At 29.8% G+C, this 64,126-nt stretch overlaps 1 protein-coding gene across 4 annotated transcripts; it reads left to right on the top strand.

Moving 5' to 3' along the window:
• The first annotated feature begins 5,792 nt into the window (after positions 1 to 5,792).
• Positions 5,793 to 61,816, top strand: LOC142328420 (WD and tetratricopeptide repeats protein 1-like). 4 transcript variants are annotated; one of them, XM_075372137.1, is made up of 16 exons: positions 5,794 to 5,995; positions 7,238 to 7,350; positions 16,531 to 16,661; positions 19,689 to 19,800; positions 21,609 to 21,796; positions 23,078 to 23,279; positions 23,833 to 23,956; positions 25,372 to 25,557; positions 27,781 to 27,920; positions 31,019 to 31,146; positions 36,766 to 36,846; positions 39,328 to 39,506; positions 44,786 to 44,939; positions 50,301 to 50,493; positions 53,259 to 53,457; positions 60,497 to 61,816. In XM_075372137.1, the coding sequence occupies exons 2-15, from the start codon at positions 7,300 to 7,302 to the stop codon at positions 53,442 to 53,444; spliced, it is 2,055 nt and encodes a 684-aa protein (XP_075228252.1). In that variant the 5' UTR covers positions 5,794 to 5,995; positions 7,238 to 7,299; the 3' UTR covers positions 53,445 to 53,457; positions 60,497 to 61,816. The 4 variants fall into 4 exon arrangements, with proteins under 4 accessions (XP_075228255.1, XP_075228252.1, XP_075228251.1 ...); XM_075372140.1 differs by lacking the exon at positions 60,497 to 61,816 and having other exon boundaries at positions 5,793 to 5,995; positions 44,804 to 44,939; positions 53,259 to 53,844; XM_075372136.1 differs by lacking the exon at positions 60,497 to 61,816 and having other exon boundaries at positions 53,259 to 53,844.
• The last annotated feature ends 2,310 nt before the right edge of the window (positions 61,817 to 64,126 follow it).

The raw sequence follows: 64,126 nt of genomic DNA, 5'->3' as shown, positions 1-64,126 counted from the left end.
CAGATGACATCTACGTTCAGAAAATCAACAATTTGTTGCACGCAAATCATTGATTGACTGTCAAAGAACTTACAGAAGAGGTTAGCATCTTAATTGAATCATGCCATGACATTTTGACTGAAGTATTGAACATGCATTGAATTGCAGCAGTTGTTTCTTGTTTGTTGACCAAATAGCAGAAAGAACATTGAGTGGATATTTGTCGGTAACTTCTTGAACAAGCCAATGATGATGAAACATTCATGCAAAGGATCATAACTGGAGACAAAAGCTGGGTTTATGGGTATGACATTGAGAAAAAAGTTTAATCATCACAATGGATTGGCAAAGGATCTCCACACCCCAAGAAAGCACGTCACTCTTGATCCAATGTCAAAGTGATGCTCTCTGTTTTTTTTTATTTTTATTTTAATGGAATTGTTAATTTTGAATTCTTGCTTCAAGATGAAATAGTATGATGAAATAGTGCATACTATCAATGGTTATCTGAAAAAATCTGTAAAAAGAGACCAGAGTTGTGGTGAGACAACTCATTGTTTGCACCATGAGACAACTCATGGTGCACGTGCACCCTCAGCTTTGTCAGTTTTGTGCCAAAAATCTGATGACTGTCCTCCCTCAGCCATCCTACTCACCAGACTTAGCTCCTTGCAATTTTATCTTGTTTCTGAAATTAAAACCAATGATGAAAGAACTCCATTTTCAGACTATTGATGACGTTAAAGCAAATTCATCATGGACCTTAAAGACCATTTCAAATGAAGCTATCCAGGACACCTTCTTGAAGCGGAAAGGTCACTGAGAAAAGTGTATGAGCAGGGAAAGGAGTATTGAAGGGGACTAGAACTAGTAATCTGTAAAATTAATAATATACATTTTTTGAACAGACCTCGTAGTGATGAACTATTCACTTTCATCATATTAATTTAGGTATCCAAGGTATTGGCTTTCCATAATTGTTACATTATTCATATTTTTAAATTGTAAAATGTAATCAAATGGTAAGTTTCTTTTTACTTTAATTTTCTTCAAGTAGTTGGTTGTGCTGCATACTTCTGTAGATTCACATTGCATATGCAGTAGTTGGAATCTTATTTGACAAGTGATATAAATCTTTATCAAACTATACATCATTTGATTTTTGTTATACAATAACATTTTACACATTTTCTTATGCTACAATTGTACTGTTTTGTATTTATATCGATGAACACTTTGTTATATATTGAATTTATGACAACTTTTTAAGTCTGAAAAGGTCATTTTTCATGAATCATAAATAGTTTTATACCTAAGCCTTAATAAACCAAAAACAAACAAAACATCCTTAATCTTTAACAATAGCTGAAACCGCTATGTTCATATTTCTATAAATGTTTCATTGAACTGTATAAAAATTTTATTTTACAGAAAGATATGTAGTTGAATGTTCCTATAAAACTTGCATTGTTTGACAACAGGAACAGATATTGTTAATGTGTTGCCTCTCTTAATTTTTCTAATATTTTAATTATAATATTTTTATTATACTATAATGCATGTAAATTTTATTTTAATGCATGTAAAATTTTATTTTAATGCATGTAAAATTTTATTTTACAGAAAGATATATAGTTGAATGTTCCTATAAAACTTGCATTGTTTGACAACAGGAACAGATATTGTTAATGTGTTGCCTCTCTTAATTTTTCTAATATTTCAGTTATAATATTTTTATTATACTATAATGCATGTAAATTACCTAAGGTACAAAAGACATCAGTCAGAGTTGCTTTTTCTCACAGTAATGATGTTCACTATTCAGTCAGACTCTGTAAACAAAATGAAAGTACCACTTAAGAATGAATATCATTTGCATTTTCATGGACTTTGTAATCTGATATGTAACAGTATGTTTAATTAAATTAATAAGGCAATGGAAAAGTATTTCATTATCTTTTTTTCCTAATATACTTGGAATAGGGTCTTGTTATTGAGAATGATTACTTACATTTGAAGTGACTTGTGATATGTAAATTTCACCTACTGCTGTTTTGTTTATGGTACCTGACTAACAAACCACTTGTCAACTTGGAATTAGGTGATTATAAAATTTGCAAAAAACTGGTTTGTTTTTAAATGGAATCTTATAAAAGTTTTTAACGTTAACTAACTAATAAACTCTACACCAGTTGTTTTTATTTAAAATTACCAAGATGACTTGAAAGATGCATGAAAATGAAGACGACTTGAAAATTACATGAGACTTAAAAGATGCATTTTAATTTAAAACTAAATGCAAAAAAATTATTAAATTTAATTTCATAAATATTTAAAATAATAAAATTTTTGGTAGTTTTTAATTTTATTTCAAAGATTAGAATTAAAGAATTGTGGAAGTATAAAGGTCAATGTTTTTTTTTTTCTTTACAGACTTATTTATATTTTATACTGCACCTATTTCAAGAGCACAATAACGCTGATCTACAAGAATCTTGATCTATCAAGAATTTTCTTGTACAGATAATTTTGGCTTATTCTTATGTATTTTTTTAACCTTAAACCCAATATGACTTCAAAATCTGACCTGAGCTTCATTTTGTTTTGTAATTTTTACTCATAAAAAATGAAAATTGTTAAAACAATTTATTTTTTTTTTATTAAGACTTCACTTGTAAAGATTTGCTGTGAGCCAAGATTTGGAGATTTTGAGCTGAATTAAAAGATTGCAGGAAAGCAGTTGTACTACAGTATGTAAGATGGTTTGTAGATCAACATGTGTGTTTCCAACTCCTAATTTTTTTTTTTATTATTTAAACTAATTGTAAAGACAAAATAAACTTTTTTTTTTAATTTTTTGCTTTAAATTGAAAAGTAGTGGTGTAATCATAATACTTCATTGAGAGAAGTTGTAGGCACTTAAAATACCTTTAAAACAAGCCCTTGAACGACTTAACTTAATTGGTCCATTTTTTACTGAGAAAAACTAAAAAAATGCATAAAATCTGTTTTTTTTTTTTTAATTTATAGCTGTCAATTTTGAAGCTGTATCCATAGCTCTTTGCAAAATTGTAGTCAATGATATAAATATTACATGTGCAAAACCTGGGTGCTCTCGGATAAATAGTTTTTACACAATTGTATTTTGAATTTTTTATACATAATGTTCCTACCTTGCATAGTGTGCATTTAATGACATAGTGTAAAGTGATAATTTGTATAAATTTTATTTGGTTTCCAAATTATTTTAAAAAATGTCAATTGGACATTTTCTGGAGAAAATGTTCATTTTATTAGGACTCAGCTCAGAACACTACTTGTACTGTTGTTTCTTTTGCAAGTGGGACAATATAGATAAGAGAAATGCCAATACATTAAAAAAAGACTGGTCGAAAAAAATCACTTATAGATGAGTAGAAAAGTTATTTGCTAAGCTCTTGTGAGTCCAAAGAATATCTAACTTCCACCATTAGTAGTAAAACTTAGTTTGTTGAAAAAAATTGTTTAAGTAGTGGATTGTAATTTGGATTTACCTTGTAAATTTCCCAGGATCAGTAAACCAAAAATCAAAGAAGTAATGTTTGTTGGACCCCCAAATTCTTAAGCTAGTGAAGGATTCTTACTTTGAGAGGAGTTTGAATAAATCTGAAAAAGTAATGAGTATCATTAAAAGATATTTTTAAATCATTCCTAGACAAAAAGAAAACTGAGAACTATGTAGATTTGGTGAGTAAACTTTTTTAATCTTGGCAATTAAAGTTATGAGATGGTGAATACTTTCACCAAGATATATATAGATGATTGAAGCATACTGCCAGAAGAAATGGGGCCCGAATATGCTTGCCGATTGTCAATGGAGTCTTAAAAAGGACATTCCATAGGCCAAAAGCAAGAAAAAATTAAACGAAAACAGAGTAATGTAATATACTATTAGGTTATAAAATTCCTTTAAAAAAATCAAGTTTTTTCTGATCTGTGTTATTAAATAGCCTAGTTCTCCATTCAGTTTTGATTTCCATATTTGAAATGAGCACAAAATACATCTTATTGAATGCATGTTTACCTGTGTAATTAAAGTATAATTCTGAAATTTTATATACAGAACACTCGCAAGTTTAAAAAATATTACATACAAGGGCAATGGATAAGACCATGCAGTGCAGATAGTACTTTGAGAACATTCCTTAGTTTCTTGCATCTCTGCTAGGAATGTACACTAAGTTTCAGTCAGATACATTTATAATCCTGATGTGGGCAGTATTTGGGTTGATTTATTGATTTCAATATATACTATTATTATAAATCCTATTTAATAAAAACTCATCTAAATAATAAGATGAACAGAAGAAGAATGGATACACCCTGAGAAAATGAAGGAAATATGAAAAAGCAAAATATGAATCATACTGGCATAGTCCCTAATAGGCCGCTTCAAAATAAATAAAAAATTACCAAAAAACCATGCATTTAAATCAATGAATCCATTTAAGCAACTGAAATCAAGAAAAATATTCTCATCTTATTAGTTCATTCTTTATTTCTCAATGAATTTTGAAAGGTAATTCAAAAGTACATTAATCATAAATTCTTTTATTAATAGCACATTTACTGATATGAATAATGTTACTTAATAAAAAGCAATGGTTTTCATAATAAAATCATACATTTCATTTTTCTATTAACAGTATACACCCTTTATTTTTCTTTAAAAGATTATTTCATCAGGTAATAGAAATTGTCCTATTCCTTGCATGATTATCTTTTCCAAATGCTTTGGTTTTAATTTGAATTGTATGTAATGGAAAAATTGTTTTGCTGTTTATTGAACAGTCATTTCTTCTGTTCTTCACTCATTCACAGCTCATGGAATGTGATTTTATTTTTGATACAAGAAGCATACTTCTTGTACAACAATGAACATACTCAAAAATATGAGTGCAAGTTTCAGCATGTTTTCTTTTTAATAAGTTTTTCTGATTACATCTAATCAAAGAGATTTCTAATCACAGTAGCATCACTAACTCTACTGAAGAGGAACTGCATACTGCCTCTTAAAAGATCATCTACAAAAATAATTTATGTTGAGAGCAAGTTGTTAATATTATATTCTATAAAATATTACAAAGTTTCATCTTGGTGATAAAATATTAGCTTTCTGATCATCATCTATCAGTATTCATAAAATGATTAACAGTTGTTGTTAATAGACAACGGTTTTGTAAATTTATTTAATCATTACAAACTGTTGTTTTTATTGGGTTTGACGTACTCTAAAAAGACGCAAATTATTATTAGCTAAAACACCGTGGAAATAATAAACTGCAAAGCAGTGTAAACAATTGTAACTTGTAAGAAATCTTTAACAGATTTTCAAGTTTGCTTCTATGTATCTGAAAGGAAATGCTACTGTCAAGCGATGGAAACCAGACTTCTAACTGTACCTTACTTTCAGTAAACTAACGCGTAAATTACAGTCAACATTATTCGCTGGGGTTAAAATCTATTTACTGGCGACATATATCCTGGTTGTTAACTCGTTACAGCAGTTTCAATTTATTTTTAACCTCGATGAATATTATTTACGCTAGCAATTCAACCTCTTTCAAGAAAAATTTCCCGCTTTCATACAATTCACACATATAAATGTTGCATAATTTATAACAATCTGTTATAAATCAATATTTTTAAGCCTTTAATCGAAATACACTTTTAAATTAATCTTTACTTCGGGAAATAATCTAACGACTTCAGTATATTAAACAAATTCAGTCATTCTCAACTTTCCAGAATTCTGAGTATGCTTGCTTATGAATCAGCTGATTTCAGAAATGTCAACAGACATTAATTCAGCTGATTAAAAAACTACGGTCCTATTGCTTTGTTTTGCATGAACAATTTTTCTTCAATTCATGGCTTTTGTAGTTTAATATTTTCTGTGTACAATTAATTTAATTCATTTAATTTTGTACTGAAGTACTAGAAGGAAGTATATTTCACATGGGCTATCATATTTGTGGTTAGTAAAGTAATTTTTAATTTTTTTAAAGCTAATTACTTGGAAACACTGATATGAAATATTTTAATGTGATAGATACATTTATTTTGCGGTAATTTTTATTTATGTGTACTAATTTTGAATATTGAATTTGAAGAATATGTTATAATTTACGATTTCTTTTTGAGTGCGTATATTGGTGTCGATCAAATTCGTAAGTAATAATTGATGAGTAAATTATAATTTCGAAAATTAGAGTTTCAGCTTGTATTTTATTTTCATTTCTTACATTTGTTTAAGATTTGCAATAAGTATTTAGAATATGTTGTGTTTATTTTTGTACATGCTATAATTGATGTACCTTCAGGTATTGACTTGTTTGAATCCACTGGCTGTGTTTTCTTCTTTTTCCATGGATTGTTTCAACCACTTATTTTAGTGAAAAAAGAAAAAAAAAATTTATTGTGTGTGTTTAATTGGCTTAAAAATTGTTTATAATAAATCTTAATCATATTTTAACTTGAACCCGATCCGTTAGTGAACACATGAATAAGAAAAGGTTAGGATTTACTTAAGAAAATTTTTTAGCAGATTTGTGAAATCTTATTGCTTTTCCCAAAGCATATTTCCCCCTTTTTTTTTAGTTATGCACTCCTGTCATATTGTTTTATATGGGCAGGTACCATTAAATTAATTTTTTTGCAGTTATGTAGATTTTATTTTTTTAATATTTATTTTGGCTTCTATATTTTTGTTTTCATTTCTCTATTGAACAAAAAAATTTAGTTTAGAAAAGGCAATGTATGTGTTAATTAGAATTCAATCTAGGGTTAATTGTAGCCTAATACAATATGCTGTGTGTGTTTGTTTATATGTATATACTTATTTATATTCGTATAAGGACTATAGTGTTGTATTGTTTATTAAGGACTACATTAGTTTTTATGATAAGTAACATAAGTAGATATACAGCTAAATAAATAGTATAGTACAGTTTTGTTTATTTTTAATCATATATAAACATTATTATCAAATATTGGAAATTGATATGAAATTATTTTTATTAATTAGTCATTACTATGAATAATAATTTTGTACCAAATTCATGTGTTTTGCCTTAGGATTTGGATAAGTTATTATTTATGTAGATGTGTTATGTTCACAGCTGCTGTGTGTATTAATGGTTTAATATTAATATAGTAATTATGATTTTTTTTAATTAATGTAAAAATTTAATAATGAATTATTTTAAATATTTTTCAGTTTTATCATTAGAATTTGAGACAATGGCAAGATTACTTCAATGTTAAATATTTCTAAATAATATGGCGCAACCTAAAAATTTTGTATACTATGTAAAAAGGAGAGAAATAGATGTGAGTTCAATTAGTATTATATTAGTTTATTTAGTTTGTTAAAAATTTGTATATGAGTCAATCCATTTGAAGAGTCCCAAAAAACATAAGCTGGTTGCTTGAGCAATTAAAAAAAATTGAAACTTGCCCACTTGTTTCCTACATTTCTCAGGACCTTAAAACTATTCTTTTTAAATTTTTTATTTAAGCAGTTTACCTGTGGCGGCCATTTATGTTACGGTGTGCACACCTATTTTTGTGATTGTAAGGGTTTATGGGAAAAATCAACTAAAAAACTATTTGTCTTGGAAGGATGAAACAAAAAGCAATTTAATCATATTTTCTCAAGGTAAAAGATCGATCCGGTGGTGGTTTATTTACCTAACACTTTTCTTTCTATGAGAAAATTACCAATAAAGTTGAACATGAAGAATGGTGAAATTTCACTTTTGGTCATTTTTTTCAAGAGGCATACACACTTTAAATTAATTTTTTATTTGTAGGTATAAGTTAGTAGTTTTATCATAAATAATATTAATGGTGATATACTTACCACTAAATGTATATGAATTTTTGAAATTTAATTTATCTTTAAAAATTCAAATTTTGGTTTCAAATAATTATGATGGGGTGGTGATAAAAATCTCAAATTTGCACAATCTTCCGTGTTTTTGTAGATGTTTATGGCAAATAAAAAAGTTTCTTGTTTATTGTACTAATAAGGAAGTTATTACGTCTCAAAAGTCATGAAAAACTTGTTAAAAGCAATACCATTTTGACTCACTAAATAAGTACTCCAAGGGGGTTTCTTGTCTTCGTTGCAGTTTACATTTTTTATATTTAGCCCCTATGTTGTTAAAGTTGACATTTTCAATATTTTTAAAAGTTTTTTTTTTAAAATCAATAATGATAGGTCGTAATTTAATAACATAACCATTACCAGTAATCTAATATAATTTTTTATTAAAAAATGCTTGTAAAACTTACCCCTAACTGAGATTTCAATGAGTAGCCTACATATTTTTCAAGAACTCATTTTTATTTTTATATTTGTTTGTTTTTGTAAACACTATCGAGGAAAAAATAAATTGTAACAAAATTTTAATTATTCTTCAGTGAAATAGCCTGTTTTTTTAGCAATGAAACTTTATTATTTAGTGTGGTTAACAAACAGCTGTGATATCTCTTCTGATAGTTCTCTTGAAATTGTGTGAGAACAACCCGTCACTAGTTGTAATGTCAAGTTTCTTAGGACTTTGCAGATCAGTACCCACACTTTGTCTTGTTGAGACATTTGAAATGATGTACATGGTCCGGTAAAAAAATGAACAAATGCGGAAAAAATGAACCTGCACATCATCATTTTTTAGGCTAATTTGGAAAAAGTATTCTTTAAGAGCTTGCTCTAATGTTATTGGTCTTACGTTTCTCTTAACTGTTTTATATGAGTTCTTAAAGGATCACAACAGAATTGTCCATACAGGTGACTGAATTTTTTTCATGATTTTAAAATTCACAAATTTTAATGAGTTCTTTGGTACTGTACCATCACTGATTTATGATACTCTTCAATCACATAAATTCCTTTGGAACATTGTTCTATGTGAAATTTTTTCATGATTTTTGGGAGGTTATAACTTTTTTATTAGTGCAATACACATAAACTTTTTTATTTGCCAGAAACAACTACAAAAACTGCAAGTTGTGCAAATTTGAGATTTTTATCACCAGCCCAGCCCCATCAGTGTTATTTGAAGTCAAAATTTGAATTAAAAAAAAAATTAGTTTTCAAAAATTCATAAAAATTTAGGGGTATGTACATTACCATTAGTGTTATGATAAAACTACTAACATATACTTACATAAAAGAAAACGGTAATTTTCTGTTATTCCCCCTCCAATTTTTTTTAATATTTTTCATTTTGAATTGTTGGAAAATGCTTAAAATATAATTGATATTCACTTCATTCTGGGATGGAGAAACAATTCAAAATATTGCACCATTGATTACGTATTATAAACGTTAATTACAGACTGGACGAAAACTACCTGCGTGAAGTTTGTGTCGATTCCTTATGGAAAAATCCTTGCAACATAGATGGGGATAAAAAAATTAATGGAGGTATATAGAAAAAGAAGTTTTTATTTTCTAATTTAACAATATTTACCATTTAATAATCATTAAGTTTTGAAAATAAAGTCCTCAAGATGGTAGCTGTTAGCAGCAAGTCACATATTCTGTAAAGCTTTTCTCAACTCATTCATACATATAGCGGTTATGGTGTTAACTTCTTCAATGATCTATTCCCTTATCTTTAGTATGGTGTGAGGACGACATTTAAACAACTATTCCTTCAGATATTCCCAAAGAAAGATAACACAAATGCCCAAATCAGTTGACAACCCAGATCACCACTCCTCAGAGAGACCAGACATCTGGGAAAAATTTCTCTCAAAATATAGGTGAATTTCAGGCTGTGTGGGGGTATGTAGCCTCATCCTGTTGGAACCACAAGTCCCCCAATTCCTCTTCAACAATCTCTTCCATTTTAGCTGCAGACGATTTCACAACATAGAAACATAAATGTTTGGAATTCATGGTCACGTCATCCTCCTCAAAGAAGTATGGGGCTGTTATGCCAAATTGTGATATGGCATATCACACCATGTAGGAGAATGTAGTGGTCTTTTGTGAGTAATTGGGGGGGGTTACTTTCAGTCCAGTAGCAGAAACTTTGCTTATTTGCAGTCCCACTAAACTGAAAATGTGGCTTGTTGCTACTGAAGAAAGCGCCTTTGGAGTATTCTGTGAAAGCATTTGCTCATACAGATTTTGGCAGTTAGCATAGTCTGATGGTCTCAATTCTTAAGACATCATTATTTTGAAGGGTTAAAAATTCAAATCAAACTATAGAATCCTCCTTAAACTGCAGTCTGACATCCCCAAGGACATTTTAGTTATATATGACAAGTGAGCAGTTGGTGTAAGCCGGACATGTAAGCCGGTGGTGTATGGTCTGCGCTTAGTCAGCTCATGCTGTTAAGAAAGCTCTAGGAGCTATTAGAACACTGGTCAGTAAACTGTTTCGAGGCTCAGTAGCCATTTGTGACACTTTGCAAAAGAATGGGTTGGTGGCGGGAGAAATAACAAACAAACCAATCCCCAAGGTAAGTCTGTTATAGCAAAACTCCATGCTCAAATTGCAGTGCAACCCCTGGCAGCTCACAAATCATGTTACCAGTTAAAGCCATTGCACATGCTGTCCAATGTTTGATGCGGGTTTGGTGGTCATGACCACACTGTAACATGTGTGGTGACTTATCAGGTGTTCCTGGATACTCTGTTTCCAGATGCTCCGAAGGGTGAAGCAGAAGTTTGCATTGAGGGCGGGTGAGACACCATTCCCTGGCATGTGGGCTGTGGATCCTGTAGATATAGACAGGGGGTTTCTCGAATGACACTGAGAAAGGCACCGGCAATTAACCAACTTGACCCAGATATTTTCTGTCATCTGCTGCCTGCCATAAGAGAGGCACTTATGGCTACTTATATTTAATTAATTAAAAATTAATTATCAAAGAATAGTATGGTAACAGACTCTTCTCCCACTGGTGTTGGTGTATACTACACAGGCACCATGACTTGACAAACATAATACATTCAGAATTGTGATGTCTTATAGTTGGGTGCAGTATCATCTTTCTGTCTTGTAGTTAATTGTATTCTTCTTCCTCTCTTTGGCCCAAGGTTGGTGGGTAGCATGATCATCCTTTACAGGTTTCCTCTCCCAACCCACCGGGTTGGTCTAGTGGTGAATGCGTCTTCCCAAATCAGCTGATTTGGAAGTAGAGAGTTCCAACGTTCAAGTCCTAGTAAAGCGAGTTATTTTTACTCGGATTCGAATACTAGATCGTGGATACCGGTGTTCTTTGGTGGTTGGGTTTCAATTAACCACACATCTCAGGAATGGTCGAACTGAGAACGTACAAGACTACACTTCATTTACACTCATACATATCATCGTCATTCATCCTCTGAAGTATTATCTGAACAGTATTTACCGGAGGCTAAACAGGAAAAAGAAAAAAAAAGGTTTCCTCTCCCAAGCCATTATGAGCATTTATAAGCTTGAGCAAATGATGAGCATGATGTTATTTCTTATGAACCATAAAGTGGAAAAAATTGAGAGTTATGTAATATTAAACTGTTCTTTTACTTTTTATTCTTGAGAGTTTGTGTAAATAAAACCATTAGGAATTATGAAAATGTCTGTAAAAAATACTAACTTTCTCACTTTTTCTGCTAATGAATTTTAAGTGCAGTAAATATCATTTATTAGTGACCTTCAAGGGACCAAATTTTAGGTCATTATAACCAATAGTCACAATAGCTGATGTTTAGGTACCAACACACAATACCCATGTAGATGGCATATCAAGAACACACACACACCCATGTGTGTGTGTGTGTGTGTGCACGTGTACTTGTGGGGTGTATGTGTATATAAGGAGGGTGTGGGTGTACATGCATGCGCGCGTGTATATGTATATATGTATGTATAAATAACTTGATCCACCAAGTACAGAATAAAATTAAATTAGGATGACTCCATCATCTTAATATATCATTACATGTACGCGAGAGTATTACCACAATTTTCTGGCATCTTCAGTTGAGCCAATCTTTTATTTGTTCACGGAAAATTACATATTATAAATACTCAACATTAACAAAATAAAATCTTGATAAATACAATAATACAAAATTTGTTAAAACTTTGGATGTAAACTTGAAAATCAATTCAAATCAAAACTGAAATAAAATTAAAAAAAAAGTTTTCCTTATAAATTTAAGATTTAAAAATCAAAATTAAAAGTTCAAGTTAAAAGTTAAAAATTCCATATATAAAAATATGTTGTCAAATAATAAAAATATTAATTAAAAGTTAAAATGTTAAATATATAAAAAAGAATGATTGTGTATGTGTGGTTTGGCTAGCCAGTATTATATTACTGTGTAGGATTTTAAATAGATTAAACTAAAAATTAACAATATTAGGTAAAGTGCTGCTATCTATAATCGTGTCATCCTCATTGTTGGTTGATCAAGCTGAATCCATTTTTATTTAAATATATAAAATCTCTCTAAAATGTCTAAACCCCTATTATTATTATTCATATTACATTTTGTAATTTCTAATATTTCCAAATTAGTGTAAATATCAGATATTGAATGTTTATTATCAATAAGATGCTCAGAAACATAAAACACCAAATTTTCCATTTTTATAGTATATGAAATGAATATTCAGAAAATCTCGTTTTGAAAGATCTAGTGGTCTTTCCTGTATATAGTCACAGTCATTACATTTTATTTTGTAGATTTTTACCCAGATTATGTACACTTGTTAATCAGAATGTCTTAATGACTTTAAATGTTTTATTATGCGATTGTTTGTCTGGTATGCAGGTTTAAACTTATTTATATCATAAACCTTTGTAATATTTTCAACTAGGCTACCGGTATAATGTATATTTGAATTATACATTGTCAGTTTTTTGTGTTTCATTTATTGGTATTAGATATGTATTATTGCTAATTTTTAATATTTGTTTTTTGTATATATTATCAATTAAACATTCGCTATAACCAGTATATACCAATTTGTTTTATAATATCTATTTCTTTAATTTATTTTTATTTTCATTATATTGTGTGTAATTAATTGCTCTATTAACCATGTTTGTATTTATTTTTGTGTGAACATTGATTATTTGAATACCTATGTATTGTGGTTTTATTAGTAGTGGGTTTTCTGTATAGTGACATTATAAAATGCTTATTTTTATTTTATTTAATTACTACTACCACTACTATTTGTAATACAAAATTTTATTTTTATTTAATTACTACTACCACTACTATTTGTAATACAAAATTTTACGTGAACAATTAAAAGATTGGATCAACTGAAGATGTGAGAAAATTGGGAAAGTACTCTTGTTATATATAATGATATAAGGTAAGTGTCATCCTACCTAATTTAATTTTATTCTGTAGTTGGTGGATAAAGTTACTTATTTATATTTGTATAATAGTAGAGAGGAATATGGGTCTTAAAACTGACTTAAAAAAAAAAATATATATATGTACAAATGTGTATACAGATGGTAATTCAAATATCTGAACATATTTCCATACTCAAAACATTATTTATGTATAAATAATAAACATTTCTTTTCTATCCATTTATTATTATATTTTATGACTGCATAGGATCACTTTAGTCACTCCATTATCCAACTCTCTTCGATGGGACTGTTTGAGCAGTCCTACCATTACTTCTTCATTCATTTTGATCTTTGTGCTCTTTCTAATGTTGGAAATGTTTGTGTTGTGAGTTTTTTCTTGTGAGTAAAGCGAGTGTTTTTGTTCTTCATTTTCTTGTTTAATTTTATCTTGTCTGCGTTGTCTTCTGCTGTAAGGCCAATTTCCTTCAGATCCTCCCTTACCCTTTCTCTGATCCATCTGCATCCTTGTTTGGTGTTTTTAAAGTTGAGATTGTACTGTACCACCTGTTTCAGAATTCTTGTATCTTGCTTTCTTATGATGTAACCAAAGAATCCTAGTCTTCTCTTACGCTTTTCTAATTCTTTGTACATGACTTTTTGGCCACAATCAACCATTGCCCGTCTTTCTGGTACTTTTTATTGATGCAGGTTCTTCCCGTTCTTCTTTCGATCTGGAATCTGTCTGTTTTTGATTGTTTGTTTAGGTGGAAGAGTGTTTCTGCTGCATAAGTGGCTTCTGGTTTTACAACTGCGTTGTAGTATCTTATTTTTGCATTTATTGATAGGCATTTTTTATTGTAAATCCACAGGTTAATTTTTGAGTTTTAGCTAGTTAGTTTCTTCTTATTTAGATTAAGGTTTTTTTATTTAGTTTGTTTGTTATTATTTCTCCAAGGTATTTAAATTGGGTTACTATTTTGATTTTATTACCATTTATGTTTACTTCTTTTAATCGTGTTGGTTTTTTGAGCATAATTTCTGTCTTTCGAATGATATTTTGACGCCAATTTTATTTGCATTGTTTTGTAGTTCTAATATGTGTGATTTAGAATTGATGTCATTTGATAGCAGTGCCAAGTCGTCGACTAAACCAAGACAGTTTGTTTTGATTTTTCAGCCTAATTCATCTTTTGGGGGCATTTGTGAGCATTCCCTCAGTGCAGTTGAATAATAGCGGAGAGAGCCGATCAACTTGGCGCAGTCCTTTTTTGATCTCAATGGGTTCTGACAGCTTACCTCTGAATTTTACCTTTGACTTTGTGTTTGTGAGGGTCAGTTTTATTATGTTTATTAATTTTATATGCAATCCAAGGTGTCATAGAATTTTTAGTAGGAATTATCTCTGTTTCCAGTCATAAGATTTCTTTACATCTACAAATGTTATCACCATGTCTCTATTTATTTTCCTGTTGTAATCCATTATTAGCTTGTGACTCATGATCTGGTCTGGACAGCTCCTTCAGGGTCTGAAACCTCTGTGGTATTCTTCTAGTTCTTTCTTGAGTTGTGAACCTATCCTGTTGAGGATGAATCTTGAAAGAATTTTGTATGTGGTGTTGAGGAGTGAGATTCCTCTCTAATTGTAAGGATCTGTTTTGTCGCTTTTTTGTGTAGCGGATGAATGAGGTCTGTAGTCTAGTAGTCCAGTGTTCTGGTAATTCTTCTTTGATCCAGATGTTGATGAAGGGCAATTTTTGCTGATCTTCTTACATGTTTCTAGATCTCTACAAAAGTTTGATCTTCTCCAGCTGCTTCATAATTCTTCATCTCACCCAGTACTTTGTAGATTTATTATGGGAGGGTTGATGTTTTTTTAGTGGTGTTATTGGGAAAGTTTAGGAGTTGTTTTAAATATTCAGCTAGCATTTCCGCATTGTCTTTATTGTTATGAGCCAGTTTACCGTTTTCATTCTTCATTATAGAGTTGGGGGTTTGTATTTTTGGAGCCGATTTTTTAAGGTTTTGAAGTCTCTTGACTGTATTTTATTGAATTTTCTTCTATTAACTTCAATTTGTTTTTATGGTGTTGTCTTTTTATTCTCCTAAGGGTTCGGGTAGTTTCTTTTATTTGTTTTACTAGATTTTGGAAGGATGTTTGTGATTTTTGGGATTAGTGAAGTAGCCTTGCTTTATGTCTTTTCTCCACTGTTCCACCATTGATGTTTTTTATGGGACTTAATTGGCTAGTTCTTCTGCAATTTGTTTAGGGTTGTTGACTAAATCTTCGAGTTTTCCATGATTAATTTTTTAATTGCTTTTAGATAATCTTCATTCTTAGTTAGTTGGGTAGGGTCTATTTTTCTTTTAGGTTTAGGGGCTTGGATTTGTCACCTTTTTTAGGGAGTAAATTTAATTTTAATTTTGACTACATTGTGTTGTGAGTCTGTGTCTACTTCTCAGAAGATTTTTATATTGTAGATCTTCTTGTGATGGTGTTTGTCCATGAAGACATGGTCTAATTGCCATTCTCCTTTAGCGTAGTTATGTTTTCAGGTTTTTAGTTTTTGAGGTTTCCTCTTGAAATATATGGATTTTGAGATTAGGTTGTGGTTTCTGCAGAAATTGACGAGCCTCTGTCTGTTTTTGTTTGTTTTCTTTTTTGGCCACTTTCTCATGTGTCACAGTATATTCTTTCTCTTTCTAGTTGGGTTTTTAAGTCTCAGATTGTTGAACATAATTTTTGGGGATATTGTTTACATTCAGGTTGAGCAGACCCCAGAACTTTTCTGTTTCTTTATGGTCTTTTGGAGAGTTATTTTTATTATTAATGGGTTTTATTATTATTAAGGAGATCTTTAGGTGGTGAGTGAGAATTTTATTAGGATTAAAGATTTAAAATTTGTGTGTGAGCTTGATGTTTTGTATGAAACAATAATAACCTCTTGATTGCCTATTAAAATATATATACTTTTTTTGCACAATTATCATTATTCCATTATAGTGCCATATTTTTTTGTTGTACAACCTATTTCTAGTATGCATTGTGATATTACCAATATTTGTTGATTATGAGAGATTGCTTATGCGTGCTATTTTTCTTAAAATTAATGCAGAATATTGTTTATATATGTTTATGTATATATATTAAAAATTTTATTCATGTTTTTTTTTTTTTATATATCTTTTTAGGATTCTATTAATAGTTGTCTTCAGAAGAGATTACATGTGACTGAAAGTTTTGTTAATAGACTTGGCTTAGAGAAAGAATTAGAAGGCCATGGTGGTTGTGTAAATTGTTTAGAATGGAACTCTGAAGGAAGGTAAGAACAAAATGTGTATAATAAAATATAATTACTGTTCTTATTCTTTGTGTATTTAGAAGTTTCAAATTACATTATTTCTATTTTTCTTTTGTGGTAATTGTTTCAAAAAAGTAATATGAAATTTATTAATTAGTGCTTAGTATAATTATTGAAAGAATTGATATTGAAAGAAATAAAATTCCTTTCGATTACTTTAAAATGTTCCCAAACTGAGCTTAGAAATCTATACTCAACCACATTCTTGATCACTAGTGAGCATATACTGCACCGCATGCAGTTCTGTTTTACCCATTTTTCACAAATAAGAATTTTGATTGACTCAAATGGACGTCAACCTTAGACACGCGCGTGCGCACAACTCACTCTCTCTCTCTCTCTCTCTCTCTATATATATATATATATATATATATAAGATCCCATTCCTCAGTCATGATTAAAATAATTCCGTTATTGCTTGATAAAAATACTAAAATAATGATAATTGCGTATTAATTTACACAAGTGTTGGTATCTGTTGCAGTTTTTATAAGAATGTCTACCTTGAACACTAGCTGGTGGTTTTTCAAATTGAAATTTTGTTTGTATTTATACAAGTAATATTTTTGTAATATATTTAATTTTATGTCACCTTTATTAATTTCTAATATTTTTAAGTTTGTAATAATACCAGAAATAGAATGTTTATTAAATGGTCTGTCGCATTAAATGTACCTATTATAATTTTTGTAATTTCTACAATGTTTAAGAAATAGTTTTAAATGATCTAATTGTTTTTCTATATAAATAGCATCACAGTCATTACATTTAATTTTATAAATTCCACACAGATTGTTTATTTTATTTTTTAATATTTTATTATGTGGTAGTTAGGTTTATACGTCAGATTTATATTTACAAGATTTTTAGAGAAAATTAGTTCATGTTATCACTAATATACAAAGTTTTAATATGGAGAAGGTATGTTGATATTCTCATTATATATAACCCAGTAATAAACAATGAACATCTAATAATATTAAACTAATTAAATTTTTGTAATGAAAATCTAAAATTCACTTTTGAAATTGATAATAAAAGAATGTAAGCTTATGTAAATGCCAATATCGAAATAAGCAAGGAAAACCAAATTGAAATATTAGTATATAAGAAAACTTACATCTTATAATATAAACATTTGTAAAAAATTAAATCACCCTAGGTCTCATAAAATTAATACTTATACAAATATGTTTAATAGAGCAATCAAATATGAGAGGTGTGTGAGAAAAGGAATGAGATGGTAACACTGCGAGCGATCTGGCAACGCTGTCTCCCGGTCTGTGTTAGACCGGTTTGTTCATCCTTCCACATGCTCAGTATGAGTTTCAACTCTGTTCAGCCAACATTATTTTTGACAGCACCATCAGTGAAGTTGTGTTTTATTGTGTGTTACGAAAATGGAGCATTGGAATTTAGAGCAACGTTGTGCAATCAAGTTGTGTGTTAAACTTGGGGAATCCGCGAGTGTGACCTTTGAAAAGTTGAAACAGGCCTATGGTAAAACATTGCTTATCAAGAGCACAAGTTTTCAGCTGGCACAAATCATTTTTGAAAGGCCAAGAACACATTGAAGACCAACCTCGCTTAGGGAGACCTTCAACTTCAAAATCTAACGAAAACGTTGAGAATGTGAGGGTTCTTGTGAGATCAGACCGTTGTTTAACAATAAGGATGATGAGTGAACAGTTAAATCGTGAACAGTTAAATGTACGGTGAACACTTTCACAATGAATCCTGGATATTTGAGTACGATCCTGAAACAAAGCAGCAAAGCGAAGTGTGCCACACTCCGTCATCTCCTCGACTGAAAAAGTGTTGAATAAGCAAATCAAAGATCAAAACCATGCTGATTTGTTTTCTTGACAGTAGGGGTATCATGCATAAAGAATTTGTTCCTCTAGGACAAACTGTCAACCATGTGTTTTAAAAAGTTGTCCTTGAAAGGCTCAGGAAAAGAGTGATTCGTGTGAGACCAGACATTGCAGACAAGTGGATGCTTCATCATGACAATGACCCGTGTAACACCGCCATTTTCATCGGGGAATTTTTGACCTCAAAACACATTCCTACGGTTCCTCAACCCCTTTATTCACCCGATTTGAGTCCTTGTGACTTTTTCCTTTTCCTGAAATTGAAACATCTTAAAAGGACATTATTTTGGAACTCTGGAGAACATTCAACAGCCTGTGACCGACCAGTTAAAAGTCCTACCAGTTGAAGCCTTCCAGCGTTGTTGCTACCAGGAGTGGGAACAACGACTCCGCCGGTGTATAGCTACCCAAGGGAACTACTTTGAAGGGGATAATATTATTGTTTGAAAAAATAAAAACTCTGGTAAGTAAAAAGTCAGTCTCATTACTTTTCTCATACACCTCATACATGTAATAACAAGGAAAAATTAAGTAATGAAATAAACATCATAAAACACATAACTGTCGAAAATGGATATGATACTAATTTAATTAATAATATTTATAAAAAACATGATTAAAATACAACAAAATAACTACCTTACAACCAATACATAATAAGGCATAAAAGAGTAAAAAAATACACATAAATTATTTATTATACACTAATAATATCAATAAAAACATGACTAAAACTTATAATAAAGAAATATTTAAACCGGCATACAAACCAAATAACCACAAAAAATATTTAAAAAATAATAATAGTAAAATAAAGTATTGATATAGAATTTATAAAATTAAATGTAATGATTGTGATAATATTTATGTAGAAAAACAAATAGATCAGTTAATACTAGATTTCTTGAACTTAACAAAAATAATAAGTTACGTTAATCTAATATGTCAGATTGTTTAATAAACAATAAAGATTTTGTTTCTGAGATTATTACTATCTTAAAAATATTTTGTAAATAATTTTTCAAGTTATTTAAATGAGGAATGAATGAATGAGCTGAATTACACTATAAGTAAATTACAATTAATATGCTTCTAAATTCTTTTCTCTTTCCAGAGTATTAGCGTCTGCATCAGATGATTTTCGTGTAATTCTTTGGGACCCATTTCACTACAAGCAAATACATACTATAGAAACGGGCCATCATGGAAATATATTTTCTGTTAAGGTTTGTTGAAGTATATAAGTATATATATGTTGGACATTAAGTTATATATTCTCGTTTATAGTTATTTATTGACTATTTCTTTTTCTAATAGTATATGGTTTGACATTTTTTATCCATCTTTTTTATGTTATAAATTTTTTTCTCTATCGTTGTAGCATTTTATTTTTGTTGTTTCTAGAAAATCAAATAGTTATTTTAGTTAACGGCTAGTGAAGTTTTGAAATTAGATAAAAAACTAAATATTTTTGAATTTATAAAATGCACTTCATTATATTTCCAGTTGTTCTTTCATTCAGCTTCTGTAACCAGTGCTATTACAATGTCCGCTGAAGTTTACTGGTGACTTGTGTCGCATAGAATGTGGATCAATAGTATGTAAGAGTTGACTTGTGCCCAGTTCATCTAGTATATTCTATGTGTTTTGGTATGTTTATACATTTTGTTACCAGTTGGTAACTGCTGACTGTGACACTAAGGAAGGCTGTTAAGTGTTCTTTATAATTTGTTTGAATTGATTGTATTTTTTTTATATTGTTCAAATGGAATGCAGAGCCTACAGCTATAAATATAGCTTGCTATAAATATTATAAACTTATCAATAAATTGGTTAGTTTATTTACTAGTAAGTTCAGTTTTATGGATTCGTAGCACATAGAAATGCACTAATCTTTTATTATTAGTTAATAAAATATGAGTTAGTTAATAGAGTTAATTGTTGTTATTATGTGCTCTTAGAAAGATTATTCTTTAAAGGAAAAGATTCTTGCATCAAAACTTGCTTTTTTGCCGTTTGAATGGAAAAAACTTTTGATATTTTCTTTCTATTTAAAGGCTTCTTATGTTTTTTTGTATTTTATTAAAATAAACAAGTTGTAGTGTGCATTGATTTTCTGGAAATACAACTTAATATAAAAATGTTACTACCATTAATTTTTTTTGTTATAGCCTAATGAAAATAAATGCTGTGTTGTTATAAAATAACATAAATAATCATTTTAATTGATAAATGTATTTTAAAGTGTGTTTGAAATTAAGAAATACAGTTATTTATTTTGTGTATTTTATTTTGAAAAATGAAATCTTGATGTTCGCACCCAATGGCAATGTGTTATTAATTTTTTTTGGTATTACATACCATGAATCTTGAACCAAAAAAAATTCACAAATTGTAAAATAGCCTAAATCTTTCCTTTATGGTCATTCTTAAATAAGCTCATCCATAAATACTACATCAAATGTTTGTAAATTAAGATTTTTATGGTTGTAGGTATAATATATATATATATATATATATATATATATATATATATATATATATATATATATATATATATAAAAGTAGGGTGAATATATATTTCCTTTTTCCAACAATTGGGTAAAAATATTAATTATTTAAATTAGTTAAACGCTTTTATTACTTGGTTTGGGAAACGCTATGCCAAACATTTACAATTCATTGTTAGCCAGTAACGCAAGTTAACAAATTCTTAGTTTGTAGCAGAAAAATTGTGTTTTTACCTTTTACAGATCTGTTAATATTGCACTACTTAACAAGTGTAAAATAAAAAAAAAACTATAATAGTAGATGCCAATTTCAGTTAGGCGTGGACGATCAAATTTATTGAATATGTGTATCTTTTTTTAAATAATTTTTTAGATTGTAATTTCTAATTTATGAGAATTGAAATTTTATCTATAGAGTGTATTTTATTTTGATTAGTAACTATAATTTAAAAAGAAAATTAATCAATTATTTCAGGTGTATTAGATTACTCAATTGAGTTTGTTTTGTATTTATGTATTTGTAGTTCCTGCCAAAATCAAATGATAGTATCGTAATAACTGGTGCGGGTGATTGGCAAATACACGTACATGATGTATCTTTAAGAGAAACTACACAGATTTGTTCATGCCCTGGAGGAAGAGTTAAACGTCTTGCAACAACACCACAACTTCCTTATCTATTTTGGAGTGCTGCTGAAGATGGGGGCATTAGGTAAATTTTATTATTGCTGTATTTGTTAACTCTTGTATTATTGTTATAATTTTTTTTTTTTTTTAATTATTAAAATCAGTTCATTTTTACATTGTATAGTTAAAATATTTAGTAGAAAGTTTTATTAGTTTTTAAGAAAAATACTCTTGCTTTATTTTATTTTTTAACGTTAACCCAAGAAAAAAAATTCAGTATTATTGTGCTCCATTTATCTTTCTCCTATTTCATATATATGCATATATTATATGTAACATAATATATACATTACTTTAGTACTATAGTTTGTAAATTATAGTAGTATACATTCATTTATTTACCTTTACCTTGTGCACAGGTGTTAGTGGGGGGGTTTACACAGTTCAAAAAGTGGTAAGGAAATTCTTGCTGATGAAGACAGATGTAAATGCCAAACATCTAATTATAAGTAAAAAATAAACTTATTACAAAGAAAGATAGGTAATTCAAGAAGGTAGTGTGTAACTGTGAAAATGATTACAAATGATTTTAGAGTTAACAGAGAAACAGTTTTGTAAATCTTAATGCAAGACAAGAAGAATAGTAATTAATGGTTGCTGCCATAGCGCTTGGTGATCAAAGACTGTGCTGTATATGAGGGATATTCTGGCTGTTAGATTAAAAAATTATTACATTTTATTTTTGATGGAGAATGAAACTGGTGTTTTCACTATTATCCAACAAGTTCACATAGCGCCAAGTGGATAGATCATTAAAAGGTAAAAACATCCTTCTTCAAAAGTCTTTAAAGTAAAAAAATGTTAAAGACATTGATTCAACAAAGCTTTAGAATTTAATTCAGATACTTTAATATCATGAATAAATAAATGAATCAATCTACCACAGCCATAATGATCTTTAATTAGTGCTAAAGTCAACTCTTACTTAATTTTATTTTTAATACATCCTGAAAAAATGTTTTATTCTCTACACATCCTACATTTATTTAATATAAGATTATCTAGATTTGACTTGATGATTTTGTGAGACCTACATTGATGAGGGTTTAATTGGCCGAACAAAAATCCTGAAATTTAATTTAAAATATTTTATTTAACTAGTGTAATAAATGTATAGTGTGTATGAAACATTCATTAAATCTATGCTGTCATGTTAACTAATTATCAGTGTATACAGTAACAAAAAAGAGAGAATTTTGTTGATAATCTTCATCAGTTGAAAAGTATATAGAAATGCAGTGAAACCGATTTGTTTGTAGGATTTTAAAGTAATCTGATGTTGATTTGGTTTTTCTTATCATTTCAGGCAGTTTGATATGCGTGTGCCTCATACATGTTCAAGTGATGTTTCTAATATACTAGTGTACCTGAGAACTCATTTGGGCGGTTATGCAGAAGCAAAGTGCCTTGCTATTAATCCATGTCGTCCTGAAATACTTGCTGTAGGAGCTAATGATCCTTATGTTAGATTATATGATCGAAGAATGATTAAACTTACTGGTTTTAAAGTAATTATTATTTTAATATAATCATTTATTTGCATTATTCATTATATATAATATATTTATAATGATTATTATTACTTCTAATTATGGGCAGCTTACTTATTATGATTAAAGTGTATGTTTTTATATATAGATTTTTTTCACTACTGTCAGTAGAATTGGCTATTGTTGGATTTTAGTTTTATTTTTAATACCTTTAAATGTTATGACATTTAAATGTGATCTTTAAATATTGCAGTGTGACTAAGTTAATTTTTAATATATTACATAGCTTTTATTTCATTCATAGTGGACAAGTTGAATGCAAGTTCATGTCGCTAATTATTATATTGTTATAAATGAAATTGTACAATGCTACCAAAAAGTGTTAGTTATTTCCTTTTTATAAATCATTTTGATTTGTTTTTCTTTTAAAATGTATTTTTGGAAATTTAAAAAAATTTTGCTTGTAAACTTTAAGCTGTTGATTTTTCTGTGCATCTGTATATAAGTTATAAATGTTTTCAAGTTTATTGTGACCTTTTATTAAATTCTAATATATATACGTGTATTTCAGGAATCAAATTCTTCAACATTTTCTCGTCCTCTTCCCATACCTCATCCAGTTTTAGGCGATGTCCACGATGAGTTAGAAGTTGAAGATAATCTTCTCCCTGGTTGTGTTCAGTACTATGTAGCTGGTAAAGAAATTTTGTATTAATTATTACTTTAAGTAGCAAATCTATTAAGTTGGTAAAACAGCAGTTAATAATGAAATATAAGTATAACTTCTCTGAAAACCTAAATAATTGATAACTGATTATTTGAAACATCTTAGTCTGTTGCTAGATTTTGCACCATTATTAGAGAGAGATATTTACTATGTAATACTCCCTTTTGTAATATAATATTACATGATTACTACTAAAAAAAAAAAAAAAAATTACTAATTTTCAGGTTATTAAATTGGGCTAACATATATTTATTTCGTGTCTGTAATTCATTTTGACCAATTTTTCTCATTTGTTCCTTGTTTTTGCATTTGAGTCTGAGGATAGTACTTTGTTTCAGATTTTATTTTCAATTAATTATCTTGCCTAACTATCTAAAAAAAATCTTCTGTTCAATTGATTTAAAATTGAATTGAAAGAGTCCTTTAACAAAATCAATACTGTTCTCCTTTAAATTTTTAAATAGTACTAATTATATAAAATTTGATTTTCTGCATACTTATTGAATATATATTTAAATATGTACGTACTAAAATATTTAACAGTTTAAATAACGCTTCACAATAATTTTCTTATTTTGTAATAAATTTTATTAGTTTACATATTTGTATTAAATCTCTTCATATAATTTTATTATTATTGGTTTTTATTGAAGAAAGTATTACTTTCGTCATGTGATGGGAGTAGGGAGTGAAAATGAATTTTCTTTATATTTTGAGATATAAAAATACCATTCACTTAAATTGGGGTTTTCTTATATATATATAATATAATATTGAGTTATTCATAATTGCCAACACCCAGTTTAAAAATCATAAGAGTAGAATATACACATGGAAAAAGCCTGGTGATACTGCAAGGTGTCAGATAGATTATATCACGGTTAAACAAAGATTTAGAAATATCAACTCTTTGACAGCAAAACATATCCTGGAGCAGACATTGATAACGATCATAATTTAGTGATAATGAATTGTAGATTGGGGTTGAAAAACCTGAAGAAAAGGTGTCAGATGAATCAGTGGAATTTATAAATTCCTGCACAAGAGTTTTTATTATTATTATTCTGTGTAATAATTTTATGTGTAATAATTTGAATAAACACTTCTCAACTTTGTTCACTTAATTTTACACTTAATAATGCTGCTCTAATCAGTGTTTTTCCATGACCTCCATTAATCAATCCTTAAAGCAAAATGGTAGAGTAGTTTTTTGTTATCTGTGAAGTAGCAAATTATCTTTCCTTATATGAATTTTTATAAATATTAGATAAAAATAATAATAATAATTATATATTAAATTATTAGATATTTGTATATATAGATTTTTTTTACATATTATCATATCAAAAATCTGTTTAAATTATTTAATTTTTTAATTTACAGGTCACTTACCAATCAAACAAGATATGCAAAAGAAATATCGTAGTTTAGCTGCAACTTATGTCACTTTTGGATCGAATGGTGTTGATTTACTGGTTAATCTTGGTGGAGAACAAATATATCTTTTTGATACTTCAAAAAAATGTAAACCTAAATCATTTGATGTGCCTAAATCTGCTTTACCTAAAGGTATATTTTGTTTTAAGTAGCTCAGATCGGTATAATTTAATTTTAGTAAAGATTATATGTGTACATTTATTAAGCACTTAGAAGATAAGAAGGCCTATATCTGGGGTCTGTAGGTCTATATCTGTTCATCTGAAGGTCTATATCTGTTCTTATGGCTTTACATTATCAGTATCTGGGGGACAGACACTTTTTACAGTGTTTTTGAGATGGTTAATGAAGTCATTGATCAGTAATTTGATACTACCATCCCGATTTAAGATACTCTGATTTCCTGAGAATAGGATGGCTACTCACTAATTGGAAGAGTCTTGAAGCACTTATATGGGTTTGTTTGTTTTTTTGGGTAAGTCGTTGCATTCTTACTTTTTAACCTTTTCCTCCTACCCTTCATCTCTTTACCCCTTGGATGTTTTATAAGTTTTGGCTACTGTGAACTGCACCCAATGGTCCTCTATTAATGATATGTAAATATATTAATTCATTATATCAGATAGTTATGTGGACTGTTGGGGCTAGTTCTACCTGTGAACTAACCAAAAACTGTGGTTTCTGGTGGTTATATAAAATACTCAATGTACAGCTGAGGTGCTTATTGCATAAAATTGGCTTAAAATAAACTTATTTCTCTGTTATATACAGACTTATTATGAATTAAATTCATTAAAAATTTAAAACAGTTTACATTTGTTATTTGTTTTATATTTTAAATGATTGAAGATAACATTTGAAATTGCAAGTAATGAACTGCATTAGCCAGCTAATAAGGAATTTTACATTATGCAATGATAGTTACATAAAAGCTGAATTTTTTGGTTTAAAACTCATTTATAGTATCAAACAACCAAAATAATCCTGATAAATGAAACCAAATATTTTAAATAAAATAATATTCATACATTTATAATAACAATAAATTAATATATCAGGCATACTTATATGATGATGATTTAAAATGCACTTAGATTTTCACTTTAAAATTCTTTATAACTGAACTTACCTTTTTAATAAACTACAATAATATTACACTTCTAAAATATAAATAATACTGTCACTTTTAAAACACAGTAAGTTTGAAATGATGTAAAAGTTTGAAAAATACTTTTTATTAATATTGATACATTGCTTGCTTTGAATAAACAGTGTAACAGTTTTTAATTATTTCATAAAAAATAAATCAGTAGTTGAATCAGAAGTCTTCAGTTTCGGTAATTTTATTTTAAATTCTTTCTTAAAAATGTCTTTTGGCACTTGCATTACTGGACTGGCTTTCCTCTGCAACAGTTGGTTGATGTATCCCACATTATTATCGGTATCATTCAAGCCACCCTAAACTGGCAAAAAAATAAAAGGGTTATTGTTTGGAAGATTTTTATTCATACTAATTGCTTTTTCATATTTAAATGGTCCAGAAGTAGAGGAGTATTCTATCTCTCCTATAAAATCATTTCCGTTGCATTAGAATCATGTAAATTAGGCTTAATCACATAGTAATTATTAAATTTCCTTATTGTCACTCGAATTTTAAACTATGCAAAGCATAATTCTTCTATGTCTATACAATAGACATTCTTGTCCCTAAATTTGCATAACTATTTTTATAGATCTATTCTACTTAAAACTTTTCATGAATAGAAAATAGGTTTGACTACAGAATTGCATACTACAACGTACCATTAAAAAATCAATATAGTTCATATGAACAACAATCACATAGATCTAATGTTAATCAGTAAGAAATAAAAATATAATCTTAAAGAAACTAATAATAATTATTATTCCCATCATTAGTCGCTAGATCAATACTGTAACTTATGGTTCAGATGTACTATAGACTATTGATGGTAAAGCAAATCTAATGTAAGGGAAAATATGACGTTAGACTTTTAATACCACAGAATATTAATAATATGTATAAAAAGACTAAAAGATATTGTAAATGGTGTTTACAAATGAAATGATATTGGTAGTGGTATTTAGATAAACAGTTTTTAATTAGTTGCTTTCTTATAATTGTATAGGTTTTGTTTTGATTCTTTCTTTTGATGCAAAGTGAACAAGATGTGTAAAATCTATAAGATAGAGTACAGTTGAAGTGCATAATAATTTTCCATACTTTAAATAATTAGTTACAGTTACATATCATATATAGTAGATGTATCATATAATTAGTATTTTTATAATTATTTATTTGTATTGAAATAATTGTTAAGCTTTTTTTTACAGAATTTGGTGGCACATCAAATGGCTATAGCAATGGTTTTAATGGATTTCACAGTGGTAGCAATGGTTATATGGCACCTCAACCTCCTCCTAGTTCTAAAAAGCAAGAATTGCCAGAAGTTATAGAAAATATGAAACTTACTGTAAGTATTGTATTGCTTGTGTAGTTAATTAACATGAGAATGTAGCGCATGATCTGCATTACATATATGTAATTGTTCAAAAATATTCTATACTCTTTACCCAGAGTTAATTACTTTTAATTAATTTTTTATTCCTCTTTTTTCATGTTTACTGCAGGTTCAGAAAATTCCTGCTATAGAGTGGTCTAATGGTGTTTTCTCCTAGAAGTTGTTTGAATATTTTTGTGAACTTAATTGTCCAAAAATTCATATCGAATTGCAATATTTTGATAAATCTCTTTATTGATTTGTTTCTCATAAAACATTATTATTAAGCAGTAGAAAAAAGGTGTGCTCACCACAAAAATGTTACATGGTTTATGTTTAATTACACATGATTTTGTTAAATGTTTTTGTCAGTAGTAACTAAATAACGTTCATGAATTTAGCATACAACAACAACAACAAAAACTTTTACAACCTAAGCTTCAAAATCCTAAACATTTTTAGCTGTTTCTTGACTTGTGATTTTTTAACACAGCTCTAATCCTAGTGTTTTCTTTTTTTATCCCCAAAACACAAATATAATTTTAGATAAATGAATCTGTGCATTGCGTGCAGCCGAATGGTGCACCATCATTTGTTGTCTGCTTTGTGCCAATAGCAGCTAAAATAAAAATGTGACCACATACAACAAACAAACCCACTCACCATCCTTTTTTATGAACAGTAATATTATGGGCCTTAAAAGCATAATACTGTTTTCTTTTTTGGCTACACATGCCCATGATGGCATATGTTTCCAGCAGAGGCCTATTCAAGCAAAACTGACTTTTTAGATGAGCTGAGCTGAGAATTAACATGTGTTAAAGTAATCTTAATTAATTGAAACATGTACTTGCAGCTTCATCTAGTATTGTTAATGTTACATAACATTTTGTCTTCTAAATCTATAAAATAATCTGCTGCTGACTAAGAACTCCTTTACGGTTCCTAGTATACTCTTTCCTAGTTTCATACAGTTGTTGCTTCATTGATTAAAAAATTCTGATAATGTATTTGCAGAAATAGTTTCCTGATTAACAGATGTATGAGCTGATAGAATTACATAAGTAATCCATTATATTAAACTTTCTCTTCTTAAGAAGTTACTCTTCCTTATTTTAGACTTATTAATTTTTTATAATACATATAACTGAATTTATATTCTCACCGACACAGAACATTTTCATTTTATTTGTTCTTGCATTTACTTTTATTGCTGTAATCTCTGAGTTTAAAAAATTTCTTCTGAAGGAGTAGTCTTCCTTGAAAGTTTTTGAGAGATTGTTTGTTTTTCTCTTTACCATTATTACTGTAAATTATTTACCTTCAATAATGTATAAATTATGGAAAAGTAATCATGAAAAGTATCATGAGAGAAAAGTGTAGCTTTTCTCTTAATGGATTTTAAGTTTTAATGGATTTCAAATGCTTTACAATTTCTGGATAACTAGAATCATATTTGTAAGCATGCTTTGCAACTGATTGGCAGTAAGTACCCGTTTGCCAAGCTCAGTTAGCGAGTCTCACTGTACTGCTGTTTTAAGATGGCATTGGAACAGCCACTCTTCGCATGCTATGTTTAAAAGAGAAGTTTATATTGTAATAATTTTAGGATCGGTGGTCAAACAACAACACTGGAAACAAAAAAATGTTGAAACAGGTATATAACCTGTTTTTGCAGACATGGCACAGGCTTAAAACTGTTTATACTCCTTGTTTAAAGTGAATATTTGCTTTTACTTTTGTATTAATTCTAATAGAAATTATTTACTTAATAGCACCCTCAATCCAAAGATCCAGTTATTTCCAAGATTGTATTACATTTATTTATGTTACTCTCTTATTTGCAATAAGTTTCTTATGTAAATTTGCAAAATTATACTTTTTAATAATAATAATAATAGTACAGAGTGTTCAAAAAGTGATGCAACCTTATGAAAGAATCTTTCCTTTTGCTGCATGTTTAATTGAGAAATAATGGGTTACATAATGCAGCAGAGAATATTAATTTTCTCCTAATACATTAAATGTGCCAGTTATGGCCAGACCTAGATTGCCTTCACATAAAAGTATGGAATGGATGTATCAAGCAAGTCCTCCATCAAACGGCTGTATGACAAGTTCCTAGAGATAGGTAATGTAACAGATTCAGCCAAAAGTGGTCGACCAAAAGTGCTAACACCAGAAAAGTTGATGGACTTGTAAGCTGCATATTCTGTTAGTCCCAAGAAGACTGTGCTACACCTATCTAGTCAGTCTGGTCTCTCCATTGGTAGTGTTCAGAAGGCATTACACAAGCGTTTAAAGATGTATCCGTACAGAATTCATGTTGTTCATGAGTTGTTACCTGCAAGCATTGGAAAACATGTAGCTTTCTGTCAGTGGTTCATGTTTTATGTTACGCCAGATGGAGAAGAACTTGACAACTGGTTTCGGTCTGATGAGGCATGGTTCCACTTTGATGGATACATGAGTACACATGGTGTATGGAAAATCCAGATTAGTTGCATGGACAAAAAGTAGGTGTTTGATATGCAATGTCATGTAGGCAAATCTTATCATTCTTTCATGGTATAGTGAACAGTGAACACTATATACAGGTGGTGCAACAATTTGTAAACACTGTACTTACAGATCGGATAGGGTACTCGTGGTTTCAATAGGACAAAGCTGACTCATATAACCAACAACACTATGGCTTTCTTGGATCAGTGTTTTCATGGAAAAGTGATTTCAAAGGGTTTTGGCTCCCTCATCTCCTGATTTATCCCCTCCTGACCTTTTCTTATGGGGATACCTTAAGAATGCTGCTTACAGAACTCATCCTCACACCATTCCCAAATTGCAGAGCAAAATTGAACTATGTGTTGTTGCAATTCCTCAACAAGCATTACAACATAAGCATGCAACATTGTATTCAATTATATGTGAATTGCATACTGGAGGTCACTTTCAGCTACTTTGTAACTTAACCTTATTTTCCCATAAGGTTGCATTACTTTTTGAATACCTATAATAATAATAGAATAAATTTTTGCTGGTTAAAATTATTTTGAATATTTATGTTTTTTCAGGCAAATATGTATTTTGAAAATGGAGTTTTCAGTCATGCTATTAGTCTGTATAACGAAGCAATATGTCGTTATCCTAATTGTGCTGTATTATATGGTAATAGAGCTGCTGCTTACATGAAAAGAAATTGGTAAGAAAAAAATTTTGTTTTTAGATTCAAATAATTGATAATATATTTATTTGAAATTAATGTTTTATCACAATTTATTTTTATATAAATCTCTCCCATATGAATTAAGTATACTAAAACATTTAATTATTGAAATTAATATAAATAATTTTACATATAAGTGTGAATGCAGACGTTTACTTCAATAATTTTTTGGAAGTTAGTATATTTTCATAATATTGTGTAACAGCACTTCTGTCATGCCATATATCTTGTTGCTCCTTTGATTTGGTCAGGTATATGTATGCCAAAACTAATCAGAATGGATATTTCCTTTGAAATCTGAAAATCAAAATTTTTCACTATCACAATACGACCTTTACTTAGTACAAGGTAGTAAAAAAATGCAGACATATCAGCTGCAATCAGTATTGTAGAAAAGGAGTGTAGATTTTGTAATTGCTTGAAATAATGCTGAACAAAACTGAATTTGTACAATACTTTGTCTGACAAGCCATACTGTATGCAACCTATTTTTATATTCCCTATTATATATTATGAAAAAAACCATCATTGAAGGAAATACACTTTCAAAGTTACCATTTGGAATTTTTTTAACTTATTTGTATGCAGTAATCCATATCAGCCAAGAAATGTACTTATATAGTTATTGTAATTTAGATTTTACTGTTATATCTGGCTGATAATTAGTTGAGTGAGACCAGCCCATAAAGAGCTGTATCTGATCAGACTTGTTTACTGTCTTACCCAGAACTCTACTGGTATTACTATTTTTATCTACAAAAAAATCTAAAATAAACATTACTTTCTGTGACTCTTTTAATAAAGACTTTGTCAAAAATTAATTTTAAATTATTTGTTGTATACTGTATGTTTGTCTAATTTCTACTTCTTAGTTAATTGGTCTCTCTCTATGAATCATGAGACCTTGCCGTTGGTGAGGGGGCTTGAGTGCTCAGTGATACAGAATAACTGGACTGAAGGTGCAACCATATCGGAGAGGTATCTGTTGAGAGTCAGACTAAGGAATGTTTCCTGAAAGAGGGTAGCAGCTCTATCAGTAGTTGTTAAGGGCATAGGGTCAGAATGACTTAAACGACCATATCAGCATTACCCAATCCTCTGTATACTGCGCAACTGAAAGCAATGGAAAACTACCGATTTATAGAGTTTTGCATGAATTATTATTTCGTAATTGCTAACACCCAGTTTAAAAATCATAATAGAAGAATATACACATGGAAAAAGCCAGGCGATACTGCAAGGTATCAGATAGATTTTATCATGGTTAAGCAAAGATTTAGAAATCAACTAAGACATTGTTAGTGACCATAATTTAGTGATAATGAAATGTGGATCGGGATTGAAAAACCTGAAGAAAAGGTGTCAGATGAATCGGTGGAATTTAGAGAAGCTTGAGGAAGAGGAGGTAAAGCAGATTTTGAGAGGAGGACATTGCAAGAGGTTGGAGTAAAAAAAGATAAGGTATAAAATGTAGAAGAAGAATGGTAGAATGTTAAAAAGGAAATTCTTAAATCAGCAGAAACAAACCTAGGCGGAACAAAGAGAACTGGTAGAAAACCTTGGATTTCAGACGATACATTGCAGCTGATGGATGAACACAGAAAATATAAGAACGCTAACGATGAAGAAAGTTAAAGGAACTATCGTCAATTAAGAAATACTATTAACAGAAAGTGCAAACTAGTGAAAGAAGGTGGGTTAAAGAAAAGTGTTCAGAAGTGGAAAGAGAAAATGAACATTGGTAAAATAGACAGAGCATACAGGAAGGTTAAGGAAAATTTTGGGGTACATAAATTAAAATCTAATAATGTGTTAAACAAAGATGGTACACCAATATGTAATACGAAAGGTAAAGTCGATAGATGGGTGGAATATATTGAAGAGTTATACGGAGGAAATGAATTAGAAAATGGTGTTATAGAGGAAGAAGAGGAAGTTGAGGAGGATGAAATGGGAGAAACAATACTGAGATTTGAATTTAAGAGAGCATTAAAAGATTTAAAAGGCAGAAAGGCTCCTGGAATAGACGGAATACCTGTAGAATTATTGCGCAGTGCAGGTGAGGAAGCGATTGATAGATTATACAAACTGGTGTGTAATATTTATGAAAAAGGGGAATTTCCGTCAGAGTTCAAAAAAAGTGTTATAGTCATGATACCAAAGAAAGCAGGGGCAGATAAATGTGAAGAATACAGAACAATTAGTTTAACTAGTCATGCATCAAAAATCTTAACTAGAATTCTATACAGAAGAATTGAGAGGTGAGTGGAAGAAGTGTTAGGAGACGACCAATTTGGTTTCAGGAAATGTATAGGGACAAGGGAAGCAATTTTAGGCCTCAGATTAATAGTAGAAGGAAGATTAAAGAAAAACAAACCAACATACTTGTCATTTATAGACCTAGAAAAGGCATTTGATAATGTAGACTGGAATAAAATGTTCAGCATTTAAAAAAAATTAGGGTTCAAATACAGAGATAGAAGAACGATTGCTAACATTTACAGGAACAAAACAGCAACAGTAATAATTGAAGAACATAAAAAAAAAAAGCCGTAATAAGAAAGGGAGTCCGACAAGGATGTTCCGTATTCCTGTTACTTTTTAATCTTTACATAGAACTAGTAGTCAATGATGTTAAAGAACAATTTAGATCCACAGTAAGAGTACAAACCCACCGGGTTGGTCTAGTGGTTAACGCGGCTTCCCAAATCAGCTGATTTGGAAGTCGAGAGTTACAGCGTTCAAGTCGTAGTAAAGCCAGATATTTTTACATGGATTTGAATACTAGATTGTGGATACCGGTGTTCTTTGGTGGTTGGGTTTCAATTTAACCACACATCTCAGGAATGGTCGAACTGAGAATGTACAAGACTAACACTTCATTTACACTCATACTTATCATCCTCATTCATCCTCTTGAAGAATTATCTAAACAGTAGTTACCTGAGGCTAAACAGGAAAAAGAAAGAAAAGAGTAACAGTACAAGGTGAAAAGATAAAGATACTACGATTTGCTGATGATATAGTAATTCTAGCTAAGAGTAAAAAGAATTTAGAAGGAACAATGAACGGCATGGATGAAGACCTACGCAAGAACTACCGCATGAAAATAAACAAGAACAAAATGGAAGTAATGAAATGTAGTAGAAATAACGAAGATGGACCCCTGAGTTTAAAAATAGAAACAGAAAAGATTATGGAGGTAGAAGAATTTTGTTATTTGGGAAGTAGAATTACTAAAGATGGACGAAGCAGGAGCAATATAAAATGCCGAATAGCACAGGCAAAACGAGTCTTCAGTCAGAAATGTAATTAGTTTACATCAAAAATTAATTTAAACGTCAGGAAAAGATTTTTTAAAGTATATGTTTGGAGTGTAGCTTTACATGGAAGTGAAACTTGGATGATTGGAGTACCTGAGAAGAAAAGATTAGAAGCTTTTGAAATGCAGTGTTATAGGAGAATGTTAAAAATCAGATGGGTGGATAAAGTGCAAATGAAGAGTTGTTGCGGCAAATTGATGAAGAAAGAAGCATTTAGAAAAATATAGTTAAAAGAAGAGACAGATTTATAGGCCACATATTAAGGCATCCTGGAATAGTCGCTTTAATGTTGTAGGTACAGGTAGAAGGAAAAAATGGTGCAGGAAAGTAATGTTTGGAATATGTAAAACAAATTGTTAGGTGTGTGGGATGTAGGGGGTATACCGAGATGATATGACTTTTTATTGTGTATCATTATGTCTAGGCCAGAAAATAGTTTAACATTATAAAAAAAAAAAATAATTAGCATTACTGTTTATTCATTTTTACAATTTATTTATTGATGTACACTGAAAACCTTATTTTGTTAACTTATAGTAAATAATACATGTATAAAATTATAATTTCAGTTATAATAATTAGAGTTAAATAGAATTACAAACCAAAAAGTTAAAACTTAAAAATACAAATATCTGTATATTAACTACTAATCAAGTATAGCTTGTCCAAGCCTAATTGGAACACAGATCTGATCTAGGTGATGGTTCCCTAGCTAGCACTGGGTTATAATATGTTACTCATGGAAGACAGTATATGACAAGTATAATGGTATAATTTTTTTTATATATATTGTAATTTTTTAATTTAACTAATTTTTGTATACCAATGTTTATTCCAATCAATAAACAAATCCACATCATAAATTTTTTAATTATTTTTAGTCTTATATTTATATAAAAAAAATAAAAATAAATTTATCACTGAATAAAACAATACACAAATATTTAACTTACTTATTTTCAAATACTAAAAGTAAAATAAAAAATAAGTAAAAAAAATTTTAAAAACACCAAACATGAGCACCCCACTCTTTAGGCCATTCATCATGCATATGAAAAAATTAGCAAAAACAAAAAATTTTTAATTTGAAGCTAAGACTTTTGCATAATCTTACATATCACCATCATAGCTTGTTGTCAGATCCATTCTGAGATACCGTTCTAAAATTTTTTTTTAAAAGTTTTTTATATATTTTTTTATTTTGTACTTTTTAATCTTTATAAGTTTATATTTTACAACTGTGCTAGTTACAGGTTTGAGTGTATTTAGCAAAAGATCGGATTGGTACGTTTTACAATGTGCGAATGCAATTAAAGCATAGGGCTAAATTATATAATTTTCAGATAACCAAGAGCCAGTCGATCAAGAGTGTACAACTGATCTGTTAAACAGTTAGTGCTCAACCTGCTAATACACATTCTGTTTGAATCATGAAAATCAGACAAGTGGTGCCGAGATATTACGTGGTACCCCATCGCACCCCCTCCCAAATTTCTGAATGGTGCCCCAGGGGCACTTGCTTCTTTAATAAAATCTGATGATAGATTGCATCTAAAGCTGGTAAGGCCAAAGAAAAACCTCTATTGCCTTTAGATCCCAGTCAAGAGAAGAGTAGATGTCTGAAATAAATTATCCAAGGGCATCTGGCATCTGTAGCAAAACCAAACCCAAACCGACTAGGTAAAAGAGTTTTACATTCATCTAGATATTTTCTTATAAATTTGTATGCTAATCTCTCCAACATTTTTAAAAATGAGTGCAATAATGAGATGAGGATGACCACCCTTCTTACATAAAAGCTTCTCTGTGGTCATCTTAAAACATGAAGGAAAATTTCTGTATCAGAAAATATTTCTATAGAAGGGAAGGCACTTACAATAGCACAAAGTAGATCAATAGGGGTTGATGACGTTTTTAGGGTTATTACATTTTCTGAAATCTCTTCTTCAGAGAATAATTAAGAAAGGAGTTTATTGATTTTTAAATGAATTCCAAATTTGTCATAAATACAATCTTTAATATTTTTAGTTTTACTAGTTACATAAAAACTTTAAATCCTAATTTAATGGCTCTGCAATTTCACTGAAAGATTGAAGTAGCACCTTGTTCACTTCAATATGGTAAGATGCTGCTGAATTTTTCAACATGTTAAAATGTACATAAATTATTACACATTCCAATTAGTTTTAAGTAACAGAAAGGGATTGATCATTTATTGTGACATATATGAATCCTATTATTTTGTTTAATTTCTTCATTTTGTTTGTTACAGGGCTGGTGATATGTATGCTGCTTTAAGAGATTGTCATGTAGCATTACAACTTGATCCAAATCATGTTAAAGCATTTTTTCGGTTAGATTGATATATTTTTAAACAATATTAGTTTATTGTAATGTAGCAAACTACACTCTATTCTTTATTTAGATGTTAGATTTTAGTAAAGTGATTGAATGCTAACTGTTTTGAAATTAAATCTACTGGAGAACTGTTGTTAGGTTTTGCAATTTCTTTTAGGTAGATTTCAATAGGTAGAAGCCTACCTATTGTAATGGGTACCATGATTTGACTTCCAGAAAATTTTGACATATCTTCGCATTTCATATCCTCCAGACCCCTAAAACCACCATCAGTTCAATGGTTTACATATACATATATATATATATATATATTTTTTTAACTTTCTTGTGGACACGATAACTATCGTAATTTTGTGCCAGTCACTTCCAAATTGATACATAAAATATAATGATCCAAAATCTCGCTGAAGTTCATTAATGAGCAAAATTGGACCATTGGGGTGGTAATAGGGGAAGCTTCTTCGCTATAACTTTCTTATTAAGTAAAATATCGAATTCATTTAAAGTTCCTACTATTCCTTAGATAAGAGCCTAAAACTTATATAAGTAAAGTTTTTTGATATTACCAACCACACTGACCACACAAAGAGCAAAGAATGTGCACTGGACGAGTGTTTTTAGACTGCTATCGACAAGATTGATATAATTTGTTTTCCCACATTGTTACAGGCGATGAGACGTGGATATCCTACACCGACACAGAATCGAAACAACAGTCAATGCAGTGGCATCATTCAAGTTCCCCAAAACCGAAAAAGTTTAAGCAATCTCCTTACTCAAGTTGAAAAATGTTGGCTACTGTTTTTGGGATGTAAAAAGGCATCATTTTGGTTGATTTCATGGAACGTGGATCAACAATTATAGCTGATGTATACTGAGAAATGCTCACCAAACTGAGACGTGTGATCTAAAATTGACGCCACAGGAGACTGTTGTCCGGCGTAATCCTCCTTCACAATAATGCACATCCTCACACCACTGCCTTAACCAATAAGAATATTCAAGATTTTCATTGGAAACTTTTTGAGCACCCCATGTAGTCCCGACCTTGCACTTAGTGACTACTTCCTCTTCTTGCATTTGAAAAAGTGGCTTGTTAGACAACTGTTTGAAAATGACGAGGAACTCAAAACTGCTGTTGTCAACTGGTTCAATTCCCAAGCAGTGAACAACAAGAAACTGCACCAGTTTCTTTAACTCTTCTGTATAGAAGTTGTAAGTGCTTAGAACTGAATGGCAATTATGTGGAAAAGTGAAGTAGATCTGTTTTAGTAAACTAAAATTGTAAGTAAAAACCTTTTCTCACGAGTTAATTTTTTTACCATTACCCCTTACAGCCCTGATTCTAGCACTGTTTGATTATCTCTTCACAAAATTGAATAATTGGCTGGCTATTCAACATTTTAAAATCAATGAATGGATGGGTACTTTGGCTGCACAGTTTATTGGAGAGTGTATAGACAAGTTGGTCTCATAATATGACAAACTATAGGGACTATGTCTAGAAATAATATAAGTATTTATGTAACTTTTATTACAGTAGATTTTTTCAATTTATTTCTTGACTGGAGGTTAATAAATAGCTTTAAATAAATAGTTAATAATAGCTATAAATAGCATTCTACATAAATTGTTATATTCTGATGTGTACTATAGTACAAAAATAAATATTGCTTATGCTGCAGCTGTTTATAAAGTAAAGTAAAATTTAAAAATAAGAAAATAAAAATTAATACTGTGTACAGGTAATTGTGTAACTGCATATGGTAAACTACAACTAAAGTTTATAATTGCTAAAGACTTAATTTTATTTTAGTTAGTTTAAAATAAATTTGCAAAACTTATTTTATTTAAAATGTTTTTTTTTTTAATTCTGAATTATCAAAGAAATCCCTCCTCCCCCCCCCCCCCAAAAATATATATACACATAACTATTTATTTATTTTCCATATAAATTGTTGTTTCTACTAGTTGAATTAAGTTTCATAATTTCAATATCATTGTCAACAATGTCATGGATCCTGTACTCGTCATATTTCACCAAATTTATGTTCATTATTTGTTATAAATCCTCCTATTTCATCATCAGAAAGTTTTTGAAAAGAAGCTAAAAAACAACTGAACATTTATCTTAAGTACTATAAACATACATATACTTAATCACAAGAGTAGTATAGATGATGGCCCACACAGAATGCCTTTTGCATTTTATGATACTACATTCACTTTAAAATCATTAATTAAATCTTTTGACAACATCTCATAGTAATAATCATTATAGAGACCATAAACCTACAAGCTTAGAATACTGTTTAAATCAGATGTTTAAATTGTACAATTATAATCATACTGTCAAAGACCATTTTTGGCAAAAATCATAAATGAATGTAAGCACACGTGTTGGATTTGATATTATTCCTTGTTTTTTTCCAAAATATATATTATTTTGGTAATAGATTTTACTTTTTTTTAACAGTCTTGCCAGATGTTTACACGAACTAGAATGGAAAGATCAAGCAAAACTATGTTTAGAAGTATTTAAAGTCAGATTTCCGAGTCATGCTTCTAGTCATGCTTGCCGTGCCCTTGATAAAGATATTAATGCACCACCAACTCCACCTCCTAACCCACCTCCAAATTTTGAAGCGCAGTTTGGTAAGTAACATTAAATATTTTCTGTTAATTGCATGTAATAGTTTTTTAATATGTTATTTAGATAAAATATTCTATATTAGATAAAATATATATTCTATATTATGACAGGTTTACTTTACAATATTGTAGATTACTTTTACTTGTATAGCTTCATATTTTGTTTTTAGTTTGATTTTTTTTGTTGGTTATATTAGTTAAAATCAAATTTGTCTTTTTTTCTTTTCTTTTTCATCTTATATGACAGCATAGATCACTTTAGGCAATTCATTATCCATGTCTCTTTGAAGAGACTGTTTGGCCTTGTGGTCCTTCCAGTACTTTTTCATACGTTTTGGTTTCTGTACCCTTTCTGGTGCTGAAAATGTTCATGTAATAAGTTTCTTTCTTGTGAGTGTGAAGCAAGTATTTTTTTATTTAATTTTATCTTTTTTGTGGTGTCTTTTAGTATAAGGCCAATTTTCTTCAGATCCTCTCATATTTCTCTGATCTGTCTGCATCCTGTCTTGGTGTTTTTCAACTTGAAATTATAATGTACCAGCTGTTTCAGAAGTCTCGAATCTTGCATTCTCATGATGTGTCCAAAGAATCCTAGTCTCCCCTTATGTAGTTCTAACTTTTTGTACACGACTGGTTAGGCATGATCCACCTCTGCCCGTCATTCTGGTACTTTTTTTGATGCAGGTTTTTCCAATTCTTCTTTCGATCTGGAGTCTGTCTGTCTTTGATTGTTCAGATGGAAGAGTGTTTTTGCTGCATAAGTGGCTTCTGGTTTTATAATTGTGTTTTAGTGTCTTATTTTTGGATTTCTAATAGGCATTTTTTATTGTAAATTTACAGTTAATTTGTGAGCTTTAGCTAGTTTGTTCTTATTTGGATCGAGTTTTTTTTTCATTTAGGTTATTATTTCTCCGAGGTATTTAAATTGGGTTACTATTTTGATCTTATTACCGTTTATGTTTACTTCTTTTAATTTTGTTGTTTTTTGGGGTATAATTTATGTCTTTTTGAATGATATTTTGAGGCCAATATTATTTCCAATGTTTTGTAGTTCGAATATCTGTGATTTAGTTTTGTCGATGTTATTTGCTAGCAGTGCCAAGTCGTCGGCTAAACCAAGACAGTTTGTTTTGATTTTTCTGCCTAATTTATCTTTTGGGGGACATTTGTTGAGCCATTCCCTCAGCACAGTTTAATAAGAATGGTGGACCCCATCAGTTAGCCTAGTCTTGCTTTGATCCAATGGGTTCCAACAGCTCACCTCTGAATTTTACCTTTGACTTAGTGTTTGTGAGGGTCAGTTTTATCATGATTATTAATTTGGTATACAGTTCAAGGTGTTGAATTTTTAGTAGGGATTCTCTGTGGATGCAGTTGTAAGCTTTCTTGACATCTACAAATGTTATCACCATACCTATGTTTCTTTTCCTGTTGTAATCCATTAATATTATTATTATAGGGTCTGTTTTGTTCCTTTTTTTGTATAGCAGATGGATGAGGTCTGTAGTCCAGTGTTCTGGTAGTTCTTCTTTGATCCAGATATTGACAAGCTATTGATGAAGGGTGATTTTTGCTAGTGTTTCTGCATGTTTCCAGTTCTCTACAAAGGTCTCATCTTCTCCTGCCTCTTTGTAATTCGTCATCTCACTCGGTGCTTGGTAGATTCTTTTATTATGGGAAGGTCTGTTAGGGTGCTGGTGTCGAAGTTTTGGAGTTCTGTCAGTTCTTCTCAATGTAGGAGTTTCTTGAAATATTTAACTAGGATTTCCACATTGTCTTTATTGTTATGGGACAGTTTACTGCTTTCATCCTACATTAGTTTTGGTTGGGATTTGTATTTTTAGAGTTTTGTTGAATTCTTCTATTGATTTCAGTGTCTTTTTATTTTCCTTATGGTTTGGGTGGTTTCTTTTCTTTGTTTTACTAGTTTTTGGAAGGATGTTTCTGATTTCTGGGATTGGTGAAATAGCTGTGCTTGTTGTCCTCCAGTGTTTTATTGCATTTGCTGTTCCACAATTGTCACTTTTTACTGGGTTTTATTATTGGGGCTAATTTTTCTGTGATTTGTTTATGATTGTTGAGTAGTTCTTTGAGTTTATCGGTAATTGTTATTTCTTCAGTTGCATTTTGGTAATTTTCATTCCTGATTAGTTGGGTTGGGTCTATTTTTCTTTTAGTTTTAGGGGTTTGGTTTTATTGCTTCCTTTGGGGAGTGAATGTAATTTTAATTTTGACTACATAATGATCCGAGCCTGTATCTATTCCTTGGAGAACTTTTACATTGTTGTGGCGATGTTTTTCCGTGAAGACCTGATCTAGTTGCCATTCTCCTAAATATTAGATGAGGTATTTCCAGGTTTTGAGTTTTTTTTATATGTAGATTTAGAGATTAGGTTGTGGTTTCTGTAGAGATTGATGATTCCGTTAGTTTTCATTTGTTCTCTTTTGGGTGTGCCATTTTCCAATGGTATCATCTTTTACTGCCTGGTTCAGCATTGAAGTCTTCAATTGACTGTTTAAGATAATTTTTGGGGATGTTATTTATGGTCTGGTCGAGTTGGTTTCAGAACTTTCCTGCTTATTTATGGTCTTTTTATTAGTGAGGGTGTGGGTGTTTATTATGGGTAGATTTTATTAAATGCTTTTAGGGTGAGTGTTGAGATTCTTGAGGAATTCTTATATGAAGTTTATTATTTTGTAGTTGACCAATCAGCCTGTTTCAAACTATCCTGAGTCACAACTCTAGATGTGATGTAGTGAGGTGATAGTGGGGTATGAGTTGATGATAGATGAAGTTGTGAAGTTTCTATATATTCAATACACCAGAAAAATTTCTCCTATTTTTTCTGGATATATCCAGGCACACCTTGTAGAGGCTCGAACTGACTTTTTTAAAGTTGTTATTTTGAAGAAAAGTTAAAAAGTCCAATCCTAAACATTACATGTTGCCTTTTTATAAATTTTTTTCAAAAGGTATTTATTATTATTCATTGGAATTTTAACATGAAAAATGCTTCTGATTGTCTATCATATGTTAATGACTAATGAACATGATTTTGCTATATGCGAAACCATGACCCTCATTTTGCAGGGTAATCTGCACACAGAGGAGCTAGTTTATTTATTTACTTACAGTTTTTAATGAATAATTTGGTATTTTGATGAGTGAACATCAGTAAATTTTGTACATTGGTAGTATTTTGCTGGTTACTGTTGATAAAAATAGAATTCATTTTTAGTTTTACCATCTAGTATTTTTTTACTGAAATGTGTTATCAGTTTTTATGTCTAGATATTTTTGTTAATTACTTTTTTCATAATATGTTTAATTTCAAATAAGCATGTTTTATACATAGCAAACTCTAGTAATATACTATTGTAAATTCCTTGCTTGCTATACAAATTTGTATATAATCTGTATGAGTATTTTTTATTTTTTTATTTTTATCAGATACTTTCTGCCCAAATATAGAAATTAGTTGAAGATTGTATTTGTTAAGTTTTTTATAAATAGGTACAACTTTGTAAATATATGTAAATACAAAAACATTTCAGAACAAAAATCGAAGATGTTAATTTTGTTAATTGTATAAAGCAATATCCTCTGATTTTGGTATTTTAATACTTTCTTTTACCTTTGTTATGTTTATTAATATAATAGAAATTCATTATTTTTTTATTTACTTTGTGTTATTTTTTTAATAATGTTTATTAGAAATTTTTATAATTATTTCAGGATTTTTATTTATGCTTTTCTAGCTTTCAGTTATTGATTTTGATGTATTACAAAATTATTTACAATTATTTTTTAATGCGCAGAATCAGAAATGTGTATTTTCAATCAGAATGGGTTATGACTGCAGTCTAAATCCTTGGTTTTACTTTACATAAGAATGTTTTATGCATATATTCACTGATTACCACATTTGCCATTAGTTATTTACAAAAACCAATTTGATGTATTAAAGAGAAACATGTCTATATGATATGTGCAAAATAAGTCCATTTAGAGATTTTTACTTCACCGACATTTTCTTGTACTTAAATATATATTTATATTCAGTACTGTTATATTTAAACATAATATCACAAACTGTCTTACGTCATTGATATCTATATGTAGTCATTTAAACACTATAAATCTATTACAGTTTTATTTAGAAAGCTATAAACATAAACAAAAAGATTTGTTTGTATTTTATTAACTAACTGAAATTTTTTTTAGGAAACTAAACTTCTAAAATGCCAGGGAATAATACTGTAAAAAACATAACTTGTTAGTAAATAGATAAAAGAAAGAGACTATGGATTAATATTGAGATTATGTAGTTATTAAATTTTTCAGTAATTCTTTTTCTTTTAATAAAATAAGGTAAAATTGTTCAAATGAAAGCTAAATTATCAAATCATTAATTATTTAATTTAAAATTGTTATATTTTTGTATAAATTAAATTTTCACTTAACAAAATGTCATTAATATGACATTTTATGTAGATTATGTAGTCATTTTATGTAGATTAATATATCTTTCAATAAAAAATCTTCATAATTATTTTGGTAAAATCAAATTTAAGGCCAGGTATAAAATAGTTTCGTTTTCACATACTGAAAACCGTACGTTTAGGTGATGTTAATTAGATTTTATAGTTTTACAAAAACTGAATTAAAGATGATTAGTTACAGTTAAAGAAAGTAAATTTAACTGGGTCAGCATTCAATTCCAGCATATTACTAAAACTGGTACATTATTGCATCACATGGAATAATATATTTGTGAAAATTTTAACAAAAATTTTCTGGTGTATGCTGGAAGCAGTATTTTCCACTAAAATTAAAATATTAATTTATTTGTGTAATTATCCTCACAATATATGTAGGAATGGTAATGTCATTTTCATAAACCTGTTGTCAGATTGTCTGTAGCTGTTAAAGTTATAGTACTTGATAAATATACAAAATAATCTTGTACACATGTAGATTTAAACAATTCAATTTACCAATACTTTACCAGAATGCATCAATTTCTTAAGTACAGGACTTTCTGTAATTATAAATTTTTCCATGTATAATGTTAATTTCAAAATGCTTGATTTATTTTAAAATGTAAAAGAATTAATTAGTTTTATCATGTATAAATTTACAATCGATCATAATGGACTAAAGAAATGATTAAATTTATTCTTCTTAAACTTGTAAAAAAATATTTTGACAAAAAACAAAAATGCTGTAGATACATGTATGTGTATGTCTGAAAGATTAGTATACTGGTATTGACTTGCAGATTGTGATGATGTTGAAGGGAGCAACAAATCGGAGAGGAGTCTGAAGTCATATGAAGAATGGTCTTGGAGAGATATGGCTTGTGATTATGAAAAGAGATTTTATGGACATTGCAATACTACTACTGATATTAAAGAAGCTAACTTTTTTGGAAGGTAAATCATACTGTTTTCTTACATATTTTAAGAATTATGAGTTACAAATTTGTTGATGGATTTGCTGTTTTGCAGTGCAAGTGGATATGTACAAAATCTTTTTTTTCCATAATCCATACAATAATGTAAATTTTTATTTGTTTTTTTGACCCAAATTCTCTATTTTTGTTCCTATTTTAATTTTATATCGAAAAAACTGTTATATACAATCATTTTTCAATCATATTGAATGTACTATGTTTACTATATTAGAATGATGATGTATAACTTCCAAGATTAAGAATAAAATTTTGAGGTTATATTAGAACTGTGTGAGCCTTATTTATTTCAAGTATTCATATCGTGGTAGAATACACTGATCCTGATCTTGAAATCAATTTTGGTATACCTTTTTTGGAATTAGGTCCATCTGCAAATTTGTTAAATATCTTCGATCATCTCAAATTATCATCCTTTTAGAGTATTTCAATTTGGAAAATAAGGAGGAATTGCTGGTTAGTTAGCGCTGTTATAGTGGAAGTGCAGTTGTCTTTCAGTCCTTTTAACTGAAGAAGTTACTTTTCTTGCTTAATTATTTTCCTTTTTATATACTCGTACAGGGCATCCAGAAGGTCTGGAAATGCTTAATTATAAATTACTTTACCAAAATAAATATAGTTGATTACAATATCAATGAAATGAGTTGTGTTTGAAATTATTGTTGGCCATCTTGGATCCGTTATATGGAATTCAATTTTATTTTTTTTAAATGACATAATGGTTATATTACACATGATTTCAATATAGATTTGAATGGAGAAAACCGTAGTGAAAACCCAGCATCTATAGCTTCATTTGTGTTTTAGATATTGACCATTAAAATGTCCAGATCGGAGTAAAACGCTGTCCCCAACCTCCATTCAAGATAAATATTTTCACTAGAAAGGGGGATAATAACACATCATGTAACATTGCAATTTCATGCTGGAAACTATTCTGCAAACTGTTTTCCAAAATCTCTTCTCGTTAGTTAATTATTCAAAATTTATCAATACAGTATTCGATAATGAAATTCTAACAAAATTAGAAACAGCTCATTCATTACATTTATTTATTTATTTGAAATTAGAGAAGATAGGTAATATATAATTAATAAAAACATGTATCGTAATTTTAATTAAAACAGTATTTATTTCACCAATAAAAATTGAATTATCTTTTTTCAATAAATATTTTTTTCAAAAATTTAACTCAAAAAAACTTTTTTTGCACGATTGGCAACAGCTTCATTGGTATAAATTAATTTTACCATCTTCTCCCATTTTGAATAAATAGGTAAGCAACAAATGTAATTTATGTGAAGCCTGTTTCCTCATTGACTTTATTAATCAGTTTATTTGATTTTCTAATTCATATTTCTTTGCGTTATACTATATTTTCATTAAGATAATGGAACTCTGTGAATATGAAAGGTTAATTCTTATAATAGTGAGTGGGTATGGCGATTGAGTAAGATCGTATGACAAAGAATCTATTTTATTTAATTTATTTAATGACACTTTTCCTGATCTAATTGCAAAATCTACATTGTACTGAAGAGTATGAAGATTTGAGGAATGTGGAATTATAAAAAATTGTGGCTACTCTGGCTGAGCTAAATCCTCTTTACGTGAAGATGTTAAACTAGATGTCATATTAAAGGTAATAGAGAATTCCCCACACCTAATTTGGGTTATTCGTAGGCACCTTGATATAAACGAATCCCCTGTCGATGAAGTATTGATTTAAAACTATATAAACCCTTACAAAATTCAGATGAAATGAAAAAATTAAAATTATTGGAGAATGATTTTGATCGATGTGTAGAATTTTATGAAATTATGACAATCTGGATTATCAAGAACCCAAACGTCATAACAAATGTTTTCTTTTCAGACGAGGCTCCTTTTATGCTGAATGGAAATATCAATTAGATATAATTATTGTTAGTGGAATGATGAGAATTCACACTGTTTACGTGAAGCACACACCCAGATTCTGGAAATGAATAATGTTTGGGCTAGCATTTATACATTAATTGAGTCACATGTAATTGAAGGAAATTTGACAGGCGAGTTGTATGAAATCAAATTATTTCAGCTATTGAAAATTATTTAGGGCAAAATTTTAACAATTCATTGTTTCAGCAAGATGGAGATCCTGTCCACTATTCTTTTAAAGTTTGTGGTTTCTTGAATAATATTTTCCCAGTAAGGTGAATTGGTAGCAGAAGACAAATTGAATGGCCTCCACAATCACCAAATTTAAGTCCATTAAACTACTTCTGGAGATATTTAAAAGACAAAGTTTATAAAACTAATCCTAAGAATCTGGAAAGACAAATTCTAATTGAAGCTGCTGAAGCATCTCAATGGATTAAATTCAGAATGCTGTATGTAATTTTTACACACATACAGGATTTCATCAACAATTAGGAAGAGACCACTTTGAATATCTGTTTTGATTTTTGTACACATTCAGTATGTTTTTATTATGTTACTTATTTTCTTGAAAAAATTCTTTTTATAAATAGTTAAAAATAATTAATTAAATAATAAACAAATAAATGCAATTAATAAGCTGTTTCTAATTTTGATGTCGAATATTGTAATGATAAATTTTGAATAATTAAGTAATGAGAAGTGATTTTGAAAAACATTTTGCAGAATTGTTTCGAACTTGAACAGTCATTTTACATTGATCTGGACACTTTAATGGTTTCTAAAGCATGGATAGAGATGTGGATTTGGGGTTTTCACTGACGTTTTTCCTATTCAAATGTACATTGAAATCATGTGTAATATAATCATCATATCATTTTAAAAAAATAAAGTTGAATTCAATGTGGAGAATCCAAGATGGCCAACAACAATTTCAATCGCAATTCATTGTAGTCTGATACTGTAATCAACTGCATTTATTCTGGTAATGTAGTAATTCTCAGTTTTCTATAATTAAGCTGTTTCCAGGCTTTCCAGATATCTATGTAATAACTTAATTCATGCGAATTGTTTTATTTGAAATCTATTTCATCCTGTCTTCTAGGACAGCTTCCTTTGAACTCGCTTGTTTTCTGGGTTGTAGATTGTATTGAACTTTTGTTGTTTATTGACTCTTTTCTGTTCTGTATTGTTTTTACTGTGTTCTGTGTTTTGTGAAGGTGTATTTTTTATGCTTCTGTGTGTATGCATCAAAATATTTCTGTATTTGTTGTGAATTTACATGGTTTAAAATATCATTTTCAAATGTGTGTATTTTTTCTCCTCTATTTTCAGTTTTCTCTCTTTTATTTATTATTATTTTATGATGTGGCAAATTTATTAAATAGTTACTTTTTATTTCATTTAACATCTTTTATTAAAACAAGTTTTATTAATCTTAATTGCTTGATTTCTAGAGTTTGATGTTCTGCTGTTGATTACATGTGTTAGAATATTTGATTTGCAGTTAGGAGTATGATTTTTCTTTTGATAGTTACTTATATTCAAGGGACATTCACGTCAGTCTGGGACTTTTTTTAGACTGGAGTGTAAATGGAGATTGCTGCACATTCTGTTGGTTGTACATGTAAGGTACAAGATTCAGGTACTACCGCATGGTATGCTGGCATGAAGCAATGTTAAATAACAGCAGTCACAAGAACATGGTGTCCGATGTAGTGAATGAATATGTGGAACAGTGCATTGTGTAATACAGTTTCTTGTGAATGTAGGTGTAAAACCCTGTGAGATTTATTTGCGACTCCTTGCACACTATGGTGATGAGACTCTTAGTCGCAGTAAAACATTTGAGTGGTACAAACGTTCTAAAGAAGGCCATACATTAGTAATGATCCCGGTTGAGGTGGTTCAGAGCCACCAAAGTTATAGCCTCAGTTTTTTGGGATTTGGGATTGTTTTGGGATTCATGTCGATTTTCTACCTTGTGGAGTCATTATTAACAGTGAGTTCTACTGTAAAGTTGTTCAAGATGTGCACAATGCTTTGTGCAAAAAACAGCCTGGTGCAATCATTAAAGACATTCTCTTTCTGCAGGACAATGCATGACATGCGCTCTACAAAATCTTGGCTGGAAGTTATTGCCACACCCCCCTGTACAGTCTCATCCTTGCACCCAGTGATTTTCACCTGCTCAGGCTCGTGAAATTGTTCATAGAAAGCCAGTATTTCAGCAGCAACGATGAGGTGAAGTAGTCACTCCTATCTTAGTTTTGATGTAACTACAAATATTTCTACACTGTGAGTATCCAGGTACAGATGATGAAATTCTGGGATAAATATAGCAGGGGATTACATGGACAAATAAAAGTATTTTTACTATCAAGTGTGTTCTACATTTATTAATTAGTAGTGGATTGATTTGAACACCCCTTATATATAAATATATATATTTTTAAATTTACTCTAATAGATCTTGCAGTTGAACCCCTTTACTATTTTTTGTCACATGTATTACAATTAATTTTCTACATACCATTTAGTTCATAATACCATACAGTTGAGTTTTATTTAAAAAAATAGGTTATTGTTTGTTATATAAGTCACTTTTATATTGATTTTTTTGTTTGTAATGTTGTAGATTTTATTGCATATTTTGAAAAATTGCACTTGTTTTAGTTTTAGTCATTAACTTGAGCTATTAATAGTAGTAATTATTACATTATTTATTTCTGTATTCTATTCTACAAGTACTTTAACGTTCCAAGTTAAGATGCCTGTTTACTGCCATTTTTATTTATATGGCTCGTTTGAATTGTTTGTTATCATAATGTTTCTGTGTTGATTTTAGGTAAATCTTGTATTTGATTCTCTTCATTATTCTTAATTACTGTTAGGTTCAGGAACTTGATTGAATTATTTATTTCTGTAAATTTTATACTGTCACTTACTTTTTTTTAGTTTCAGATGTTGTCCATATTTATTTTTATGTTCTATTTTTTATATAGCTCTGTATTTAATTTTGTCTTTGATTATGGGTCAATCATCAAGTGTTTGAGTTTAGTATATTGTCAGTTTTTAGTTTGGTTAACAACAATACACAAAAAAAATGCTATTTTTTTTTCATTTTACTGAAAGTATATGAAATTCAATGGTATGACATCCAGATTAATAGGGAAGACACAGTCAGGCCTAGAAGTGAATGAATTTATATGATCCTCTTTTGGGGTTCCAAACAGTGAAAAATTTAATTACAACTTCCTATTGTGTAGATTTGTCAGGTTTTAAACAAATTTAAAAAAAAATCATTATAGGAAATGTGTTAATAATTAGAAAAATATTATTTATAAATCTAGTAAACGCTTAATTTTATGTATTTTTTATAATTATCACTATTTTATTACAGCAATGGCCAGTACATAATGGCAGGTTCAGATGATGGTTCGATTTATTTCTGGGATCGTAGTTCTACTAATAATGTTCGTATTTTACGTGGTGATAATTCTATTGTGAATTGTCTCCAACCTCATCCTTCTTGCTGCTTACTTGCTACTAGTGGCATTGATCCCGTTGTAAGACTCTGGTCTCCACAACCTGAGGTAATAATATTATGTTTCTTTGTCTGTTATTTATCAAATTGTATATTGACAAAAATAAATAAATATTTTTGGAATTTTTATACCATTATTGTGTTTGCATTTTATTTTCTGATGTGTTTTATAAGTGTAAAATGTGAAAATACCAGAAAATATAATAAAGAGTGACGGTATTCTTAAAAAAAAAAAAGTAGTGAGTATGATATCAAGAGAAACTGCAAGTAGGGTTGTCTTCATAGTCGGCACTAAAAATTTATATTATCCATTATTTAGTTATTTTTGTTATTAATACAACTATTTGAAAACTTTTTTGTGTGATACTTTATCATAAGTTTGAACTTATGTATATTATATTGGTAAAACATTCAAACTGTAGTAATTAATAAAATATCCTAAGGTTTTATTATATTACTAGCTGCAGAGACATGCCATAGACGACACGCCCTCCATAGCTAGGCCCTCTGGGCAGGTTTTCCTGGCGAGTGGCATCTCGAAATGGGATTATTAGGTGTTCAAAATTGATTAACTCATGTGGAAAAATTTTTTTTTTTTGATGATGAAAATAAATATAACAAAAGTTAAATTAGAAATTTAAGTCTAGAAGTTGATATTAACAAATTGGGATTTTCCACTAGTGATCGGTTATAGTCTTAGTTCAGCGGTTTTTGGTTATAGTTCATTATTTTAAGAAGAAAAACAATCACACAAATAAAAAAATATATTATTAATATATATTTTGCATATATATGCATTATATTGATATATAATAATTTAACAAGTGTACACCTTACCACCGCAAGACATGTACTAACGAATCAGGATTTTCCACTAGTGATCAGTACATTCTGGTGTTAAGCTAAGGGGAACGGACACACATACAAATGCCCTTTAGTAGGGTAGGATAACGACAAAAGAAAGTTTAGTAAATTTAAATATTAAAACGTAAAAATACATAATACTTAATAACATTTCATTAATACTTGAAAATATTTTCTTGAAGTTGATTAGTTCACTGTAATATTTATTTGTTTTTCTTAATTTTTAAAGTTATAAAAAAGGAAACATATAAATTCTATAATAATTTATATATTTTATTTGTTTTGTATAACAGAACAGCTACTTAAGTCTTGATATATAGTATATTTAACATAAAACAGTTATGTACCCTGTAGCGTTTGTGTAGTGTTAACATATATACAAATAACATTACTGTATCCATAATATGATAATATCCATAACAGAGTGCATGTATAATAATTGCCAGCAGTATGTAATCTTTTTATGTTTGCAACTGCTGCCTATTCTGTTCAGTTTTGGTAAATGAACATTCAATAAGATATTAACCTATTATTGTTGTTTCTACTGACAGTTGGGTAAATAATGTGATTTGTTTTTTGCAAGCAGACACCTGTCCAAAATTTGTCATGTTTACTGTAATAATTACAGAGTATAATCCTGTGAGAAATTGGTGCTGAAAATTGAAATGTTCAGAACTCCAAATTACAGGTGCCAGAAATCTGAAGAAAGCGTTCCATAATTTGGAACTAAAACAAAATTTTTTTTGTAAAACTCATGGAATGTGTTTGTTATGAAATGCTGAAGAAGCTAGTGTGATCAATCCAAAACATAGTTACATTTGATTAGCAGGAGTGATCCTGCTTTATTTTAATCTTAATTTAAATTAAAATAGTAGATAAACTGTATGGATACTGAGTAACTACATTCTGCACAACATGGTGATTTAAAAAACATGGAATATCTAGGGGAGAACAAGCATTAAAATCTGATTATATTACAACTACTGCTGATCCTCAGTACAGATTTAGTCCTACCATTTTCTGTTCTTTCACAAGTTTCCTTTCCACCTATTGCCAGAAACATTTCTCAACAATATATTTATATCTAGCACTTTCACATCCTACTGATCTTCTTTCATCCTGTTTGTAACTTCAAAAATTTCCATTTTCTCCACTGTGGACCTTTGCTCCAATCCCCCCATTTGTCATTTGACCTGCCTCTTCTCTATATGCTATTATTGTGCATATTACATCTTACATAATAACCTTTGCATTTTCTGGTACCTTCATTTTCCTTAATGATTATTCAAACATATTATGAATAGAGAATAGTTTGATAGAAATTCACTACTTTTTACAGTTGTTTTAAAATTTTCTTATCTTTCCTTACTTTCTCTTATCTTTCCTTACTTCTAACTGCTCCCAAAGTTTCCCCCTTCAGCATGGCATTTCTTTTCCCTCTTTATCTTTTATCACTTCCCTCTTTTATTCTCTTTATCTTTTCCTCACTTTCTTCTTTTCCTTACTTATTTTAAGTCTACTTTATAACATGCTGAGCTCTGAATTGACAGTTAATATCTTCTAATTTCTCCTTGTATCATCTTATCAGCTACAAAATTAAATTATAATTTTGCATGACTTTCTCTTTCACCTGTGTACTCATACCTCCATCATGACATTGAACGTTGCTGAAGATAGGATATTTCCCTTCTTTAGTCCACTTCCTTTTACAAAGCCTTTGGTATTGTTAAATAGAGAATTAATTATATTTGTGATCTCCAGTACATTTCCTTAGTTATGTTTACGTATCACTCCTCAATACTTTCTCTATATCAATGAATAAAATAAACTTTCTATATATTCCATCTTTTTTCACCAGCTGATTGAAAAAAAAGTTGATAGTCATATAAAATTTAAAGAAAAATATCATTATTGAATGATACATAGATTTGTGTTTTTAATTTCTTTTAGGATGGGTCTGAAAATGATAGAGAAGTTAAAGATCGTGATGCTGCAGCATTATTAAATCAACGACGGATGAAAGCTGATCCTTTTGATGTAGTACTAATGAATATGGGTTATAGACCTGTGGCAAGTTTAGCTGAAGATTCTTCTGAAGATAGCCATTTACGCACGTACAATTGTCGTGCTAGTTAGTTTATGTAACAATGTATGTGTAAACATATCAAATGAAAAGAAAAGATTAGAAAACAGATTCATTCATGCCTTGTGTCACATATATATATATATATCTATAGATATATATATATATAGATGTACATATACATTAGTATATTATATATTATTAATTAATTACTATTTTATGATAGTTTTTATTATTATTTTCAGCATTAACAGTTTTGTTTTTTTTTCAGTGTATAAAGGTTGTAATAAAATAAAAAATATGTAAAAATTTATATATACACGCTATTTAGTAGTAACATATTATTCATCATTGTATATGTAATTATAACAAATATTAGTTAATTTGTACTTTTAATTATATATATTAATTATATCAAAATGAGTAGATATAGTAAAAGTAAACAACAAAACACTTTGCTCATTTTTCTTTTGTAGATTATGTTGTTTAATACTTGTGGTTAACACACTTGATTAGTTATACAATTTTATTATATTTAATAATTAAAGATTATTTAGGAACTGTTTTTAATATATTTAAACAAATAATAAATTTAACCCATTTAAATACTATGTAAAAAAGCTTAATAAAAAATGATATTTAGGTTTTATGTTTAAAATTTAATTTACAGATTTATATATTTAATTTATATTTTGTAAATGTAAATTAATATTTTTATTGGTTTACTTATATTAATATTGATCTCAGATCTCATTGGATTAATTATTTTGTAGTATATATATGTATCGGATTTTATTCTCATATTTATTGAGTAATATGCAGGTATATCTTGATTTTCATGATTAAGATTCGCAGAAAATTACTACAAAAAGTTATAAATCATTTTTCCTTTCTATACTTCTCTATAATATGTATGTTAGCCTGTTTTCAATACAGATCACAACTGGTATAAAATAATTTTTTTTAAATCCTATAAGTCAAATTATTTAATTTTTTTAAAGAAATCTTTTCCCAATTTTTTATTCTTAGATGGGAGAGATTTGATGGGTTTTTTATAGAAGGATATAAATCTAATAGAGGATTCCAGCAGAGCTATAATAAATGTTACAGTATAAATTTTCTGGCCTGTTTGGTTCTGGATTTGAATCCAAGTCAGGTTTGGTATTTTAATACTACAATTAATCTTATAATATTCTCACTTATAAATTTAATTTCAATATTCATTTTTCGTTTAGATTGTGTATCTCATCATATATTTGTACATTCTTCTGTATAAATATGTTAAGTTGAAAATTTGTTAAATACATACCTCTAAAAGTTAGTGTTTTGTACTATCAGAATGACTTATCTACAAATTGATTTTGAAAATTATTGTTACCTTTTAAACTGTGTTTGTCATTATCTCGTAGGTATCATTTCTATTTATTTTCTCAGTGCTCCACTGTTAACATCCACTTTGAACTTTATAAAGTTTAAAAGTAGACCTTTTAAGTTAAAGTAATTGTTTTTAATAATTCTATAGAGTAGTTTCAGTAATGAATTATACACTTTAGCTCAGAAGTTGTTGAAAAATATTACCTGTTTTAACTTTTAGTGTGTCTAAACTTGTCTCAAAGTTCATGTACATAAAATTATTAGTATACTGTTCCTGCATTTTAAATTAGCTTGTATGTTTTGTTGGATTCAGATATGATTTTTCTCTTCAGATCATTCTTTTAACTTTATAACTACATAACACTTTATTAAAAAATTGAATATAATTTTTTATGGAATGTTGTGTAACATAGTTCACTCCATTAGAATTACTGTTTCATATTTATTTATTCTGTTATGTAAGATCTAAATTTAACCGCCCCACCTAATCCAGGTGAAAGTAAAAAATATTTCACTAAGCTACTATAGGTGCTTTTCTGTATACTCTTCCACTCTTTGTTTTTCAATGTAATTTTCATTATCTTCCCCGCACTATCATAATAATGTGAGTACGATGATCTAATATCTGAAACAATAAGAACACATAAACTGTTATTCGACAAACAACAGTTTGTTTTTTAGTTTCTTATCTTATCTCTACACTTTCTTGTCACATTCTTGTCATTGACTTGCTTTAATATGGAGAGTTACCTTCCACAATATTTTTAAGTATATGAACATACAAGAGAAAAAATTCATGTGTTGGGATTTTTCAAAATGCAGGTTTTTTACCGAAAAGTAAATTATTTGCAAATAACCTTGAAATGAGATTGAATAGTTTTGAAAATCATGAACGCTGACAATATAAAAAAAACATGATTGTTGTGCAGTTGTGCCCAAATACATGGCTTCAAGGTTTTAAACTGGGTATGAATAAAATAGTTATTCATAGATTCATGAAGTTTTGAAATGACAGTTGTATTTTCTGTGAATGAGAGCTACAAATAAATACTATTGTTCACTGGAAAAATTATTTAAGAAAAGTATGTTCAGCTAAATTGTTGTCAGAAAATGTGTGAAGTGGTGAAGGATTAGCAGTGGAAATAGATAAATTTGTTTGTAAGAAGGATGTCCAATGTAGGAAGGCTAATGAAAGAGCAATGGGTTTTTGGAGGAATTTGCCAGGTAATTCATGAGTGTTTTCTGTTTTCTGTGAACGACAGAAAAGCAGACACTCTATTGTAAATAATTGTGAAACACATAGCCCCAGGATCCATAATCATGTCCGATAAGTGGGTGGTTATGATTGTAACTTAACCAAAGTTACAGTCATAGTACAGACAATTACTTTCAGAATTTCATCGATCCTCTTTAACAGGAGTACATACAATCAAAAGAATGGGGGGAGGAGGATTAGCAAAGAACAAAATGAAACGTAAATGTGGTACAACAAGTTTACTTGACAGCCTCTTGTAAATTCATGTGATGGCAAAAGGTCCAGAAATATATAAAACCCATTTCAAGCACTACTGAAAGACATTGCTGCTTTTTGGTCAGTTTAATAAGTTGTCTTATTTAGTTTGTGTAATATTTTATATAATTTTTTTTTTGTCTTCAGTCAATTTCTTCAGTCTTCAGTCATTTGACTGGTTTGGTGCAGTTGTCCAAGATTCCCTATCTAGTGCTATTCATTCCATTTTGGTATACCCCCTACATCCTATATCCCTAACAATCTGTTTTACATAATCCAAACATTGCCTGCCTGCACAATTTTTTCCTTCTACCTGACTATAATATTAAAGTGATTATTCCAGGATGCCTTAATATGTGGCCCGTAAGTCTCTCTCTTCTTTTAACTATATTTTTCCAAATTCTTCTTTCTTCATTGATTTGCCGCAAAACCTCTTCATTTGTCACTTTATCCACCCATCTGATTTTTAACATTCTCCTATAGCACCACATTTCAAAAGCTTCTAATCTTTTCTTCTCAGATACTCCGATTGACCAAGTTTCACTTCCATATAAAGCGACACTCCAAACATACACTTTCAAAAATCTTTTCCTGAAATTTAAATTAATTTTTGATGTAAACAAATTATATTTCTGACTGAAAGCTTGTTTCGCCTGTGCTATTCAGCATTTTATATCACTCCTGCTTCGTCCATTTTTAGTAATTCTACTTCCCAAATAACAAAATTCTTCTACCTCCATAATCCTTTCTCTTCCTATTTTCACATTCAGTGGTCCTCTTCATTATTTCTACTACATTTCATTACTTTCCTTTTATTCTTGTTTATTTTCATGCGGTAATTCTTGCATAGGACTTCATCCATGCCATTCATTGTTTCTTCTAAATCCTTTTTACTGTCAGCTAGAATTATTATATCATCAGCAAATTGTAGCATCTTTATCTTTTCACCTTGTACTGTTACTCTGGATCTAAATTGTTCTTTAACATCATTAACTGCTAGTTCTACGTAAAGATTAAAAAGTAATGGGAATAGGGAACATCCTTGTCCGACTCCCTTTCTTATTACGGCTTCTTTCTTATGTTCTTCAATTATTACTGTTGCTGTTTTGTTCCTGTAAATGTTAGCAATCATTCTTCTATCTCTGTACTTTAACCCTAATTTTTTTAAAATGCTCAACATTTTATTCCAGTCTACGTTATCGAATACCTTTTCTAGGTCTATAAATGCCAAGTATGTTGGTTTGTTTTTTTTTTAATCTTCCGTCTATTATTAATCTGAGGCCTAAAGTTGCTTCCCTTGTCCCTATACTTTTCCTGAAACCAAATTGGTCTTCTCCTAACACTTCCTCCACTCTCCTCTCAATTCTTCTTACAGAATTCTAATTAAGATTTTTGATACATGGCTAGTAAAGCCAATTGTTCTGTATTCTTCACATTTATTTGCTCCTGCTTTCTTTGGGATCACGACTATAACATTCTTTTTGAAGTCTGATGGAACTTCCTCTTTTTCATAAATATTACACACCGGTTTGTGCAATCTAGCATTTGCTTCCTCACCTCCAATGCGCAGTAATTCTACAGGTATTCTGTCTATTCCAGGAGTCTTTCTGCCATTCAAATCTTTTAATGCTCTCTTAAATGCAGATCTCAGTATTGTTTCTCCCCTTTCATCCTCTTTGACTTCCTCTATAACATCATTTTCTAATTCATTTCCTCCGTATAACTCTTCAATATATTCCACCCACCTATTGACTTTGCCTTTCATGTTATAAATCGGTGTACCATTTTCCTTAACTTTCCTGTATGCTCTGTCTATTTTATCAATGTTCATTTCTCTTTCCACTTCTGAACACTTTTCTTTAATCCACTCTTCTTTCATTAGTTTGCACTTCCTGTTTATAGTATTTCTTATTTGTCTATAGTTTCTTTTACTTTCTTCATCACTAGCATTCTTATATTTTCTACTTTCATCCATCAGCTGCAACATATCGTCTGAAATCCAAGGTTTTCTACCAGTTCTCATTGTTCCGCCTAAGTTGGCTTCTGCTGATTTTAAAATTTCCTTTTTAGCATTGTCCCATTCTTCTTCTACATTTTCTACTTTATCTTTTTTACTCAGACCTCTTGCGATGTCCTCCTCAAAAATCTTCTTTACCTCTTCTTTATCAAGCTTCTTTAAATTTTTTTCCACCGATTCATCTGACACCTTTTCTTCCGATTTTTAAACCCCAATCTAAATTTCATTATCACTAAATTTTGGTCGCTATCAATATCTCCTCCAGGGTAAGTTTTGCAGTCGACGAGTTGATTTCTAAATCTTTGCTTAACCATGATATAATCTATCTGATATCTTGCAGTATCGCCTGGCTTTTTCCATGTGTATGTTTTTCTATTATGATTTTTTATTTATGATTTTTATTCTTCTATTATAAGTTTCAAAATCATGGCAATTACTAAATTATACTTCGTGCAAAACTTTATAAGTTTGTCCCTTCTTTCATTCCTTTTGCCAGCCTGTATTCATCAACTATTTCCTTCCTTGCCTTTTCCAGTGCTTGCATTCCAATCTCTAACTATTATTAAATTTTCATCTCCTTTTATGTGTTTAATTGCTTCATCAGTTTCTTCGTGTACACACTCTACCTCATCATTATCATCATGGGTGCTTGTAGGCATATAGACATTAACAATCATTGTCGGTTTAGGTTTTGATTTTATCCTTATGCATTTTACAATACTCTACTGTCTTCCCTATCTTCTTGTTCATTACGAAACCTACTCCTGCCTGCCAATTATTTGAAGCTGAGTTACTTATTCTAAAATCACCTGACCCAAAAGTCCTTTTCCTCTTCTTACTGAACCTCGCTAATTCCTACTACATCTGCATTAATCTTATCCATTTTCCTCTTTTTACTTTTCTAACCTACCAATCTTTTTTAGACTTCTAACATTCCACGCTCCAACTCGTAGAATGTTATTTTTTTAATTTTCTGGTGACCCCTTCCTTAATAGTCCCCACCCGGAGATCTGAATGGGGGACTAGTTTACCTTCGAAATATTTTACCAAGGAAGGCGCCTCCATCATTGTTATATGAAAATGCAGAGAGCTACATTTTCTTGGAAAAAAAGCAGCTGTAGTTTTCCATTGCTTTCAGTTACACAGTACTCAGAGGATTCAGTAATGTTGATATGGCCGTTTAAGTCATTCTGACCTACGCCCGTAACAACTACTGAAAGAGCTGCTGCCCTCTTTCAGGAAACATTCCTTAGTGTGGCTCTCAACAGATACCTCTCCGATATGGTTGCAGCTTTGGTTCAGCTACTCTGTATCTCTGAGCACTCGAGCTCCCTCACCAACGGCAAGGTCTCATGATTCGTAGAGGGAGATATTTTGTATAAAGTAATATATAAATCACATTATATAATTACTTTATATTTTATATAATGTAACATAAATAGTTTTTGTTCATACTTCTATCAATAATCGCATTACATTTGTGTAAATTTAATAAATCAAAATTATTACCTATATATCGGGAGGGGGTGATATTGTAAATCAGATTAGAAGGTTGGGGGAGGATAAAATGAGGAAAATAACCCTTGGGGGGAGGATTACATGGAAAATAACCTTACTATCTATGCTACCATATGAAAACAAGGTACCACCTGTTAACTCCTAAGGTATTTTAATTTTTATTTATTGCTTTGAAATTTAGTCAAAATTATTAAATTAATGTAATTATATTAATTACTTATGAAGTAATATATTTTAGTTGATTTTATTAACATAAAAGTTTTATCAGATTTTTTGCTTAAAAAAAAAACATTAAAAATATGTGAAAACTTTGAATAATTGGCAACTACAGATTTCAAAAAAGTAGTGTTTATTGAGGGATTTTGTTTTAATGGAATTATAAGAGGGTATAAAATCATAAAGAAGTATTTAAATTATGGGAGGTAGAGGGTTAAAAGGAAGGTGGCTCAGTTTTTAACAACATATATTTATTATTCCTGATGAATATCAGATAATGATTTTTATAGGAACATACAATTTAAATATATATACAAAAAAATAATGAAGTTAATGAAAAGTATGTATATTTTAATAATTGGAATGTAATATGTACTTATGTATTTATATGGAGTATTATTCAAAATGTGATTTGTATACAACAATATTTGGAATAAGTAACCATCATTAATTCTGGTAAATTTTGTCAGATTTTTTGACCAGGTTTTTCCACTGCTGCAGATCGCAGGTGTTTGACAATATGCTCATAGGTAATGAAAAATTTCTTGTCAAGAATATTTCTCTGTCTTGAGGGAAGCAAGTAACAGGAGTTTGAGTTTGTTGGTATCAAAAGAAATAAACGATAGTTTAAACCGAAAATGTAAAGCAGCTGAAAAAGTTAAGCCATAGTTACTACTCAGAGAGAACATTAGTTAGAGGGAACTATGTAACAATTTTTGGAACCAATAATTTTCACATTTTATGTGTAGGTGTCTACTATTGAAAATGACTGATTCCTTAGTATATATTACTTCATTTTTATCATTTCATTGTTTATTAAAATTAAGAATATTATAAAAAGTATTATTTTTTCTTAATAATACAAAAGTACTAAAATAAATTTTTTCTTGTAGAATTTTTATTTTTTCTTTCCTTTCATTTTCATACAAAGTCTCTTAAGAAAATAACCGAACATTTATATTGATGCGCCAACAGAGACATTTAGTGATGTGTGGTTGGTTGGTAGCATTGTGTTCTGCATAACCTCCTGTGTAACCACATATTCTTGGATTGTTGATATCTTGTTTAATTTTCACGTTATTGTTTGAGTGCTAAGTGTTAGTGATTTTTGGGAGCAACAATACGAATTTTGCATGAAACTGGAGAAAATTTTCACAAAAACATTTCAACTTGTGAAATAATATTACTGAGATGATGCTATGGGTTGTACGCAGTGTTACAAATTATTTTCATGATTTAAAAGTGATTGTCAGTCAATTGAAGATGACCCTCAACCAGGAAGGCCTTTGACTTCAATTGATGACACCTGCATTCAGAAAATCGACAATCTGTACGTATAAATTGCTGATTGACTGTTGGAGAACTTGCAGAAGAGTTTAGCATCTCGATTGGATCATGCCCATGACATTTTTACTGAAAAATTGAACATGCATCCCAGTTGCAGCAAAGTTTGTTCCTCGTTTGATTACCAAACAGAGTAGATGTTTGTTGGCAACTTCTTGTTCAAGAAGTTGCCAAAGTTAACTGGAGATAAAAGCTGGGTTTATAGCTATGACATCAAGACAAAAGTTCAATCATCAAAATGGATTGTCAAATTTTCTCCATATTCTAAGAAAGCACGTCAGTCTTCATTCAATGTCAAAGTGATGCTCTCTGTTTTTTTTTTCTCTGCAGATGATTGCTAAGTTTGTAGCCATGCGTTGTTGTTCAGCTGTAAGTGTGTAGAAAATCACTTATATACTCTTTGTCTGAACTCCATTGTAAAGAATATGGGTACGTTGAAATATTAATAATAATAAAGTTAATGAAATAATAATAATAATAATAAGTAAATCAGTTTACTCATTAATAAATAATAAATCAATAAACATTATTCGTTTTAGACAAAAAGTAAGAGTTGTAAAAAAATGTGATTCTGTACTCTTCTATAAATTAAAGAACTAGGAATTTTCACAGAAACAATTTTTCTCAATCCATTTGAGATGCTTTTTGCCACTGATATTTTAGTATTCTTATACTGTCTGTATGGTAATTATTGAAATTGTTACCTTTTTTTTAATTTTGTATTCTCACAGTATTACATTAATAAATTTACAAATACCTTTATAGTGTGAAACATGGCATTTTACCATACATAAATTATAAAAACAATCTTTTAAAATTTATCTGAATGCACACTGTTCTGCATTATTCAACTGATACTGAAAACTAAAATTTATGTATTCTGCATATAAATCATAAAAATGTGTTTCAGTTAATATGAAAAATTTATATTTAAAAAAAAATTACACTAAAAAATAAATTGGGGGGAAAAAATTGTATTTAGATAAGTAGTATATTAATGATTTGAGCTTTATTTTATTTATTTAATTTAAAATATATTCAAAAGATATTTTTTGGCTGAATGGTTCTGTTTTAAAAAATAAATTTATCCCTATTTCATACAATACATGTTCTTAAATTGTTTACAACATTCAAACCTTCTGTTTTTTTTTTATCTGACTGCTTTAACAGTACCCTCTCAGTAGAGCAAATCTCTGTAACAGGGTCTGTTGATAATACAAGAAACTTATTCTTTCCTTACTTTTACCTCTATCTTCATTGACTGATGCAATGATCTTTTTTAATTTAATGTTTTATCAGAATCAGCTTCCTCTTTGTGTCCATGTGAGGTTAATCAGATATTTCCTGTTAACAAAATTGTTCTTAGCTGATTTATTATACGAGGGTAAGTCAATTATTATCTGCAATGTAGTTATAAATTTTATTGCAATACAAATAGGAAACTTACATGTACATCATTTTTCAACATAGTCCCCTTGCATTTCAATGCACTTTGTCCATCGTTGCACAAACTTCCTGATGCCCTCATAAAAGAAGGTTTTCGGTTGAGCTGCGAGCCAGGCATGCACCGCTTCTTTCGCTGTTTTGTTAGAGGTAAATCGACGGGCCCTTAATGCCTCTGAGTGGACCAAACAAGTGGTAGTCAGAAGGGTCAAGATCAGGACTACACGGAGGACGAGCCACTACTTCAAAATTGAGTTTCTGGAGTTTTTCAGCAGTGTGGACAGCAGTATGTGGATGGGCATTGTCGTGCAACAACACAACACCTTTCGACAGCAGTCCTTGGCGTTTGCTTCGAATTGCAGGTTTCAGCTTGGCAGTAAGCATCTCACTGTAATGCACACTGTTTATTGTCGTGTCCCTTTCCTCATAATGTTCCAGTACTGGCCCTTGTGAGTCCCAAAAAACCGTAAGCATCAGTTTTCTTGCAGATGGTTGGGTGTTGAATTTTTTTTTTGCAGGGTGGATTTGGATGTTTCCATTCCATACTCTCCGGCTCGTAATAATGGATCCATGTTTCGTCATCAGTGATGATTCTATCTAAGAAGATGTCTGTTCGTTACCATAGCAATCCAAATGTTTTTGGCAGATGTCCAAGCACGTTTGTATATGCAACTGTTGTTATACAACTGAGTTGTTTTGGGACCCACCTTGCACAGACTTTATGAAACCTTTATGAAGTCTTGTGGATGATTTCGTAGGTAGAACCGTGACTAATTTGCAGACAATGTGCCACTTCATCAATAGTTATTTGTCTGCCTAAGAAAACAATGTCACATGCATGCTCAATGTTTTCCTCATTTGTGGCGGTAAACGGTTGCCCGGCTCCTTTGTTGTGCGTAACACTTGTACGACCATTTTTGAATTTTTCAATCCATTTGTAGATACTCCATTGTGGCAACAAACTGTTCCCGTAGGGTATCAAAAGTGTTGATGAATTTCAGCCCCTGATACACCTTCCGACCGCAAAAAACAGATCACTGAACGTCGCTCTTCTTTGGTGCAAACAGAAAGCCTAGCAGCCATGGTTAACGGCAAGGCAACGATAATGGAACTAACCTAGCAGCATCAAACCTGCACAGACATAACAATTAAACCACACATGCGTCATCTACGCAACACTATAGCACTACCAACATAAACAAAAATATAACTTAATTGCGGAACTGATTTTATAAAGATAACCTACTGGTTTCAGTAATTTATGATAGGATTAGTTTAACAGTCTTGCAACTGATTTTGGTGTTGTAACTCTT

Source organism: Lycorma delicatula, chromosome 7, assembly GCF_047948215.1.
Source record: "Lycorma delicatula isolate Av1 chromosome 7, ASM4794821v1, whole genome shotgun sequence".
Lineage (NCBI taxonomy): Eukaryota > Metazoa > Arthropoda > Insecta > Hemiptera > Fulgoridae > Lycorma > Lycorma delicatula.
Note: the sequence above shows the minus strand (reverse complement) of the source record. Positions and strands in the feature narration are given on the sequence as shown.

What these genes read in the sequence shown, in the direction of transcription:
- LOC142328420 (XM_075372137.1), top strand. Translation starts at nt 7,300, where the DNA reads ATGGCGCAACCTAAAAATTTTGTATACTATGTAAAAAGGAGAGAAATA. An exon ending in TAAAAAGGAGAGAAATAGAT is followed by an intron (nt 7,351 to 16,530) that starts GTGAGTTCAATT and finishes ATATCTTTTTAG; the next exon opens with GATTCTATTAATAGTTGTCT. An exon ending in GAAATATATTTTCTGTTAAG is followed by an intron (nt 19,801 to 21,608) that starts GTTTGTTGAAGT and finishes ATGTATTTGTAG; the next exon opens with TTCCTGCCAAAATCAAATGA.